Below are 69,458 nucleotides of genomic sequence, written 5' to 3'. Positions count from 1 at the left end.
AGGAGGTCTGGGTAAGTTTTGGCAGCTGGCTGGAAGCAAGCACTGAGGGAAAGAAAGCAGAGCCAGGTGCAGTATCCCCACTGCCCAGCTCTGTGCCCAGCCACACCGCATCAGGAGAGGAACAGAACTTCTCCAGAAGTCCTACACAGAAGAAAGTGCTAAGGCTGAGAGGTTTGTGGGTTGCTATAGCTCACTGGGAAAGGGGTAAAACCCTGCAACAGAGTGGGAAGTGGTCTGTCCCAGACCTTTAATAACACAGAGGAGTGCTGCTGGCTCAGGGGAGCCAGGCACAGGGCAGGAGAGGGATGCTGAGCAAAGGAAGCATTGGCTTCAGAAGTTGCTGGGGGGGGGGGGAATAAAAGTGCCAAAAGAAAGGGAGGGGAGAAAGTCATTTGTAGCTGCTGGAAACTGTCTACTCCAACACAGCAGACACACTCAATTTCAATTTTGCTTTTTATATCACATCCATCAGGAGAAAAGCACCACCAGATTTAAAGAGTGGCTTTCAAACTTCAAGCCTTCAAGCCTCCAACTTCCTGCTCCAACATGCAAGATCAGACTCAGGTGTTCTCAAAGCTTCCACTCTCTCCTCATCCTTCTTGTTCTCATCAGTTTGTCTGGTGCAAGCCAGCTCTACTCCACTGAAGCATTCCAGCTTTACTTAAGCTGTTGTCTCCAAGGGTGGGGATGCTCTGTGCATGTTCTCCAGACCGGTACAACACCCAGGACAACACTTCAGGCCACCAAGCTGCACAATGAGAAGCTGTTTTCCTCCTTTCCTTGCTCAACATCACTCCCAAGACATGAAGAGAAGTTTGAGAACATCCCTCGTCCCCCCATAACACTACCCTCTGACCACAGAGTGCTCCCAAGAGCCAGCAGCACTTTTGGTGCTGGATGGGGGGGCTTGGGGGTGTGCTCAGCCTGGCTCTCACCCAAGGGGCTACAGAGGGAATGGCCCTGGCTCAGTCCCAGGGGTGACAGCTCTGGGACAGGCCACTCAGGATGGGGAAGCAGCTCCCAGAGCTCAGCATCTGGCTGCAGCGAGCTGAGAACACAAGCAGGAGATGGTCTGAACAGGATGCAAAACCAACAGCTTGCCAGCCTGGGTCAGAGGCACGAGGTGATGCACAGACAAGGATGAAGGTGAACATGGACAGACCGATGCTCTCCTCCCAGGACCAGCTTCCCACAGCTGCTGAGACCCATAAGTACAGGGTCACTGCACCCATCCAGCCCGGAGGGGCTGCATTGCTCATCTCCAAACCCTTCCCGCTGCCTCCCCGGCTGTGGGACGGGCAGGGCTGCATGGCCTGGTAGAGATGGAAGACCTGGAGCAGCCTCCAGGAAAGAGCTACCCACTGAAGATGGCGTAGGGAGGCAGGGATATCACCGAACACGAAGCAAGGAGGACAGGGAGAAAGGAAACAGAGAAAGGCATGGAAAGGATTTTATAAACCCCCACATAGACAGGATAAGCTGCACGAGCATCGTCTCACCAGAGGACAAAGGTGAAGGCAAGATCCACCACACACCAGCACAGAGCAAGAGATCATCCTCCCAGGAAACCAGCATCCTGGAAAAACCTGCCCAGCCTTTGCATTTTGCAAACCTCAGCTCTAAAAATAACCCTCGGTGCAAGTGACACATTTTGAGCAGAGCCAGCGAGCAGCAGCCCACAGAACCAGACTCACTTCGCATCGGCGGGGATGTGTTTTGTAAACAGGGGTTTTTTTAAGGTTGCTTAGTAAGCTGCTGATGGAACTAAAGTCAGTACCTGATGTGGCACAAATAAAGGGGGGACCCAACAAGAAAGGGGGAAAAAAAAAAATTCATCCCACAGAGTAAGAAGGGATGGGGAAAACTCAAGGGGTGGTCCCTGCTTCCCAGCTTGTCCCTCATGCCTCAGCTCGCAGGTTTAAGATGGATTTTTCTCACCCCACATCAGCCCCCAAGAAGGGTCCCAGCTCCAGTCATGCCCACGGTGCTGATGCTCCCTCACCACCTGCCTCCAGAAAGAAAAAATACACACCTCTTCACACAGAAAGCAGAGCAGCAGTGACAGCCAGACAGGCAGACCACCCCAGCACTGGGGTGTGGGGGGGCCACATGGCATCACCCACCCTCCTCCCCGCACCCCTAGGTAAGCGTAAGCAGGGTACCATCCTGCCCTGGCTGCTGCAGCCACTCCCCGGGGCTGGGATGATTGGCAGCACACAGTCACCCAAACTGTTGCTCAGTTAATCACAGTAATTAGCCACAGTCTTGAGTGACTTCCCTGTTAGTTACAGGCTGATTTTCTCAGGCACAGGCAGCGGGCACGAGGCTTCGATCAGAACTCACCACGTGGCCGAGCTGGCCCCACCACAGGGCTCATCCAGGACACGAAACAGCAGCAGTGATGCTCCTGACAGGCCCAGCTTAATTAGCTCCAAACCAGGTTGTATTTCCCCAGCCCTGCCCAGGAAGCCTCAGCAGATACCACCCAGCTTCAGCAAGCTGATGCTGTGGGACTTGGAAAGGAGAGGTTTGCATCGTTCCCTACCCAACATGGGGACTGGATCTATGTCCTGGAGACCGCAGAGCAGAGCTGGGTTTCTCTGTGCTCCCCCCATTCAAGCAGATAGACCCCTCTCCTCACCCAGCATAACATAAGGGGTTAGAGTCCCCACCTACTCAATTCCAGCTGCAGCTTGGAAAATAATACAGCAGGGGGGGGAACACAAACGCTTTGCTGAATTCGGAAGCTTCACCAAAACATTAGCCACAGCTTAACCAGCCCTCTCCGGGGATCACAGGGCTACGGCTCATCCTCCCCAAGCCTGCCCACACCTCCATGCCTTTTCTGGTGGGTTTGGTGCTCATTTATAGGCAGCAGTGCTCAGAGTCACAGGGAAACAGGCAGTTCATCCCCTTTGTGCAGGGAGTGCAGCGAGTTTGAGCTCTACTGCCTCACTAAGAGGGGAGCAGTGCTGGAGGGAACCAAAAAAAAATCAGGCTCTGGCATCTCTATGTCCTCACCTGTGCCAGCAGACAGGGCTTTACAGCAGGAGCTTGGGGTGCTTTGAACAGGGTCCCCCAGCTCCTGGCTTTTCCAGTCTGGAGAAAGAGAAGCAGCCACCCAAGCCAGGCTGGGAAGTGCAGATGCTTGCAGGTGGGGAGCAGGGCAGCGAGGCTCCGTGCCTACAAGGGACCAGGCGTTTTGGTGCCCACCCTGCCTTGTTTAAACAGCAGCTGCCTGGGAAAGCCAGTATCTGATCTGAACCCCCACGGATGAGCTCTGAGGCAGGGAGCACAAAACCCAGCCTGGAAAGTGCTGAAGGTAACAGCCCTCCATGCTGAGGAGGAAAAAAGCATCCCTCCTGAGCCAATAAGTAACACGGGAGCTGCATGTGGTTGGAGGGCTTCCCCTGGCATGGTATTGTCAGGAAGGACCAGCACACACACACCCCCACACACAGATTCAGAGCAAAACAGGGGTAACCCAGCCCCACATCTTGTGCTTGCTACATCCCACCATCACCAGGGTTTCACGGAACAATCTGTGCCAAGGAACCTCCGATCCGACTCGCTGCTCAAAGCCAAGTCACAGCCATGCAGGAGATATCAGAAAGGGAGAACCCCCCCCCCAAGCCTTCACCAGGCTGCCGCTGAGGTGTCACCCCCTCCCCAATCCCCCCAGCTCCCGCCTGCCCTGCTCATTTCTCAGCCTGACAGAGATCTCGGCAGCCTCTCCCCGGGCACAAGGCCTCACGGCTGTGACTAATGGTATGTTTTGACATCCCTGAAATACTCCAGCACTTCATTTCAGCCACGGGGAACAGGAAGGAAGGAGGGGACATGCTGGTGGGGAGCCAGCACCGGGAAGGAGGGGCAGGAAGAGATATATTATTATTTTTTCTACAAAAGCAACAGGCAGCAGCAAAGCAAAGGGATGCAGGAGATGGCTGAGGGGTGGACTGGGACCTGAAAAGCACCCAGGAAGCCTGTTTGATCCAACTAGTGCTTTCCCCAGTGCACTGGAAACAGCAAGGCACTGGATTTCTTTAAAATCCACACACATACACACTCCCTGCAGGTGCACTGCTTGAATGGGGGCACCAGGATGCTCCACTAACTCCTACTGAGCAGTACCTGGCAGCGGGGGATGCAGGATGCTCGGTGCCCTGCCTGGGCAAGCAGAAGGCAAGGGCAGTGCCCCCAGTCCCACCCACCCCCCAAGCTCTCTCCAGCAGAGGCAGGAAGGCAGCAGACAGCAATCCCGGGCAGGGGGGTGTTTTAATTAACAAGAATCTTCCCTGAGTTAAAACAGTCACCTCCGGCCCCAGGGGGCCAGCAGAGACTGAGATGCAGCCCCAGCCTCTGGCAGAGGAGCAAAGAGCATCCCAGCAACCAGCCAAGCTGCTGGCCACAGCCATCTGCCAGCCAGCAGCCCCGGGGAGAGGCACAGCCGAAGCCACGGGGGTGGGGGAATTTGGCTTTTTTCCCTGACAGCACTTGCTCATCACCAGCCGTTCGTGCTGGGGCTCAGTCCTGCTGCACCCCAGGGGGCTGGGGAAGAGGGAAGAGCAGGACATCTGGGTGGTCCCCAGAGGTGGAAAGTGGAACAGGGTGGGAGAGCTGGCCCAAAACACACCCTGTGATGGGGGGGTGGGGAGGCATGGGGCGGGGTAGGGAGCAGCAGCAGGGGCAAAAAGAGCTGGGGATGGTTCAACACAGCACCAGGCTCCCCTCAAACCTAGCACGCAGAGCCCCCTAAGCACCAGGGCAGAAGAGCCATCCTTCAGACTGTGTCCCCCGGGAGTCTGCCCATCCCTTTCAGCCACCAGCATCCTTGGTGGTACCCATGGATCAATCCAAGCCCAGGATGCAGGAAGCCAGCAGAAACTCCAGCTGCTGTCAGCACCGTGCCACTCACAGACGTGGCCATGGCGGGCAGGAAGCCCAGTGGCACGGGTAGTGGTGATGGGGGAGAGGTGGGGGGATTGTTTTCTCTCCTCAGCTGTCACTAAAGTCATCAGCGTGGCTGAGTGATTCACACCAGTGTATGAAAAGCCTGTGACTCACGCACTGGATGCAGTGGGTGGGTGGGTGCATTGACTCAACCATGCCAGGGACCAGGGTGCAGAGGGGCTGCAGTCTCACACGGCCATGGGGACAGTCCAGCTCCCAGGCAGTCCAAGGCACCACTGACCAAGGAGATCTTCCCCTGCCTCGTGTTCAGTGCCCTCAGGAACACGGATGAACCCAAGGGAGACTGCACCCCAGCATCAGCCTGGCCAAAATGGGTGCTGACATGCTGCAGGGACACTCGGCCTCTCACTGGGGAAGGCTTACACTGCCCTGCAGGACAGCTGAGGAGGAGGAAACTCCCAGACACTCAAGGGGTGCAGATGCATCCCAAACCACTGTGAACACATGTTCCAGGTACTCCAGGATCACCAAGGAGCAGAGAAACCCAGCCAGGCAGAGAGACCAGAGGGCAAAGCAGTGCCAAGGCAATGTCCTGCTGCCACAAGAGTCTCCTCTGCCTCCCAAACCTGTAGACAGGCATCTTGGTGGAGGCTGGGGATGGGGGAAAGGGGAGGGGGGAGACCTCCTGCCACAGCTGCAGGTATTCGCACAACAGCCAACTGGGGGGACCCCAGACCTTGATCCCCCAGCACCCCACTCTGCCACACACCAGCCAACGCTGCACAAACATTTTGGGGAGAAGGAGGTGAAGGGAACCCCTCTAAAAGACACTCCTGTTCAGATGGCATCCGATTTCCAGTCACTCAAGGGGTGGGAACGATGCCCTGGCCTTGCCAAAGATGCCAGCAGCATCCCCAGGGCTGTGGGCTCGTGCCTCATTGCACTGACAGCGCCTTCCGTAACGCCTCATCTGCCAAGCAACCCCAGCCGCAGATCCGGACCGGCTGAGGGTGTCACCACATCCCACAGCATCCTGAGCCCAGGTCTCCCCATCTGCGCCACGGACCAAGAGCGGCTGCACGTCAGCACCAAGAGCAGGATGAGATCACCCAGCTCGGGGGACACAGCCCGGGGTGGGGGGAGGCAGGCAGGGGGGTCAGGGTGCAAGTAGCACTTGTCTGTTCAGGATCGGGGTGGGTGGGAGTGATCCCTGGCCCCCCTCCAGCCGTGCAGACAGCCAGCAGGAGCCACAAGCACCAAAACACTCTGCAATGCAAGAGGAGCTGGGAGAGCTGCAGGAACAAGGCAAACACAGCCCGATTTTGGGGACCACTCATCCACCACTGCCATCAACAACAACCAGGCTGGGGTCAAACTTAGGATGGACACCCACATCCACAGAAAGTGGGGTGCAGGGAGACAACATGAGGGGCTGGGTGCCCGGGGGGAGGGTCGGGGGGTTGGGGGCAGCACACACTCAGCCTGCATGCTCCAGGGGAAGAGATGAGACCCTCCACTTCTGGGAGGCCTCAGGCTGGCAGACAGCCAGAGCTGAAACAGCCTGCCAGTGGAGACCACCACTACCCCCACACCCAAGCAAGGGCTCCAGGAAGCACTCAGAGCTCCCAGATCGCCGAGGCAGGGCAAGAGACGGGGTTTGCGCCCCTTACCTGGCCTCACCCACCCCACCCGGGGCATGAAGCAGGGCAGTCCCCAGGCACAGACACCCCCCCTACCCCACACAGAGAGCAGCGGGACCCCCAGCCCTCCCACAGGCAGGCCCGGAGCCTGAGCACGGCCGCACTGCCCGCCGCCACCTGGGGCCCCGACGGCCGCCCCCGACCCCCCTCCCTCGGCCGGGGAGCCACCTTAAGCGGAGCGCCGAGACTCCCGCCGCTCCTAGGCTACCTTAATAAAAACTTTGTGAGTGCGGAGCCGCTTTCCCGGGCACGGGCCGAGTCCCGGCCGCCGCCAAACCCCCCTCGGGACGATGCAAAGCGGCGAGCCGAGCTCCTAAGTTGGGGTCCCCCGCCAAAGCGGGGCTCTACCCTCCTGTGGGGGGACGAGACACTCCCTCCCCTCAACCTCCCAGCTCCTCCAGCCCCCCACCTTCCCAGGGGGTCACAGCCACCTCTTTCCGCTGGCCGCCGCCGGCTCCTTCCACCCTCCTCCTCCTCTTCCGCCTCCCCAGCGACGGTGCAACGTGCGCCCGGAGCTCAGCGCATCCCCGGCAGCCAGGACGAGACAAAAAGCCTCCAGAGAAGGGAAGGGAGGGGAGGAGGAGGAGGAGGAGATGCCCACCAAAACCCAGGAGAGGAGGATGGGAGGCAGTCCCAGCTGGCAGGGGCTGCCGTCTCCCGGCCGTCCCCAACAGGTAGCAGCGGGCGGGAGGGACGCGGTTGTCCTCAGCGCTGCCTTACTTTGGGTGGGAGCCCGGCGGGGCCAGCACCCCCGGCAGCCCCCGCTTACCTGGGAAGAGAGGCATGGCTCCCGCGGGAGAGCTGGGCGAGGCCGGGATGTTATTCCAGAGACATGATTTGTAATAGCAAGGGAGAGAGAACCGGGGAGAGGGAGGGGAAGGGAGGGGAGGGGAAGGAGGGAGGGGGAGACAAGAGGAACGGGGAAGGAGGGGATGCGAGAGAAAGGGGGGGGGGGGGGGAAGAGAAAACGAAATACAAAAAAAAGGGGGGGAGAAAATAGAGACAGTTAAAATCTGTCTCCTGCCCACACAGTGGAAAAGAAATTCCTGACAAACGGAGGAAGGGAACTCGCACATAAACCAGAGGGGGCAGGCAGAGGATAACAAAGGAGGGAAGGAGCCGAGCTCCACTGAAACGGAGCAGAAACTGTCCAGGCACACCCCCCCCCCGGGGCACACCCCCACCCCCTTGCACACCCCCACAGGGGTTAAGGATAGGGTGTGCAGACGAGCAAACAGCTACATCTCTGCCCGAGCCCCCCACCCCCAACCAGCTCAGCCACCCACCCCCCAACAGCACCCAGAAACCTGCACCCCAGCTGCCTCCGCGGGTTGGGATCAGCTCGGTCCCACATCGGGGCTGGGAACTGGTGGTGAAGGACCTCCCACATCACCCCTCCAGCCGGTGTTGGTGTTCCCCAACCCCTATTCTGTAGCCTGGGTGTCCCTTTGCCTGCACACACCTCGCTCCCAGGGCACAGGGACCTCTGCAGCTCTTCCCACACAAAGCAAGCACGAGTTCTCCAGCCACCACATATCCATGCAAAACAGAACCCTGCCCTCCTCTGATAAGGAGCCTCCCCTTAACCAGCAGCCAAAGCAAGGGCAGCCGTGGGGACAAGGGACACAGAGGTATATAGACCACCCCAGATCAGCCAGATATTCACCCCACAGCACCTGAGGGCTACAGGTGGGAAGGGGTTGCACTCCAGGCTTCCTGTTAAATCACGTTCACAGCACAGTCCGCAGAGCTGCACCCACAATGCTTCTGCCTTGGCTCTGTCTCTGCTTTCCCAGGCACCCAGGGCAGCACCCAGGGACAGCCAGACCCAAAGGCACAGGCTGGAGTAGCTTGAGGTGACACAGGCTCCCCATGTTTCCTTCAAGGAGATCCACATCACTGCCACAGCTGCCCAGAGGCAGCACACTGCTCTGTTCCCCTCAGCACACAGCTCTGTTCCCCTCAGCACACACACTGCTGGCTTCTCTGGGCTTGGCCAAGGGGCTGTTTGGGTGGCAGCATGTCCCCACACCCCAGTGCCCCTCCCACCATGCTGCAAAGCACCCCAGCAAATCCATGCAGCTTGGCAGCACCCAGGAACACCTTGCCTTCACAAGCTCCCTAGGTTGGATGCTGGCAGTGCTGCTGATTCTGCCCCTGAGCTAACTCTGCCCTTGTGCACCAAGCCCCAGCACACACTGCCTCATGGCATGCAACCCCAGCACACACCTCACCCATGAGCTGCACCATGGGTGCACATCACCCCAGAGAGCCAGAGCCCTGGCCTGTCTGGGGACAGGTTATGCTGCTTTTGCTGTACCAAGCCATCACACAGCTCTTCAGTGCCTCCCTGGCAGCACCAGAGTGTGGGAAGCAGCAGACCTAGGTGCCCAGCCACCCCCTCGCCGGGATGCCAGCTTGTGCCACCCAGCCTGGGTGCTGTCTCTTTAAAACCTTCATCCCTAAATCTGAATGAAGCTGGAGGCAGAAGATCCCCGAGTGCTTCATTTGAACGTCTTTCCCAACACTCCCATTCATTCACAGGCTGGGTGAGTGTGCTCCTGCCCCAGCACACACTTGCTGGCACCTCAAGGAGGAGGTATGGAGAAAAACCTGCCAATGCCCCTTCCTCTTTGGGATACACAGGAATCCCTCACCCAACTGCCAGGACGCTGCACACCAAAAATCCCAGAATCCAGCCCCACCAAGCCCATCCTGGCACGTGCAGAAGGCACAAAACCCCTGCCAGAGCACCCAGGCACACCAGCAGCCCCGTTCCTCACCGTTTCTGCCGTGTTGCTGCAAGGTGGCACTGGTAGGGACGCAGGTGCACCCCTGTAAGAGTGCATCCCCCCGACCTGAGAAGCAGGTTTTGTCAGCCTCTCGCTCCCAGGCACCATACCTCATGGCCTCCCCACAACTCCAGTGACCTCAGCGCAGCAGCCAGCCTGAACGCACTGAGGTAGCTCCCTCAGTGACAAGCCCAGGGTCTTAATTTAAGTAAATATATAAATATACAGGCTGTTACTCGGGGACTGGTGATGCCTTGGATGCAGATGTCTCCATGGTTACCTGCTCGTGGTGGGAGCTGGGGGTAATTGAACTCTGGGGCGGGGGGTTCAGTGTTGATCGCCCATCTCCCCATCCCCATGTCTCGGCACAGCCCTCCTGCCTTCGCAGGCGAGCGCTGAGGCACAGCTGCTCCCCGCTAGCCCGGCAGGAGGGGGAGAAGCAAGGCTCTCCCCGAGAGCTCATTACGCGAGTCATTTTTGTCAGCTCCGCGGATGATTAGACACGAGCGCGGATCAGCCTCCCCATCCCGAAAGGGGGAAGGAAAAAAAAAAACCCCACCAAACCCCCACAGACAATCCCGATCAGCGCGGAGACGAAGCCAAGCGTCTCCTCCCACCACCCAGCGAGACAGGAATGAAACATGGAGAGACGGGTGTCAGGAGCAGCGCCGACATCCCAGCGACGTCGTGTCTCGGGGGAGCGAGCGGCAGAGGCAGCGGCGCCCACCCGCCGGCGGCTCAGCTCTCCTCTCCCCACCCACTCGCAGGAGCCTCCCTGTGCCACACAGGCATGTGAAGGCAAGACATGCAAGTCAGTGGCCTGAGGCACTGGCCACAGAGAAAATAAATAATGCAGGTCTGCAAAGCCCATCTAGGCAGAAATGAGCGTCTCTTCCATCCAGGAGCATCCAGCCTCGCTCAACCCTGAGCTTCGTGGAAGCACAGAATCACAGGATTGTAGGGGAGCTCCAAAGACCATGGAGCCCAACCCCCCTGCCAAAGCAGGGTCCCTAGGACAGGTCACACAGGGAGGCATCCAGATGGGGCTGGAATATCTCCAGAGAAGGAGACTCCACACCCCCTGGGCAGCCTGTCTCAGGGCTCCCTCACCCTCACCAGGAGGTTCTTCCCATATTGGTGTGGAACTCACTGTGCTCCAACTCGAGGCCATCGCCCCTTGTCCTGTCCCCACAGACACTGAGAAGAGGCTGGCCATGTCCCCCTGTGTCCCACCCTTTAGCTATTGATAAACACTGATCAGATCCCTCTCAGGCTTCTTTTCTCCAGGCTGAACAGCCCCAGCTCACTCAGCCTTTCCTCACAGAGGAGATGCTCCAGGCAAAATGCTTTGGGTTAGAAGGCACCTCAAAGCCCATATAGTTCCAACCCCCTGCCATAAGCAGGGACACCCTCACTAGCCCAGGTTGCCCAGGGCCCCATCCAACCTGGTCTTGAACACCTCCAGGGATGGGGCTTCCACAACCTCTCTGGGGACCCTATTGCAGTGCCTCACCAGTTCCAGCATCCAGAGACACCTGAGCCTGTTACCCAAACCCAGCACCACTTAATTTCCAGACACTGCCTGGACTTGATCTGTTTTCACTCTTGCTCCCTTAGAGCATCCCTGGGCAGAGTAACCCTGAGCTTTTTACCATCACTTTCTCTCCAAGCAGCACAAAAGCCTATCTAAGATTTTTCCTTCTCCTCCTTCCCACACATGCAGCCAAAAACACTTCAAGCACGGGCTAATTGGAGACGGCTTGGAGGGCAGTAACGAGAGCATGTGGAGGGCAGAAAAATAGGACCTGTTTGAAGGGGGGGGAAAAGAGCCAAGAAAGAACTGGATTCATTGAGTCTGGAAATCAGGAGGCAGAAGAGACATGATTGCTGCCTTCAATTACATAAAAGGTTGCAGGAATAAATTGTGCTGCATCCCCATGGGGAGCGGGACAAGGAGCGATGGGCTGTAAATTGTAAGGCAGGCACCAGGGTAAGAAAAGCATACCCAGAGCTTCGCTGCCAAGATTATTTCAGCTTTGGGACAGACATCTGGGGAGCTGCTGGGGTCTGAGAGGAGGTCAGGCAAGTGCTGGTGAGGTGGTCTGGAGAAAGCAGGTCCTGTTTTGAGATGGGGAGGGGAGCCTTCGTGAGGCATGCTGATTTTTTAGGGCTCTGTGGCTGGCTCAAGCTAGCTTTGCGTTTTTTCTGCCAAGCACAAAAGGACTAGCAGCTTTTTTGGGGGGTGATGCAGACCACCCCATACCCAGCCCTCCTCAAGGTTATCCTGCCTTCACCTCCCACAACGCCCACAGTGCTGGGGGTAACATGGCATCTCAGCTTGTGCTCCCAGGCTCAGCAGCTGTACTGGGGAAACACAGCACCCAGTTTTCATCCCACATCCACCTCTCCTGTGCTTGGAACTCACAACACACCAAGTACCACCTCCCCTCCCAGGCGAGCTGCAGCATGGTGGACATCACCCACCCACGGCTTCCCAGGAGGGGTTCACGGCACGGCACAGCTCCATGCTCCATGGGTGATCCATTATCCATAAAGTTGGCTGGTCTAGGTCAGCATTTCACAAAGCCTTCAACCCAGAGGGGACAGCTGCTGGAAGCGCTCATCTGTGAGCTACCAAGTTGTCTGCTAGTCCCATCGAGTGGTGAGACCCACCCACCACGGGTCTCCATGGACCCCCACAGCGAGCAGGTGCTGCTCTCCTGGGGAGAGGAGGTTGCAGTTGCCACATGGAAGAGAAATCAGGTAAGAGCTGCTGGTGAGCTCTCAGAAACCTGAGAGACTGGTGGAAAAAGCACCTCCCAGCAAACACCAGTGCTATCCCCTGATGTCTCTGTTAAGGGCTGATCCCCAGGGCCAGCATGTGCCAAAATACACACTTCTGCTTAACAACAGGAAAGCCCATGGAACTCAAAGGGGAAAGTTTCCAAACCAACAGTCCTTACTGGGAAAAACACACCAACAAAAACCACAGCCACCAAAGAACCCCACTTTTCAGTACCAGAAGCTCGTGTTGGTGCTCTCCAAACCCCTCTTCTGTAGCCTGAGTGTCCCTTTGCCTGCACACACCTCACTCCTGGGGCACAGGGACCTCCGCAGCACTTCCCACACAAAGCATGGGCAGCTGTGGGGACAAGGGACATGGAGGTATATGGGCCCCCCAGATCAGCCAGAGATTCCCCCCACAGCACCCCATTCATCCCAGAAACCTCCAAGACCACACTGCAAAAGCAAAATAACTGAGCACAGCAAGAAGCAGACAAAAGCACAGCCTTCCCCTGTTTGGGACCATGCTTGAGTCACCACCCCAGGTGTGTTTAACAGACAGGTAGATGAGGTGCTCAGGGATATGGGTTAGCACAGGACAGGTACCGTTGGGCTTGATGATCTCAAAGGTCTTTTCCAACCTCATGTGACACTGTCCAGCTGAATTACAAGGATGTTTCACTCTGAACAGGATGGAGAAACATGACACATCCATTAAAAACCAAAACCAAACCCCACCAAACTAATCCCCCCATCAGCCTGCAAGAAGAAACACGAGCAGATCCTCCCCAGGATGCTCCAGACAATTTTTATGAGTGAGGTTATAGCCCAGAGAGGCAGTGGACCCAATCTGTCACTACTGGGGGAGCTGAGATGATGCCCTACCTGCTGCTGCTTCACCTGAGGCCCACCCTTTACATTCCAGTTCCAAACCAAGTGCTGCTCTCAGTCACCAAACCCCCATCTTTTGACCACAGTGTGCATTTTCCCAGCAATTGTTCCACTTCAGTGCCCAGAGTGTAACTACACCTCACGTTTAAAATGTACCTGCCACCTGGAAAGCACACAGAGACCCATACTCTCACTCTGCTCCTCTCCCAAAGAGGGTGCCTGGATTGAAGCACACATTTTTATCCCCTTCCCCCCCCTTCCCTCCCCTCCCCTTCCCTCCCTCGTGCCTGAGCTGTTTGACTAAAACCGGAGCCGTTTCTCAGGGTCTGTCTCACAGCCCAGTCAACACGGAGGGAGCTGTTGCCAAAAACCCATTTCTTTCTGATCTGATTGTTTGTTTTCCTGCCTTTCCAGTTCGGGATTTTTGACAAGGAGCCATGTGAAACCAACTGCTCATTGTTTACTGGGAAGCCTGTGGCTGCGTTTTTAGTCATTTCACTCACAGAGAGACCCGAGGATACGATGGGAAGTCAATTAGCTCCTTGAAACAGCCTGGCGTATGCAGAGCTCTTCAGTGGCTGTGCACAGGCAAAAGCTGACCTAAGCATGAACCCTGGAGTGGCATTGTTGGGCCCAAACAAGCACCCTGGGGTGTCACTGCTGGACCCAAACAGGGATGCTCCTGCTGTGGTGCAGAGTTACCTCCCTGCCTGCTCCCACAGCTCATGCCTGCAGCAACACCCCAGCTGACGTGCCTCTCCACTTCCACCCCTGCTCTGTAACCAAAAGCTGCAGCTGATTGGGAGGGTTTGGGGAAAGGCACAACAGGACCAGAGCCCCCAGGTCCATCATTTGGGCAGCAACTCCCCACCTCCTCTACAGAACCCACCATCCTCCTTGTGCCCAGGCAGGCTGAGCAAGTCTTCACCCTAGGGTTGTCACAAGCATTTAAGAGGTTGAGATCAAGTCACCTCCTCATACCAGTCCAAATATACCAAGGCCCTGGCCACATGACATTTTTCCCCAGGAAACCTTTAATCACACTTCTGAATTCGCTCCACGTGAACGCCTCAGCATCCCCCTGACTGCAAACAGGAACAGGGAGTGTTACTGCAAGAAAAATAAAAGCAGTAGCAAAGCCCCCCCGGCACCCACTGGCTGCTCCTCCCCAGCCCCAGAGCTCTCCCAGGTGGCCTGTCAGCCAGGGCTTAGTGGAGTTCCCAAAGCAGCCCCTACTCAGAATCACAAGGTCGGAAAAGACCTTTAAGATCCAGTCCGATCGTTCCTGTCCTGTGCTAACCCATATCCCTGAACACCTCATCTACCCGTCTGTTAAACACACCCAGGGGCAGGGACTCAGCCCCCTCCCTGGGCAGCCTGATCCACATCCCCACAACCCTTTCAGTGGAGAATTTTTCCCTCACATCTGACCTGTCCCTTGCCCTGGTGCAGCTTGAGCCTGCTCCCCCTCATCCCATCTCCTGTCACCTGGCAGGGGGTTGGAGCTCTGTGATCCTTGGGGTGCCCTCCAACCCAGTCCATTCTATAAAGACACCAAGAAAGCCAAAGACTCTCTGAGCAAAGCCAAGAGTGGGTGACAGCCCTGCCCAGGGAGCCCCAGTGGTGCTGAGGTGGGTGCTGATCCTGCCCAGGGAGAACCGAGGTATGCACCATGCCAAACAGCCCCCCACACACTCCCTCCCCAGGGCCACTCAGGCTTCAAGGCACAGCTCCAACACACAATAAACAACAATATTAGTGAAATAACATCTCAGCAGATCCAAACAGCATCCTCCTGCCAACAGGCAGGGAGGGCTTCTCACTGCCGGAGGCACCCAGAGACACATACGAGCATCTGGGAGAAAAAGATCCTTTTTCAGCATCCCTCTCCTGCTGACAGAGCCCATCTCCATCCCAGCAGCAGAGCAGTCCCTCCTCTACACCAAGCAGACCATTTCTCTCCCCATCACACTCCTGGTAGGACAGTTGGGGGGTTCTGTGGATGCACGTTCACATACAACCTCCTAGAGAGGCATCAGGCAAAGCACCTCCCCTGTATTCCCACCCCTGCCCAGGGGGAAATCTGCGCTTTTCCCCCCCAAACCTTTGGCAAATTGGGATCCACCAACACCCAAACCTCACATGCCACCCATCCTAGGCACACAGCCAGGACCAGGGTGGGATAGGGGGGTTTGGTCTCCCAGCAGATGGGAGTGAGGAGGCTGCAGCAAGCAGCACTCCCAGAGCTGCCTGCGGAGCCACAGCCTGTGTTCCCAGCGCTTCCATCTAATCCCCAAGCTGCTCACATTGAACCAGCACACATCCCAAGCCACAGCTCTTATCCATCAGGCTCATCCTCCTGCTTGCCAGAGCTGTTTACAATGGGTGTTAAAGCGTTACCGAAACAGCTGGCAGCCAGGGCAGATATGAAAGCCGGGATCTCCGAGCCAGCTCTTATCACGTTTAACACGGTTCTCCCAGTGAGAAAGGAGATATCAAGGGGGCTTTGAGGAGCTCAGTGTCCAGACCATTCGACTAAATCCAGGAGAAGCTGATAACCACTAAGATAAAGCTTCTGTCCACAGCTGTAACAGCACAAGGAGAGGTGCTGCAATGTCCCAGTATGCCCGGCCATGTCCCAGGCATCTCTTGGGATGCTGCGATTTGCTATCGGGGCAACCTGGGACAACAGGGTCTTCCAAGGCAGGGTGGGAAGCTGCTCCAGCCCCAGCCTGCCCTGGCTGAGGTATCAACAGAATAACAAGGTTGGAAGAGACCTTTAAGATTATCGAGTCCAATCATTCCTGTCCGGTGCTAACCCATATTGATAAGTACCTGATTTACCCTTTTTCTAAACACACCCAGGGGCAGTGACTCAGCCCCCTCCCTGGGCAGCCTGTTCCACAGCCCCACAACTCTTTCAGGGAAGAGCTTTTCCCTAACATCTGATCTGACCCTGCCCTGGCACAGCTTGAGGCCATCGCCCCTTGTCCTGTCATCTGGCTGAAGAGACCATCACCCACCTCTCTACACCCTCCTGTAAGGTCAGTGTAGGCAGTCATAAGGTCTCCCCTCAGCCTCCTCTTCTCCAAGCTGAACACCCCCAGCTCCCTCAGCTGCTCCTCATAGGCTTTGCCCTCCAAGCAGGGTGCAAAACAGCTGGGTCAAAGCACACAGCACTGGTTAAGTGACATGGAAGAGCAGGACTTGCCATACTGTCTTTACCTTCACCTCCCTCTGCACCTTCTGCAAGAGCTTCTGGGCTCACCCTGACCCACAGCACCCATGCAGGACTTGGGAGAGCATCTCTCAATTTCCCTTGAGTCTCACCACAGAGGAGATGCTCCGGGGCTGCCCGCACCACCTCCCACCACAGCATTCCCTGGGTGATGAGGGAGATACAGATGGAGAAGCTGGCAGCCAGAGAAACAATGGGGAGACAGTCAGATCCCAGGAGCTATCCCAAAATACAAGGCAGTGGCAGCAGGAAGCTCCAGCATCTAACCCCAGGGCATCAGAAGATGTGGGCAGCTTGCTCTGCTGCCAGTTTCTCCCCCCACTGCTGCCTGGCAGCACCGCTTTGGGCACTTGCAGCTGAAGGCAGCACGGAGCCGAAGAAGCTGTTGCTGGGAAACTGTTTGGAAACCCCAGGTAGAGGCGGCACCTCCAGACACGGGGCTGGCAGTACCTGAGCTGCAGTGGCTGGCACGAGCGTCAGCCGCTCGGTGACCCCAGCAGCCCCCGTTCCCCCCACACTGACACACAGTTCATCGAGTCCCTGCCCAGGTAGCTGCAAATTAAATCCTTATTTAGAATGGACTGTGTGGTGCTCATCAGAGCAGCATGTCAGCCAAGCAAACAAGAAGGGGCATCACCTGATGCTATGAAAAGCTTTGCTGTGCCCACAGGAGGTGGCTTTGCATCCCCTGGAGCCGCAGGAGCCCAGACCCGCTTTGCCCTCCCAGCTGTGTCCAGGGTGGGTGCATGGGATGCAGGGCATAAAGCAGAGAGCCACCCCACGCAAGGGCATCCATCCCCAGGGCTTCAGCCCCACTTGGGGAGAGGGAAAGGGGGCTCTGCTTCCAAAGCCCAGAACGCCTCTCCAGTCCGCTGCCACAGAAGGACACCGCTGGCTGTCTGCAGGAGATGCATGCCTTTCATTTCTTGCCAGCTCTGTCCGGTGGAAACCAGTTTAGGACAGGTGGCAGATGGTTAAACGAACACTTGCCCCACAAAGCCTTGCCTGGAGGGGTTGGTTGGGGTGTTTTTTGAGCTCCATCCCCTTCTGGTCCCCCCCCCCCACCCCTTCTCAATATTGGACTTGCCAAGAGCACAACATTCATTTCTCTTGTTCCCAAGCCCATGGTTATGTGGTTGGGGTGCAGCTGTCTTCCTGCTGCCAGCCAAATCCCAGACAGCCAAGGGGGTGGAGGGGCTTGTCTACAACTGCTAGAGCTCTGAAGTACCAGCCTTCGAGGTTTCAGGCAGCAGGTGACTCCTGTGTGTGCCACAAGCCCAACAGACATGACAGAAAGAGCTGAGGATGGCCCAAATGTCATGGAAATGTCCAGGGATGTACCGAGGTGATTTAAACTGCATCCCCTCCCTTATCCCTGCCCATTTCTTGAAAGAGATGAGGAGGGAAGCTCAGTGCAGCCCCCGATACAGCTATTCCCTCCCCTCAACTTCGTTTCCCCGCAGATGAAGGATGCCCATCGCCCTCCTCGCAGTGCCTCCTGCTCCAGGCTAAGCATCACCCCCACACACGGGGCACTGTTCTCTCTCCGCTGTGGCCTCCGACTGCCACTGTGCCGCACGGATAAAAAGCGATCATAGGAGCTGGAGGGGGAATTAAACATATGAATCACTTCCTCTCCTGGTGCTCCCTGCTCCTGTTGTTTCTCTCATCCCCTTAGTGAAAGCCCAAGGAGAACATTCATTCCCTTTTCCTCCCCGCTCTGCAGCACACACCGGGGTGGGGGGAGTGTGTGTGTACTTTTTTCTCTCCTCATTTTTAAATGGCAGCAAGAGCTACCAATGCTCCCGAGACCATTTCTCCATCATGTGGTGACAACAAACCCCTCAGGTGGCTTTAGCAGGGGCCAGAGCCACCTCCAAGTCAGCCCAGACCTCAGTCAGCACAGCCCGGGGCTGTCTCCATCTCATATAACCTGTTCCCTGCATGCAGCCTTCCATCCCCTGCTCCCAGAGGGGTTGCACGGGCACCCCAAGGCCTCTCAGCCTGTAATTATGACCAGCAGAGAGGACTGGCTTGGCCAGCATCCCATAGGGAGTCTCATCCCTGTCCCTGATGGCACATGGCAGCATCACACTCCCCTCCCCTGGCTCCTCCCTCATCCCATTTACCTCAGCCGCAATATCCACTGCTCCAGCACAGAGCTAATTACTCCCCACCAAGGAGACAGTGCCAAGGAAGTGAGCCAAGCGGGACACCCCAAAGTAGCAGAAAGCCCCAGCAGGCACAGACAGCACAAGGACATCTTGATACAGCTAAAAGGCAGATGGAGGCAGCCACCACCTCCCAAAATCCCATCAGAGCCTCTGCCCACAGATGAGATGCAGTGCAGAAGGCTTTGGCACCCACAGATTCTTTCACTCCTGGGCCACCCCTCCCTCTCCTGCCAAGGGAAGGGAAGCAGAGCAAGGCAGAGCTTGCACAAGCCCCAAGCCAGGCTCCACCAGCAATGTCAACCATACAAAGACCTTTTGGGTTGTTATGGACCACCCCAAGGGTGCAGGAACCCAGGACAGACCCCTCCTGCTCATGACACTGCCTCTGATACCCCCAGGGCCAGGCTTAGTACCTGCCTGCAAGACTGGGAGGGTGGGGAAGCCCATCCGACAGTAAGCAAAGCTGCATTTCTCTGCCACAGCATCACCCAGGCAGAGCGAAGGCACCGGTCGCCAGACAAACCTCCCTCACACCAACTGTGCTGCCAGGGAGGGGGGAGATGCAGCTCTGAGCTGTGTTTGCTCAGATCCGGGGCTTCAGATGACTCTGATGCAGTCGGGAGCACAAGGATGCTCAGCCATGGGAAGGCTCCAGGACACAACTGGAGATTCCCATACTGAATAATCACCTTCCACTTGCCATCAGAGGCAGCCGAGTGCTGGAGTGCTGCAATTTTTGTAGCAGGCAAAACTGTTTTGTCAGCTCCAGGAAGACTGAACTGATGCATCCTGAATTTTCCATCCACCTCTCCCAAGCGCAGACTCCCCCAGCTCCTCCCCTGCCTGTCACCAGGCAGTCTCCAGGCTTCAAGCACAACAGCCCTGCTCCAGTAGTACTCTGCAGTACCAGAAGATCACATCCTAGCCAGCATCACCTCTCCTTTTAAGAAAGGTCTAGGTGACCACAGAACAGTTTTGTTGCGGTGACCAAAGCAGATTTAGTCAGAAAAGAAGGGGTTTGCAAGTCCTTAGGAGAAGCTGCAAGGGAGACATGAGACTTTCTGCCTGCTCTGGAAGTGTGTCTCCAAGCTGCTGGTCACTTACAGCTAGAACTCCAAGAGAGAGACGGGATATTGCAGTTTATCTGAGTCTCTCCAAGGGCTTCATCCCAAAACTCCCACAGCAAGAGGTTAGGAAAACCAGGTCAGGAGCCTCCTAAACCCCCAACAGAATTCATCCATCAGAAGCCAACCAGGACATCCAGTACAGCATCAGGATAAGAGGTAACAGACATTCAACACCCACAAAACAGAGAGGCTGAGGGAGCTGGGCTGGTTCAGCCTGGAGAAGAGAAGGCTGCAGGGGGACCTCATTGCAGCCTTCCTGTCCCTGAAGGGAGCAGAGAAACAGGAGGGGAATCAGCTTGTTCAAAGGGCAGAGACTGGCAGGACAAGGGGGATGGAGTGAAGCTGGAGGAGGGAAGGGTGAGATGAGATATTAGGGGGAAGTTCTTTCCAGAGAGAGTGGTGAGGGGCTGGAACAGGCTGCCCAGAGAGGGAGTGGGTGCCCCATCCCTGGGGGTGTTCAAGGCCAGGTTGGCTGGGGCCCTGGGCAACCTTGTGTAGATCCAGGCCTGGAGGTTGGCGGCCCTGCCTGCGGCAGGGGGGTTGGAGCTCTGTGATCTTTGGGGTCCCTTCCAACCCAGCCCAGTCTGTGAGTCTATGGTTCTATGAAAACTTCACACTGGGGACCAGCCCAAGCACCCAATAGCATTAAGAGCCCAGAGCTGTAGGGGAACCAGAGGAACCAGAGAGCTCACAACCAGGGACATGAGCAGGTGACACCTCTCGTGAGCAGGGGACAAAGTCCTCCAGCCGAGGCAGTAACCAATTCACACCCATCCAGGTGTGAACTGACTCACAGCATCCAGGAAGCTGCAGCCTTGGGTAGGACTGACACACCACTCATCCCAGTCCATGGGGGACAGTGAGGAGCAGACCCAGAAAATCAGGCCAGCATGGCGAGACCAAAAAGAACAGGGATGGAGGAGTGAGCAACACTGGGAGGGGAGGCAGGGAGCTCAGAGTGGTTCTGCTGTCTCCATTGCTACACAACACCAACAACAGCAGCCCTGAATTCACACCAAAGCACAATGAGTTCCCAACAATAGGCAGAGCTCCTCTTTTGTTTTTTAGATGCAATATGCAATTAACCTGTGGGACTCATCAGCACACAGCTAATTGAGAGCAAGGACTCAAGGTAGCTGCAAACAAAACAAGTGACATGCGTGGTGCAGAGCATCCACCCTGGCTGGGGAAGGAGGGAGAGGGACACATCTCCCCTGGATCTTCTTCCCTGGTGGCTTTCCACAGTTGTGCTGGCCAGAGAGCTGCTGCCCAAGGGTTCAGGCACCCTCGCCAAGAGCATGGAAGCCAAGGAGATGTAGCAGCCTCCTACACTCCAGTAACTGCACGTGGTGTCATGAGTCACACCATGAGCACAGTGAGTGTGAGGGAGCCCTGGGACAGGCTGCCCAGGGGGTGTGGAGTCTCCTTCTCTGGAGATATTCCAGCCCTGTCTGGACGCCTCCCTGTGTGACCTGTCCTAGGGACCCCGCTTTGGTGGGGGGTTGGACACAGTATCTGGAGCTCCCTTCCAACCCCTACAGTTCTGTGACTCTGTGAGCAGGGCTGAGAGGTGGCACAGCCCAGCCATCACACAGGGACAAGCCCCAGAGCAGGGTGTCGCCCCGCCAGGCTGGGGAACACAGTGATGCCCACTTATAGCACATCGAATCATAGAATAGAATTGTAGGTGTTGGAAGGGACCTCGAGAGATCATCACATCCAACCCCCCTGCCAAAGCAGCTCCCTAGGACATATGGACCACACCAGGACAAGGAAAGACCAAGCCTTGCTCTATGTCAGGCCTTCCTTATACCCACGCTCCTTCTGAGGCTATTGCTGCTGCCCTGCAGCACGAGAAGACCTCACAAGCAGGAGGTCTGCATCCTAAACCAGCTGGTGCCTCCCAGATGAGCAGCGAGCTCTCAGTGCACCACATGCCCAGTCCCACACCAGCACTCCCAGCACATGCTGTTTCTCACCCCTGCCAAACACCAATGCCTTGAGGCACAGGGCTGCTCTCCAGAGGGCGGGTGGGCTGGGATGCTGACTCAGCAAGCGTTTGGGCAGGAGCTCTGGAGAGCCAAGTGTCAGAAAACCAACCCCAATCCACCACAGCAACATCGAAACAACCTGCCTAAACCGCTCCCATGGAGCGACCTGGTTCTGCTCCAGCTGCCTTCTGCTTGCTTGCGGGATTGGGATCAGTTCTTGGGTAAAACTTGTGCCACTGGCTTATGTACTTGGCCATACAGCACCGCACTGGCACACGAACAGGAGCTCCAGAGCAGGGAAATGCATTATACAGGTCCCCCTTCCCTCAGACACATTTTGGGAGCTGGTGGATCTGCTCAGCCCCTCTCAAGCTACCTGTTAACTGGAGGGGGAATCATCAGGCAAACCCCAAACGTGCCACCGCTCCGTGCTCCTCACAGGAGCCCCAGGGGCTCAGACTCCGAGCACGACCGGGCATGAGGAAGGCAGACCTAGCCAGGTATTTTTGGAGGGGGCGCCCGAGAGTTCCTCCCGCAAGGCAGCGTGTGTCATGCCCAGCAGCCGGGAAAGGCGACTGACTGCTGGAGCCCACTGCAGCTGCTGCCGCTGGGAAGAAACGCTCCAGAGGATGGAAATAGATGAGGGAAGGACCCGCTGCCTCGCAGAGCCCATCCCTGCATCCCCTGCCCTACCCTATGGAAAGGCGTAAGCCCCTTCCAACAGCCCCATCACGTGCCATGTCATCACCAGGAGCTTCTCATCCTCACCTGGCCACTGAAAACCAGGAGCTGCTCTCACCTCACCAGGCAGCACCCAGCCTCCTCGCTGGGGGTGATGCCACCACTTCTGATGATCCCCAAGCTCTCCAAGCCCACCAGAGCACACAGCCAAGCTCCCACCCAGCCCAGGTGTGACGCTAGCAGCATGGGCGGAAAGCAGGGGACCTGACATCCTCAGCCCCACATCCAGGCTGTGCAGACCCATCTAACGCCCACCCCACCTCCTCCCACAGCCAGCATGCTTGGAGAATCAGACAAGAACAGGGCAAGCACACAGTGATGCTTCCCAAAACGCTCTCATGGGCTCAACAGGGGTGCATTTCTATTGAATAGCCCTCCACAGTCTTTCCTTTCCAGACTTTTCCACCACACTGAGCTCAGATTTTATTGTTTTTAAGCATCCACAGCACCAATCCCGCCCCCAGCTCATGTATCTGGTCCCTGCAGGTTCCACCAGAAGTCCCACAGACCTCACATCAGGTAACTCCCACTGGTGATTTTACAGAAAATCAGCCCCAGGCACCCCTCAGGCCTCCTCTTCCCCACCCCAGAAAACACCCAGCAGGATTCCCAGGAAGAACCTCCAGCAGCATAGCCCAGGGTGGGCAGAGATGACCTGGTGAGGAGAATGGCCCTGAGCCCCCTCCACCTGCCAACAAGAGGTAAGATGGGGCATAGACCACTCCTGATCCACCCCCTCAGAGGATAACCAAGCCCAGCAGCGCTTCCCAGACAGCACAATGCAAGCAAACAGCTCCCTGGTGGCCCCAGATCCCCAACCCAGGCACCCGAGGCTGTTCCCCAAGTCCCTCAGAGCAAAGGTCTCCCCAGGGAGCTACAGAGCAGGATGAGAACAGTGAGGAGCCAGACATGACAACGGCTGGAAGAGGCTGTTTTACAGCTCAAGCAAGAGAAGCAACAAGCCATTAATTTCAATCAGCTCATCCTGTGCCCACGAGGTTTTTATTTTATTACTTTGGCGATGGCAGAGGATAATTTACCGATCAAAGGAGGAGATATTGCTGGACAATTAAAATGCATGCTGCGTCTGGGTGCTTGCAGAGGGACAGCTGCCACGGGGTGTGAGGGTGACAGGGTCTGGCAAGGGAACAGAAGCAGGGACACCCTGGAGCAACCAAGCTCCTGGATCACAAAGGGTCAGGTCGGAGGCCACAGCACCTGGAGGTGGCTTTGGGTACACATGTAGCAGACAAGCAGCCAGGAAGCTGCCAGTGGGATATCCCATAAGCTGCAGGCAGGAGAAAGGCACAGGGGCAGCCATGCAGCAGGAGCAGAGAGGACATCATGGGGCATGAGCCTTCAGAAGACTAATTATGTCTTCAAAGAGCAACCTTGTGCCGGTCTACCATGAGTGCCAGGCTGCAGACCAGTCTTGGTTTGAATGAGGTCAAGGAGAAGATGCCAAACAGAACAAAGCGATGCTCCAGTGCCGGCAGGGCAGAGCCCACTGGGGATCCAAGGCATCCCTCTCCTCTAACCCAGCCCTCCCAGAACTCATCCTCCAGCCCAACAACACTGCCAAGGGTGGAGACACTCCCCAGGGGCACCAAAACCCAGCAACCCACTACATAAACCCCACACAGTGTAACTCCACTGTGAGGACACCCAGACTCTCCTCACTGCATGGCTCAGAGATGGGGTTTGGGCCAGGCTGAGCAAAGGTGATGGATCCCTTCACCCCAGGCGACCCAGATGTGTGTCCAGGCTCAGAACCACAAGGGAAGCCTCAAGGAAGCCTTGTGTTGAACTGAGACAAGCAGGATGCCAGAAGAAGCCCCATGCCATGAACCAGAAGTCACAGAACCACAGAATTGTAGGGGTTGGAAGGGACCTTCAGAGCTCATCAAGTCCAACCCCCTGCCAAAGCAGGGTCCCTAGGAAAGGTTGCACAAGGAGGTGTCCAGATGGGGCTGGAATATCTCCAGAGAAGGAGACTCCACACCCCCCTGGGCAGCCTGTCCCAGGGCTCCCTCACCCTCACTGGGAAGAAGTTCTGCCACATATTGGTGCAGAACTCCCTGTGCTCCAACTTGAGGCCATCGCCCCTTGTCCTGTCCCCACAGACACTGAGAAGAGGCTGGCCATTTCCCCGTGTCACATCCTTCAGATATTGATAAACACTGAACAGATTCCCTCTCAGGCTTCTTTTCTCCAGGCTGAACAGCCCCAGCTCACTCAGCCTTTCCTGGTATGGGAGATGCTCCAGGCCCCTAACCACCTCCGTAGCCTCCACTGGACTCTTTCCAGGAGATCCCTGGCTTTTCTGTACCAGGGAGCCCAGAACTGGACACAACACTCCAGGTGGGGCCTGACCAGGGCAGAGCAGAGGAGGAGGATCACCTGCTGGCCACGCTCCTTTTGATGCCCCCCAGGATCCCATTGACCTCTTGGCCCCCAGGGCACACTGCTGGCGCATGGCCGGCCAGCCTGCCGTCCCTTGCGAGGGACGGAGACAAGCCCGCACCCCAGGTCCCCGCGGGCCGGGGCAGCCCCATCCCTCCCGCCGCCTGCGGAGGAGCTGGCCGCGGGCAGGAGCCCCACCTGCCGGCTGGGCCTCGGAGGACACGCTTCCCAGCCTCGGGGCGACGGGACACGGCCGGGCACCCATCGCTGCTGCTGCGGGACGCCCCCTTCCCAAGCAAAACCGCCCGCGGTGGGTGCAGGGGACGCTCAAACAGGAGAGGAGCCCACAGACAGCCCCCGCTCCCCCTCCGCAGCCCACCAGAAACCAGGCTGACCGCACCACACAAGCCCTACCCAACAGCCCACCCGCTCTCCATCGCTGCTGCAGCAGGACCACGTCTGGCTTTGCCCCTCACCCAGCCACGCTAGTGCCGTTTCACCCCTTGCCCACTGGCGGGCTGCAAGTCAGCCCCCAGACCCCACCCCAGAGAGCAGGGAACAAGCTCCCCGTCTGTGGCCGTGGCACACAAGGCACCAGCGGAGAAGGTGGGCTGGAGGAACCGAAGGGCTGATGTCAGCTGAGCTGAAACACTAAATATTTACACAGCCTGCCATCAGCCCCCAGGAGAGGAGGTGGCAACTGTACAATTTAAACGCAACCAGCATAACAATTTCTGTGTAACTACGAGTGTGGGGAAATTACTTAAACATACCCAGTGTCGGGAATGAAACTCAGCCAGGACAAAGGGAACCCAGCGCTCGGGCAGCGCAGAGAAATAAGCCCGGCTCCCAGGGATCCAAGGTAGTCACAAGGTAGCAGTGCCCACAATGCATGAGAGCTCCCCTCACCTGACACCATAACAGAGCCAGGATGGGTGTGGAAGGGCACCCAGCTGCTCCCAGCAGCACTGAATTGGGTTCCTGGGTGGAAAGTACCCCACCTTTGCTGGGTGCCATAGGAGAGCAACTCAGAGGTGGATGGCAGGGGGAGGCAGCTACTCCAGCCAGGAGCAGAACAAGGCTAGGGAGCTCACAAAGGAGCAGCATGTGCAAGGTGACCACTAAATAAAATGCAAAGAACCCCTCAGAGCTACTTGTTTGTCATTCAAGGCATTGAAGTGTTAAGTATAGCTGGGCAAGGACACAGCTCTGCCACCAGCACCACACTTTCCAGGAAGTACAGCACAAACCCCACCAGCTCCATACCCTGTGCTTTTCAGTATCAAACCTTACCTGAACTCCTTGTCCTCAGCTGCAAGCAGGGCAGAAGATGCTGTTTCAGCCTCACCACGCTCTGTACTTTCAAGCAGCAGACTGCAGGCAGGGCCAAGAGGTCCCTCAGATGAGCAGGACAGCCCAACATTGAATTGGGCAGGCCAGGACAACCCAACATCCCTCCAGACAGCCAAGTTCAGGAGTGAGGAGCCTGGCTTGAGGTTATATATAGCCTCTGGTATAGGGTGTGGGGGGAAAAGCCCAGGTGAGGCCACTTAGGACCCAGACAGCTCTGCAGCACTGGTCTCTGCTGGGTTTAATGAGGTGCCTGTGCTGGGGAAGGGGGGAGCAGCCTGGGGCACACACATGCCATTGATAACTGTAATGGTCCTGGGTGGTGGAGATAGGGCTCAGGTGTTACCTGAGGACAGCAAGGGCTCAGAGGACAGGCTGGGGGCTCTGCCAGGGCATGCAGAGTGACACATGGCTGCTGTGGCAGCTCCCTCAAGCAGCCTTGCACGCCCAGAAGGGAGGTTGCCACCATCCACTGTGGGTGTTATCCATGCTGAGGAGACGGGACAGCACATGGGGGCTGGAGCGGGCCCAGGCAGTGCCAGACCCACAGACAGTGTTGTCCCATCCTGGCACCCCAGTGCCACAGGTCCCAGTGCCCAGCGCTGCAGACTTGGGGTGTTCTGTGGTGTCCTTCAAAGCGGTGGCCCATAAGGAAAGCCCAACACACAACTGTTCCCATTTTCTAAGCCACACTGAGGGACTGGGCCACCCCAGCATCTCCAGCAGCTCCCTGGAAACACATGAGGCTCCGGCCAAGCTAACGCGGGTGCACAGAGCTGCTGAGGGCCGAGGGGCACTTGAGGCTGCGACGAACAGTTTGGCCCCGTCCCCGTGTGCTCTCAGGCAGGGGCCAGGGATCACACGCCGCCCGTGGAGGACAGGGCTGGGTGTCCCTGGGAAGGGAGGGAGGGAGCAGCGTGTCTTTCCTCGGGAAGCTACTTCCACCTTCCACGAGAGGGCTTTGCTGCCCAAGGAAAGGAGAGGAGCTCCCTTCCCAGCCTGCACCAGCCGGGCCGCATCTCACCCCCCGCCCCAGCACCTCCTCAGCCTGGGTCCTGCAGGGACCCAAAGGTGATCCTGGTCTTTGAACATCACTGACGGCATTGGGAACACTGCTGGGGTTTGGTTTGTCCTTTCCATGGGTGAGCTGGCCAAAGTTGGGTCAGGGCTGAGCCCAACCACGCTGCCCCCCCAGCACCAAACCTGACCCCAAATCAGGGATAGTTAACCCACCCACTCAGGAAACGAGTCGGCCACCGAGCCTGGGGAGACACGGGGCTGCAGCCCGCCCTTCCTCCCAGCAGAGCCCAGTGCTCCGATGACAGATGGGGCAGCACCCTTGTCCTCACGCACACGTGCATCCTGGGAGATAAGCGCCCACTTGTACGGACGCTGTGGGAACTCGCAGGGCAGAGGAGGGGCAGGAGAGAGGAGGATCAATCTTCTGCTGCTGGCAATGCCAAAGGAATTCACCCTGCTTTCCATGCACACTCATGCTGGTCTTTAGAAGCAGCCATGAATCACGGTGCAGGGACTTGTGGGGACAAGCTGTGGGCCGCCAGCTCCTGCGGATGACAGCAGCACGTTGCACCTCACCTAGCCAGCCCTGTGTCCCCTCACACACCCAAAACCCCTGGTTGGAACCAATGCGTGGGAGCAGCTGGATTTGGGTAGCAGCACCTTATCTGGGGACCTCCCACAAGCGGGTCCCTGAACGCCAACCACATCCCCAAAGCAGCGGGAGGGTTGGTGGTAGGGCACCCCCTGAATCTCACGGGGTTTGAGTCCCGCAAGGATCCCTCGCCAAGGCTGACTCGAGGGCCGGAGCAGCACGCTGTCTCCCAAGGTCACTCCCAGCCTCCTATGGCCCTGATGTGACAAGAAGTGACGGGCAGGCAGGGAGCCGCGGGGGGACGCGGTGGCTGCCGGATGCAGTGGCTGCCTTTGCCTGCTGGCTGCTCCCAGCCGAAGCAAGCTGCAGGTGAATGTGGCCACCCTCCCCACCTCCTCCCGGTGTGGCCAGGCCAGCCCTGCCCGCCCGCAGCACTGGGATCTCGGCAGCTCCGGAGATGGAGGGGTTACACTGCCACGGGCGCAGAATGGAGCTGGCTCCCAGTTCGGGTCCCCTGGGGTGTCCAGCTGCCCTCCTGCCAGTCTCCAAGCCAGCAGTGGTGGCACAAGGGGACCCAAATTCCTCCGCTGTGGTGTGGGAAAGTGCAGCATCCCCACCCAGCAAGCATGGTGGGTGGGGCCTGGCCCCATGGCAGCAGGCTCTGCCATGGTATCGCCAGTGCTCCCCAAGCACACGCCTATGCCAGGAAAAGCCAGGAAATGCCTTGAAAATGGGCAGAGTTTTCCTCCTCCTCTGCTTGCCACAGCCTTTGGAGGTGATGGAGGTGATGCTTTTTGGGCCCTGTTTGCTTTTAACAGCCCTGCCTCCTGCTCAGATATGCCTTCCAATCAGGAAAGCGTCGCCAGATGCTTTCCCAGCACCAATCATCAGCCCCGTGCCACTGCTCTGAACCCAGAGCAGCCAGTCCCTCCTGCCTGGCCACCGAACAGGGACATCACATAAGACTCTGCTGAGCTGAAGGCAAACGCTCGCCCTGTTGCCCTTTCCAGGGAGGGAAGCCCAGCAAGCAGAGGGCACTGCCCAGGATGAGGGGGGGACAAGGACGAGCAGGAGGCACACACGGCCCTGGCCACCTCCACATGATCTGATTTTCCAGCACAAAATACATCAGTTCTCCCTGGGAAACCTCAGCATGGAAAAAGCAGGGGCAAATTCACCTTGCTGGCCTTTGGAGATGGAACTACACTCCGAGAGAGGATGGGAGAGTGATGCTGTGACTATCCAATGGGGTTTCTACCCAAGACCCTCCAGCCATGTTTCCATTGCTCTGCCGATCGCTTTCCATCCATACAAAAGCCACCGGGCAGGGCCACTCGCTGCCCGCAGCCATCAAGCAAGTGGCACCAGCTATTTGCCTCAGGTGCTGCTGTCAGTCCTCACCGAGAGCCAGAGCCAGGGAGGGCAAATCCCAGCTTGAAACCATGAGCGAGCATTTTACAAGTCTCCCCTGTGCTTGAGAGGAGGGACGAAAAGCCCCAGCCCTCTCCCCTGTCCATCCTTCTGTCCCTCCTGCCTTCCCACGGGAGCTATGCCTTCCTCTGGATGCGACTGCTCCCAGCATCTCCGCCATGCCAAGGGCCCACGGGGTCAAATGTTCCTCTGGAGCAAGCTGGGCAGCACCCAGAGAGGTGAGGGTGGCCCACTGCCCCTTGCACGTCCTTCGTCCCCCATCCCTGCAGGACTGCAGCTGCTTCTTCACATTACACTCCTGCTCCCATCAAACGCTGCCCAGGGCCAGCGCCGGGTGAAAAAACACATAAATTCCTCTCACCTTGAACATCAGCAGCCCCATCACCATGGAGACGTAACACTGCGCTGCTCCCACTGCACCCCTTCCCCAGCCACCGCAAGGCAGGGATGCTGGGTACCCCCATCGCTGTGCCAGGGGGACAAACCCGCCCCAGCTCCTGGCTCGATGCTTCCATTCCCCGCGCTCCCCCAGCATGCCACAGGATGGAGGGAGCTGGGAAGGAGGGAGTTGGGATGCAGGACTAGCTGCCTGTGCTGCTTGGTGCCCAGGTTTGCAGGAGGAAACCTTGGGAACTGAGTGGGACATGGCAGCGGGGATTTCTTTGCCTCCTGCTGCCAAAACAGCTGCTTCCTTCCCCCGCTTCCTTCCCCCGCTTTCCTAGTGATGCTACAGTCCTGCTCTGGCCAGGGCCCCTGCTCCACAAGGAATGGTGCATGGGGGGCCATGGCTTCCTAGCTGCCTGTATCCCTGCATCCTCCATTTGCTTAGGAAGGGGAGTAAGGCACCATGGTGTGCTGGACTTCCCCCAGCCCAGGGGCGAAAGGAGCATGTACTCCATGGGGCTCCCACAGACTACAACTCCTGTGGTACTGGGGGTCCCACTCCAGACACGCTCCTTCCTTCCTGCCCTCGCTCCCCCTTCCTGCCTTTCCCAGCCCACGCTCCAGATTTCCAAGCAAGCCATGTCCTTCCTGCCCTTGGCAGGAGGGCTGGCATGCCCCATCCACCCAGACGCCCATCTACTACTCCATCTCCCTCCCCATCCTCCTTTTCCTGCAGGAATCTTCCCTACCCTATGTGACCCGCTTTCCCTCCAGCTCTGCCCGACACGGGGCCGCAGAGCTGGCAGGGTGAACCCCAGGGTTTGCCAAAGCAAACAGGAGCAGGAGGAGGAGGAGGAAGAGGAGGAGGAGGGCAGCCAAGGCTGGAGCAGGCAAAGGGCAGAGTCCACCAGCAGACCCTGCCTCGCTGCTCTGTGGTGGGGAGGTTCTCCTTGCTTTTCACATGCTCCGAAGCAGCTCCATGCGCCCCGGCACTGGGCAGCGGGATTCGGAGGTGATGCCTGGGCCAGGGGTGCTGAGCAGAAAGGGGGGGAACGAGCACCCTTTATGGGTCTGGGGGAGACGGCTGAGCTTCACGGGGTACTAGAGGCTGAGGGGAAGTCGATCCAGGGCTCAAGTGTCCCACCAGCCATTCATAGCGAGGTGTTTATATTATTTATTATTGCTTTTCCCCTCCCACTCTGCTTGCTGCCAGGAAAAGCGGTAGGAAAGTATTTCCCTGGGAATTGTTTGTGTTCCTTCCTCTGTGTCTGTATGCATGAAGCTCTCCTCCGCCTTGGACATGCCTCAACTTGTCCCCAAGGCTCAGATTAATCCCCTGCATCACCAGGAGGACAGCTGAGGTCAGAGGCTGTCAGCAGAGGTGAGGAGGAGGAGGAAGACCTTCCCCCTAGGGAACCCACATACATTCCCAACCAGGGCAGGAGCATGAACACCATGCCATCCCTGCCTGCTTCCCCGGAGCAGGAGGTCACTCTGCAAAGGCCTGAGGAGCATCCTGGGAGGAGCATACTGCACGGGAGGGAGAGCTTGGAGCAACACCTAAAGCCTGGCTTAAGGGAAAGGCTGGGCTTAGCTGGGCTAGCTGCAGGCAGCAAACACATCTGCAGTCAGGCAGGTCACAGCCCGGCAGCGCAGATGGTCCTCGGAGGTGCCCGAAAAGCACCCAGTACCTCTTTTTTTTTTTCCCACTGGATCTGGCTGGATTCCTTGGCCATGGCTGCAAGAAAGGGAAAAGAGAGATGAATCACCATCCCCCTCGCCTGCACTAGAGAAGCAAGTCCTGCAGGCTGGGCTGGGCGAGGAGCACGGGTCCAGATCCAGAGCAGCTGCCCAGGGCAGGTCTCAGCACCCTGCTGCCTGCCTGGCAGGGAAGCAGGGATGGAGGGAGCGCAGGGAAATGGGGATGGGGGTGTGCCAAGCACTTAACGCTGCTCAGAGCGACTGGGATAAGCTCGGGAGAGCTCAGCTCTGGTAAAGAACGCTCGGCAGCTCCTGCCCAGGCAGTTTACCTTCCTCTCATCCCGTTTTCTCCTCTACCTCACCCAAACGCTTGGGAAATACACGATGACTACCTACGCGCAGCTCCAAGCCCTTCCCCTCCCCTCCAGCTCCTTCCCCAATAAATCACCCTGCTGGGAGAGAGGGCTGGAGGAAACCAGAGGCACAAAACCTCAAACAGCCTTTCCCCCCTCCTCCTCGCTCTCCCAAGCAGCTCTGCATTTCATTACTGCAGCCAGGCCAGCCCTCGCCCAGCTGGGGAGAAGAAGGGGAGGGGAGGGGGGGACCCTGCAGGGTTTCCATGTCAGGAGCAGAAATCATAACCAGAAGAGCAGGAGAATGGAGTTGTTTGTGTTTGTCACAGTATCTCAGCTCTCTCCTGGCCCCAACCCTGCCCCTGGGATCCATGCTGGCCCAAACAGCTCTCCTCTGTTGGGGTCCCTCCACGCCAAGGCAGCTCTAGGCACCCTCCTGCCAGCTTCTCCCCACGCTGACCACCCCCTCTCAGCTCCCACCCTTATCTTTGCATTTGGATGCCCCCTCAGAAGAAGCCCTGGGGTCTTCTGCCAGCCAAATGTTGCCACCTTCCCTCTGCCCCTGCACAGCTTACCAAGGCTGGGAGCATCCTGCCCAAACACCAAGCCCATCCCTGCCCAGGGAGAGCATCAAGGACGAGCCCCCACTCCCCTGCAAGCACCCCACACATCCCTCGCCTTGCCCAGCCCACTGGGAAACAGGGTGGGGGGGGAAAGATCCCTCCACCCACCCTAAATGTATAGTAGCAGAGCATCACAGCAAGCACAGTACATTGGAGACAGCTCCAAGCCCTGCCGCATCCCAAGGGCCAGGGCAACCCAGGCATGCCTCTCACCAGCCTTTTGAGCCATGGGATAGGCAAGAAACAGCACGCCATGGTCCTCCTGAACCCCTCTCTTCCCCCCAAAACCCCTGCCCTGGGGTTCAACCCTTGCCAGGGCATCCCCCATCGCTCCCGCTAGGGCTGCTCTGGTACCCCCCTAGCTCCCCGGGCGAGGAGAGGCCCCAAGAGGCGTACAGCCCTGCCTCCCTCCTCCCTCCCAGCAGCTCTCCAGATTCCTGAGCGCTGACACAGGATACTGCAGCAATGAGTGTGCGGCACCTTCCTCCCCTTCCCCTGCCCCAGAAGAGGAGGGACAGGCGGGTAAGGCTGGGTCGCATCAGGCCAGGAGAGAAGGAGAACATCTGGAGGGAAACCGGGAGCCTCCCGCGAGCCCCGGCACCCCGTTACCCCTCGCCTCCCAGCCCTCAGGGGGTGTCACTAGCCTCTTTGGCTGGCGCCTGTCCCGGGCCAGACGTCCATCCGTCTCTTCAAAGGCTGAGATGATTCACACCATTAAAGCTCCTTTCTTGGCAGGAGCCGGTTTTACATAATTCCCTCTCTCCAGAAGGTATCCCTCCCGCAAGCTGCGGCTCAGCTGCCCGGGGAAGCAGCCGTCAATCGCTCCTCGCCGACTGCAGCAGGAGAAAAGTGAAAGCCGCTCGCCCTCCTCCCCGAGCATTGCCCGGGCAGCCCGGCCGCCCCGTTCCCAACTCCCTCCACCAGCACCCTATCCCCCTCTCCGGCTGTACCAAAGGATTTTCCCTGCCCCTCTCCTCTCCCAGGATCTCAGGGAACCTCATCTGAGCTGGGGAGGGTCGCCGCAGCTCGGGTGAGTGCTTCCAACAGCTTGTTGCTATTCTAGGAAGGTGAGGATCCTGCCATCTTGCCATGAAGTCATATCCTCTGTGACCCCGTGAGGTAGTTTCCATAGGAGTCACCCTCTCCTCAAGTGATGGAAGTTTTTATTTTTATCTGGCTTATTTACCAGCTTCTTTTCCCTCCCCTCGAGCTTATTCCTCCCCCTCCCTTGGTCAGCTGCCCCCTCCCATCACCCCCACAGTAATCAAACAGCAGCATCGTGAGCAGAAAAGCCCTGGGATCAAAGCACCACAACAGAACAGATGCATTAAGGAAAATAGACCCCATTTGAGTGAAAGCTGTTCTAGGAATGGAGACTCCTGCAGAGGGTAAGAAACCAACGCAAAACCCAGCCCAAAGAACCGAGCAGTTCATTCCAAAAGCATTGAGATTACGGGTGCTTTGGAGGCGTAGACCCCTCTAACACAAGCCAAAGCTCGCCCCCAGCTCACCTGGCTCAGGTATTTTTTCCAGTCCCCTTGGCAGCTGCTGGCAGGCAGCTCCCCGGGAACATGGGAGTCCCCAGGGAGCAAACGCAGGGGGTTTGGGTTGTTTTAATAAGAACACAGCCACGGGAACACGTGAAGGTGCATGTTGGCGCAGCTCCGGCAGCCGGTGGCGCTCCAGCAGGTCTTTCGGGGACACAGCAACGTGGTCATCAGCCTGTAAGTGAAATCTGGCTCACCTGGGATGGTCCTGCAGAGAGGTCATGCTGGCCAGAGGGAGCTGCGTCGGCGTCGCTGGTGAGTTCCTGCTGTGTTTTGGGACGATAGAAGAGACACAAGCACTGTGGCAAAGGCAGGTTGGGTCTTGTCAGTGCAGGGACACCAGGAGGGCACAAACCACCTGGACCAGTTGTTCTTCCAGCAGCTGGGTACCCAGAAAACATTTAGATACACAGAGCTGCTCTTGACTGGCTGGCTCCCTGACAGCTAAGAGTGCCCCCACCTCACTTCAGCAATCCAGAGCTGACCACAAGCCCTGGGCAAAACCATCTGCTTCCACCGGGATGCTGCTAGCAGATGAGGAAGAGGACTGGAGCCCACTCCCCCCAGCCTCGGGAAGGAAGCCATGCTTATCGGGGAGCAGGTTGTTTTCATCCCCCAGCCCATGCTCTGACCCATGAGAGTAACCTGTGGCCTCAGAGCAGGGAGCAGGAGAGCTGGGGAGAAAGGCCTCAGCCATCCTCTTCCTCCCACTGCTCTCTCCTCTGACTGGAGGGGCCCCAAGGTGACTTCCTCTCCAGAGCCGCAGCCACACCATCAGACTGCAGGATCTCCTGGGGAGAATTTGTCCAAGCAAAGCAGGACTGACCCTTCTGGTCACTTCTAGGAGGTCATCAAGTGGAAAGAAGTGTCCCAGCACACAATTCCCTTGGTGCTGCCTAGCAGGCCAAAACCGGGTGTCACAATTAAGTGCAATTAGCAATAAACTTCAGATAGTAGGACTCTCATTTTTATGCGAAGAATAAGGAGCTTCTAACTTGAACACAACCTATCAGAGCTCCCTCTGAGCTGCCCCAAACCAGGCAGCTTCTCCATCACAAAGCATCCCAGCTCCTCCTGTTCTGCAGGAAAGGGACAGCATTGCCTCCAACACAGGGCCTGTTCCAGCCACACCAGGGAAAGGGAGAACAGGAATATTCCCACTGGTCATCACCCACCTCCCACACAAGCCCGGGCGCCCAAGTTCAGCTAAATATCCCAGGCTGCCTTCCGCAGCACATCAACGTTTTCCTCAAGTCGCCAGAGATGCAATCCTCAGTTGAAAAGTTCATTAATTAGGAGCAGAGAAGTGAACCTCCCAGAAAAGTACGGGGGAAGGAGTGTGGGGGGTGGGAATTCCTCCGCAATTCAGCGTAATTACAACACCTCGGGGCGTTCCCCAGTCGCACTGTGGAGGCCAAACGTCTCTCCCCACCCCTCGGAGCAGGAACTTTAACCCAGTTAGAGCGTTACTGATAATGAGGGGGGAGGGGAAAAGCACCCTGATATTAGTCATTTAAACTACTTTGCAGGTAACAGCAAAGAGGAGGCACCAAAACCATCTCCGACAGAGCAGGAGCTGGCCCTGAGCACAACCCCTGTACAGACAGAAGCCACTCACACGCCCCCAGCCCCGACCTTTGAGCCGGCAAAGTCGGAGGCCAACCCTCTGCCATGCCGGGACTGCACCCAGCTGCTCTCCTGGGATTTAGCAATCACTTTCCACCCACGGAGTGACTTTGCACATTACGTACTTTTCTGAGTAAGACCTCAAATGCCACAGCAGCTCCAGCACTGGGAAGAGGCTGCAGCTGGAGGAGCAAGCAGGAGTACCTGGAAGATCCTGGGAGGGAGTCCAGCCACTCCAACACAAGTTTCCTTTCTTCCCAGCGGAGCTGGACACCGAGCCAGCCCAAGGCTCCAGCGAGGCAGGGTGGATCCAGCCACAGACATGCAGCAACCACACCCTGGCTGCTGCCTGCAGCCCTCCTCCTCCTCCTCCCCCTCCAGCCAAGCAGGGGTACAAACAGGGACAAGGCGCATACAGTTGAAAATATTTAATACGTGTTGTACACGTAGAATTACATTTTATACAAAACAAGATACATCAACGAAGGAGAACACTGTACAAAAATCCCTAAGGGAGACCCAAGCCTTTATACAACAAAGACTGGGAGTTACCAAGCCTAACAAACAGGCTCAAGGACTTTCTGTCTGTAAACTTCGTTTCTCTCAATAAACACTTTTAAAAAGCACCGTGTAATAGTCCTGACCTAAACCTTTCCAAAATAGAGGCTTTATTTAATAGACTTAATACTTTCCAAGCTTAAAATATTACCCGGTGGGATCACACACCCCCACACACCCTCTCCCCGGTGTGGGCAGCAGCCGAGGAAGCCTCCCCCAGGCGCCGGGGAGGGCGGCGGCCCGGCCGGGAAGGGGAATTCCGGGAGGGCAGGGCCGGGGGCGCTCCCAGGGCGGGTGCCGGCAGGCGGAACCCAGGGGTGCCGGGGGCGGCCGGCGAAAGGGGGAAGTGCTGCTGCCACTGCGGCCCCAAGGTCCTTCCCGTGTGGCGGGGCAGGGCGCCGGGACTCGCCGGCGCCGAAGCACCCCCCGTACAGCTCTCCTCCACTGGCCCCGGGGGTAGGGAAAGAGCGGGGGGAGGAGGATCGGGGGAAAAGGATGTCACCTCTCGGTCCGGCTGGCCGGCCGTCGGCCAGGCACCCCCCCCTCCCCGCGGCGGAGAGCGAGTCTCTGCGGCCGGCTCGTCAGAAGGCCACGATGGCCGTGCTCCAGGGGTTGAGGGAGCCTCAGAAGGCCACGATGGCCGTGCTCCAGGGGTTGAGGGTCCGCAGCACCGGCTCGTCGCAGCAGATCTGTCCCGGCTCGGCTGCCGCCTCGGTTGGCGTCGTCGTCGCCGCTTCGTCGCCGTCAAGCGGCGTCCGGCGCCGGCCGCTGGGCTCCTTGCTGAGCAGTCCCGAGAAGCTGGAGCCGAAGATGCTGATGAGACTGGCCACGTTGCCCGTCTCCATGTCCTCCTGCTCGGCCGGCGGCGGCGGGGACGGCGGCTCCTCCTCTACCTCGCGGCGGGGCTTCTTCACCGGAGATCCCGCCTGGCCCCGCTCGCCGGCGCTCCGCTTCCGGGCACAGTGAGGCGGCGAGGGGGGCCCTGTCCCGGAGGCGGCGGCGCAGTCCGGGCGATCGGCTTCGCAGCAACAGCTGCAGCCGCAGCAACAGCGCCGCGGCCGGAGGCTCTCCAAGTCCGCGCCAGGCAGCCGGGGGCCGCCCCTAACCGCTTCGTCCCGCAGGGGCGGCGGTTCGCCGGGCGCCCAGGCGGCGGTGCGGGGCGGCGGCTCCTCTTCGGGGGGTCCGCAGACGGCGGGGGGCGGCTCGGGAGGGCAGCCCGGTTCGCTGAGGTAAACCTGCCGGGCGCTGCGCAGCACCAGCGACACCAGGAGGTTCTTGTGGAGCTTGAGGCCGCCGCGCTGGCCCCGGGCGCTGTAGATCTTGCCCAGCGAGATGCTGACGATGCGGTGCGCCTCCAGCTTGAACTCCATGGGGGTTCGGGGCGCAGGGGGTGTAGGCCGAGGGGAAGCCGACGGGGAGCCCAGCCGCGCGCAGCTCACCCCAGCGCCGCACGCCGCTCCTTCGCGCCGCTGACTAAGGCGAGCCCACGCGCCCGGCCGCCTTTTATACCGGCCCGGCCACAGCCAATCAGAGCGCACAGCTGGCCGCTCCAACCGCCGACTGGCCCCCGCGCGCCCGGCCCGGCCAATCGCGAGGCAGGGGAGCGGGTTCGAACGCTCGCCCCGCGGAGTCGGCTCCTTAAAGCGGCGAGGCCAGGCGCGGGGCTTCGGTGGGGCCCGCTCGCTGCAGCGGCCGAGGGGTGGCCCCCCGGGGCACCCTCAGCTCCCTCGCACCCCGCTTCGGCTTGATCAGACGGACAGGAGGGAAGCGGGAATTTTCGGTCTGGAGGGGAAATAAAGGCCAAGCCCCCGGTTCGTGCGGGCTGAAAACGTTCCCCCCCCCCCCAGTTTCAGCACCCGGCTCTGACACCTCCGAAGGGACCGGACGGGGATGCGCAGCACCGAGTACAGATCTGGCCCGGGAGGCATCCCTGCCCGGCTGCCAGGCTGGGACCCACTCCAGGGGTCTGGCTGTGAAGGGGAAAGCCCGGGATAAAAGAGGAGGATCCACAACAGGGGCTGGAAGGGCTATGAGGGAGGATGGGAGAGGACAACAGGCCACCAGCATGAGGCTAGCAGCGATGGAGACCACGGCAGCATGGAGCAGTTTGGGAACTGAAACCTGGCTCCGCAGTTGCTGTGAAAGCCGGTGGCCGGGCCACCCTTGTGCTGGTGGCCACAGGGTACTTCCAGGTGCAGCTCTAGGCATCAGGGAAGCCACCAGGAAAGCTCCGTGCAGCTCCTGTTCTCGGCAAGACCAGGCAGTGTTTCAGGCCTCAGAGAGAGGACCCTCCTTCTTCCACTGAGAAGCAACCACCAGCTGCAAAAAGGGAAGAAGCAGAAGGTCCCAAAGTGAAGGAAGTTCTACACACTGGCCCAGGCTATCAGTTTTAATCCCCAGCTGACACAGGGCAACTCGCTGCCCCCCTTTATTTGCTTCCCAAAAGAAGAGGCACAGCCTTCCATGATGCTTTACTGGTAGAATCTCCCACCATGTCCTGGTAGGACAAGGGGGTGGGTGCTTACAGTGGTAACAAAAAACAGGTGAAGATTCAGCCATATCAAGTTGAGTTAATGCAGCAGAAGCCTTCTTCCCCTCAAAAAAACCCCCACACTCAGACGAAACATGTGTTTCCCTCCCACTCAAGCACAGCTGGAAAACCTCAAACGCCAAAAAACCTCTGGACGTTGATCACACAACAGCATGTAAACCCGGGGGACTGACATCTCACAACATCCCCCTCCACTTGCAAAGCCTCCCACACTCTATCTTAAGCAATGAGACCAAAGCACACTCATCCATGCAGCCAAAACACCAGCCAAAACGAGCCGGTCCTGGCTTTCCCCTCGCCTCACTCGGCTGCAGAGAATGGGGCTGTCCCCTCCACGCCCAGCGTGGGAGACCAGAGGGACGCGAGTCCCAGCAGTGGGAACTCAAGGTTTCCAGACCCGCCGAACCTGCTCCACACACCTTGGAGGGCCGACAACACCCTGGCCTAAGCCCTCGGGTCAGTCTAACCAGCCAGGGCAGGTCTGGGCTCAGATGTTTGGGGCTGCAGTCACTGCTCCTCGCCCACAGACGGTACGTCTACCGACCACAGTCACCCCCTCGGCGGCACGGCCATTCGGTTGTGGCCCTGCAAAAGGGTTGGTGTATCACCAGGCACGTTGTTCTGGGAGCGCTGTTTGCAGGATCTGGGCAGCTGCGCCCTCTGCAGAGATGTCCCCGGGTTAGGAGGATAAAGCCAGGTTTGATACAACCCAGCCTGGTGTAATCCCAACTCGGATGCGGATGAAGAGTGGTGGTGCAAAGCCACCCCACCGCCTGAAATAAAATGAAGGCTGGCAAAAGAGAGGCAGCATGAGAGCTCTGCTGAGTAAAGATGCCCAGATCTGAGTGGACCGACCTGCTCTGCCACTCCCTGCCTCACCCCGATGGCACGAGCCACCACATCTCTTCAGCTGCATTTTGGTTACCTACCCTGCCTAGGAACAGTTGGGCCAGCAGCCTCTCTCCTGCCCTGACCAGGGATATGAAGGATGGGGACTGAGCAGTCCCTCACCCCTGTGGGTGCTCAGAGAAGGGATGCTGAGAGCTGGCAGGGAGGGCAGGGTCAAGTGGCAGGGCTGCGACCTGGTACCACTGGCCTTGCCCACCAACACCTGGTGTCAAGGCAACAACCGTGGACTCGTGAGATTCCCAGGACAGCAATGCCCTGCCCTGACATCTGCCCAGCCCTGCCTGCACTTCATGCCCTTTGCAAAGAGAGTGGCTTGCTTTCCCAGGGTGGGGGTGGCCACGCAAGAGGAAGGCAGGAGGAAAGAACAGGCAGTAGCAGGCAGACGCCATCCCAGCAGCGAACAGGCGGCCCGTTTAAGCCAGGCAGTGTTTTGGAGGCAGCCCTGCCTTTCCCTCCCAGGCTGATGTCATGCTTTAGTAAGTTTGAGGCAGAGTCACATGGCAGCTTCTGAGGTCAGCGCCTGGAGTGGCTTTGTTGTCTGTCTGCCTGCTTGTCCTGGGCTCCTGCCTGCACCCGGAGCCGATGATCCCCATCAGTGGGCATCCCTGCTGGGATTGCCCTCTGAGCAGGGCATCTCTGGGATACCCACAGCTCGACACAGGAGCTGTCACCTGGGTAGGAACAGTATCCTGGACAGTCAGACGCACCTTGTGTCTGTCTGTCTGCCCATAGAAGAGGCATTGCCCCCCATCCCTGTGGGTCAGTGGGGGAAATATAGGAAAAGGAGATGGAGGAAAGGGTGCGACGGTTGGCTCTAATCTCTGCATGTGATCTAACCGGCCTGGAAGGGGGTTGACAAACAATTAACAATCCTCCAGCTCAGCTGCTGTTTCCAGAAATAGCTCTGGCAGGAGGAGGAGGAGGAGGGCGGACAGCCTGGCAGACAAAGGTGGCCTCTCCGCCAGCAAGCTGCAGCCAGCGGCGTGGCTGGCAAGCCGGTGGAGGAGGCAACCCCGGAGGCTGAGCAGCGGGGAGCCTGCAGCCCCACCTGGAAAAGAAAACAATGCGAGATAAAAGCAGCTCAGGGCAGGAAGCAGCTTGTGGTACGAATAATAATTGCAGAGGGCTGCGCACACCACCGGGGTTTTTTGGAGGCGTTTAAATCCGCCTTCGACAGTGGGCAGAGGAGGTTGGCGCCAGAGCAGCTCATCTGGGATTTGCACCGCTGCATCTCGGCCAGGAGCAGTGTGGGCTGCTGGGGGGCTGCGTGCCGGCTGCCTGCATCCCAGTTACTGCAGCAAAACCCTGGCTGGGGTCCTCTTGTCCCCTCCAGCCGCAACCCACGCGGCGACGGCGTGGCTGGGAGCCATACCGGCACAGCCATCTGGCGCGCAGCACGGCCGCCCAACCCACGGCAGCAGGGCTGAGGATGTGGTTAGCAAGATCCTGTTTCAACAGCGGTGCCTGTCCCCATCCCCACACCCCCCCCCCCCCAGCACACCCCACACCCCCCTGCCCCCCACCAGCCCCTCTATGTCACCAAACATGTGGCCCAGGCCCCATGGGGAAGACGGCTGCAGCAAAGAGGTGGAAAACCCTCCTGGTAGAACAGACGGTGAAATTAGGATCTCTCCAAAGCACAGGCTGAAGTCATCCATCACTTCTCTTGGCTGGCCCAGCACCACTGCAGGACATCGTTCCTTCCCTCTTTGCTTTGCACCAGGATTTGACCTTTCCTGGGAAGGAGATGGGAATGAAGCAGCCAGATCATGGTCAGCAGGACTGGGGCAAAAGCCCTCGCACCCCCAGCTGCCTGCAGCAGCAACGGAGCTTGGGGGCAGCCGGAGCCCTGGGGAGAGCCAGGCACATCCCTGGGGATTGCTGACAGAAGCGGGAGAGCACAGGGAGGAACACTTCCAAATACAGATTCAGCCAGCGTTCATTTCTAGATGGGAATAACCCACATCTGAATTGTGAGGGACCCACGCAGGGCTCAGGAGGAGGCGGATGCTTGTTTACTGTTGGGTTTTGGGGTTTTTCTTCTTCAGAAAAATCAATAATTCACATAGATGCAGTCTGGACCTGCTGCAATTGGATATTGGTAGTGAATCCCCCAGGGTTCCCAACTGCTCTGGTGCATCTGCACTGGGAGATAAGGTCAGAAGAGCTGGGAAACATCCCAAAACACAGCCGAGAGCTCTCATCACTAATTGCTGCTGAATGAAAACCAAACACAACAGGGGCCAGTGAAACAAACACAAACAAATCAATACAAACCTAAATCCGAAAGAGAGGAAGCAGCACCCTCAGCTTCCGAGAGCACCGAAACACCCGCCCTCCAAACCGCAGCGGGGTGTGAGCTTGCAGCGCAGCTGCGTACTAGAAAGCAAAGGGGTTTTCCAGGGTTAAAAAACCCCTTCCGCTGTCCACAGGGACCGTAGCGCAGATACCCCAGGCAGGTCTCCCTCCTACAGGTCTTTTTTATCACTGGTGACCTGGGATTCCCCCTTTCCCCCCTGCCCAAATGATTTAAAATTTCCTTTCCTTTACCTTGAGCTTGGGATTTTCCTTCCCAACCCTGGAGATCTGTGAGCCCGACCTGCCTCCCCCATCCCCTTCCCATAAAAAATCCTGCCACCTCTCCAAACACAAAAGTGTGTGGTGGTAGGAAATCCCACTCCCAGATAGCAGCTTCTTCAGGCTGCCATTTCCCTCGGAAAAACGTGGCCCCATATCTTTCAGCAGTTTATGGAACCAGTTTGGGTTTCCTGGGGAAAAAAATGCATTTATTTGTCCGGGGTTTCCTATCAGACAACCCTTCTATTGTAGTGCACCTTCCTGTATATTTTTTTCCCCTCTCTGATATGCCTGCAACGGGTCCTGTACCATTTCCAAGGACAGAGGCTGCCTTGTATCCCGGTGGGAAAAGAAGCACAGCCCCGGGATGCAGCGTGGCAGACGACCCCTCCGGCTGCCTAGCAAAGCCTGTGGTTTTCTCTGGAGTGAATGGCTTGGCTAAAAAAGCAGGCAGCCCTAGATGTGGCCCAGCACGGGGTTAAACAGCTCAAATGAATCCTGCAAACTCCGCATGGAACCAACACAAGTCCCGGTTCAGCAACCCGTGGGGTAGGTCGCCTGCCCAAAGGAGTCTCAGCCTAATTATCATTGTATTTTTTTCCCCTCTCCATATCTCAATGTCACCTTCCTTTGAGCTGGTGGGCAGATGACAACTGCAGCCCTCAGCACGTCCCGGAGCACAAACGTCCTCTGCGCTAGTGCTTCTCAGTTGGGCTCCCGACTCCTGGAGCCGCTCATCCTGCTCTGCTCCCTGAACCTCTCTGTGCCATATTCCTCCTCCCACCTTCAAGGGAAACTGCAAATAAACCATCTGTGCCTTCCTGCCTGCATTGACTCCACCATTCTGTGCCCCAGCCCTCTCGTTGGGACCTTCCTTTGGCCACCTCATCCCTCACTTGGTCTGTGGGACTGACTACACAACGGAGCTCAGAGCCCTGGCAAGGTCATCCACAGACATGGGGATAACAAGGTACAGTTATGGGGAAAGGCTCCTTCTATTTTCACCCACTCAAAACCGAGGACTCTGGCAGTCCAACACCTCGCTCCTCACCTAATTTAACCTCTTTTTGGGTGCAGGAAAGCTCTCAGCATCCCTGGCACCCTGGGGTTCTGCAGGTTCACCCTGCAGAAAGCAATGCCGCCTTTGCTCCGTTCTCATTTTCATTAATCAACCGATTGCTCACACGCTACAAAGAGGAAGATTAATTTTCTCCAGAACGGCCCTTACTCTGAATAGCCATCCCACATCCCACCATGATTATCCCCCTTGCTCGTTTGCTTGCTCGTTTATTCCGTACATGGTTGCATTTTTACTGTTACAGCCAGGGATTGCAGCCTCTGCTGCACACCAGCCTTGCACTGTTAACAAACCCACCCGAGGGCATGGCTGTGGCATGAAGCCAGCTCTGGATGGCCCACCAGAGCCCACAGCAGGAGAAAAAACACAACCTCAAGAGAAGCTTCGGTCAGGCTTCACTCCTTCCCCAGACATCTGCAAGCCCAGGGAAAACCGCCCTGCCAGCTCCAGCACATGGGACCAGGAGCATCCAACATCCAAGCCGCCTTCTTGGCAAGGAGCTGTCACCTCTTGGTGCCTAAAGTCAGGGGACCACCCTATCACATGGCTGAGGTTGCCTGGCCCCTTTGTGCTTTAAAGTGAAGTCCCTGCAGATCTGTCAAAACAAGGCTCAGGGAAACCTCATTACACAAGCAGTGGGGCCAGGGGCTTGGATTTGATGGAAACCCTTGCTGCCTGCCACAACACTGAGTATTTTAGCTGCAGACTAGTGTTTTGTATCAAGTTCCCACTGCTTTAACCCTCCCCTTACAGCCACCATTGAAGAATCTTCAACTTTCACAAAAAATGCAAATGAGGAGGAAAAACACCAAAACATCTGAAAACCATTTGCTTTGTTGCTTCTCCCTTCAGCTGCAAAACCCTTTTCTTGAGGCGGGGGGGAACCAAAAATCACCTACATTTTTACAAGTATTCAAACCAATCCAGCTTTTCCCTGTGAGGTAAAGCCATCTCCTCCATTTTTTGTGCCAGGCTAATATGAGACTCTCTCTCTCACACACACACACACACACACCTGTGTGTGTACACACATGCTGCAAAAATTTACCTGATAAAAAGTTTGGGTGAGCCTGGTTCTTTCCTGCAGATGGTTGGGATTTTGACAAGTTGGCACTATTTGGTGCATGAGTGTTTCATCAGATCCTTCCTGACCAGTTCAGCAGCTGTCTGCCATGCCACGCACTGAGCGCTTCTCTCCTGGGGAGGAATTGGTTAGCTGAGCACGCTGGAACGCTACCCAAACACTACCTGCCACTTCCAAACCAAAAATCAAGAGCCTTGCCACAAGAAACAGCAAAAATTCCCCCATTCTAATAAAAACACAGCACTGCTGGAACGCCTTTCATGTGAAAAGCTAATTTACTACAGCAGGTAAATTAATTTCCAGGATTAATGGCTGTCTTTTTTTTATTCCTGGAAAGTTTGCAGCTTCCTTACGTTTCAGGAGCACCTCCTCCTTATTTTCAGCCCTCAAACAGCCCTGCAAAGCTTTGCAATTTTTCACAAATGTGTTTAAAAAATCCCCCACCATTAGGTGAATAAAGCTCAGATGTTTTATGAAAGGATTTCCGAAATTCCTAGCTAGCAACTAAGGATAGTGGGGTTCTGGGGAGTACAAAGCCTTTGGGGGGGACAGACCTAACTGCCCTGCTGTATCGTCAGCACTCCTTTTTTTTTCACTGGAGGGAATTCCTTGCGCATTTGGCAGGACCCCCCCCTGAAACCTGCCAGCGTGGGAAACAAACCATCCCAGGCACAGCAAGGAATGGCCAGCAAACACAAGCCCTAAAGCTGTCGCCTGTTGCACCACACCTAACAAGCTGCGGCTTCCCAAGCGTGGGGCTGTCAGGAGCAAGAAGCAGCTTTCTCACCCTGTCAACTGCGGAAACCGGTTTTACATGTGCCACAGCCTTCCCGCCCCACGCTCCTGAGTAAACCTGGCAGGATTGCAAAAGAGACAACTGGATCCAGTTCACATGCTGAGGAAGCATCTCTGCAAACGGGGGAGTTGTGGGGGGGGGGGCGGGGGGTTGTGGCTGCTCCCTGGGTGAACTGGCACTGCCTCTGCCAGGGATGCTGGACCACAGCCACCTTTGTAAAGCGCAGGCAGGGACACGCTGTCAAGAGGGCAAAGATTTACAGGATTACTTCTGGACAAGCCTCTGCAAAGAAATCATCCCCCTCGCCCCCGCAGGGATATCCCCACACAAGGTGCTGCACAGAGGGAGTTCAGCCGTGGGGATGCGGCACCACTCTTCTCCCACCAGCTTCCACAGGCCCAGGGCTGTCCGCGCTTGCAGCAGAGAGGCTACCGGAGAGCCCAGAGAGCTGCAGGGCGGCAGCAAGGGCACAGGGGGTGCCCACAGCCGGCTGGCTGAAGGCGGTTCTGGCCCCACAGAAGGGAGGAGGAAGGAAGCGGGGGCCTGTTCGTTCCCGGCACAGGAAAGGGAGTGGGCCGGCTGTCCCCCTCCCCTCCATTCTCCCTCCCCCCCAGGGTGGGTCCGCGGCCCTACCGAGCCGCTCCTGCCAGACGCCCTGGCAGGGGGCCACGGCCCGGCTGCCGGCATCGGGCAAGAAGGAGACATCGCGTCTCCGCAGCGGGACGGAGACGGCCCAGGCCTATGGAGCCCCTCAGGAAAAGGCGGGACAACCCCTCTTCCTGCTCGGCAGCGGCCCGCGGAGACACCCACCGCCTCCACCTCACCCCCCGCCCCCGCCCCCGCCAACCCCCGGGTCCCGGCGCGGCTGCTCCCCTCTCTCAGGCGGCCGCCATGGCGGCCCCGCGCGCAGGCGCGCGGCGCGTAACGCGAGGGGGCGCGGCGGGGGCGTGGCCGGCGGCGCGCGGCGGCCCGGGCGCGCGGCGGCGGCGGCGGCAGCGCCATGTCGATGGAGGACCCCTTCTTCGTGGTGAAGGGGTGAGCGCCGCCCCGCTGAGACTGCCCGGGGGCTGGGGCGGGAGGGGGGCAGCACACACACCGGGGCGAGGCCCGGGAGCTGGCGGGGGGAGTGGGGGGCTGGCTGGGCACGGCCGCCGCCCCGCAGCAGGAAAGGCCCTGCGGGGTGCACGGCGCTCCGGGGGTCCCTGGAAGCGGCCGGGGAGAGGCGCTTTCGCCTGCCCCCTGTGCGGATGGGGAAGGGGGGTCCGGAGCGGCCGCCGGCGCAGCACAGGTCCCGCTGGGGTGTGTGTTCCGCCGCGGGGCCGGACAGGTGCCGCGCTGTGGCCGGGCCTCCCCGCACGAAGCGCTCAGCCCCAGAGCGGGCGGGTTGGGTGGTTGCACCCCGCCGGTCCAGCGGCGGGCGGGGAAGCGGGAGGTGCCGCCTGGGCTGCAGGTGCGGCTCCCGGCGCGCTGGCCCGGCTTGGGGACAGCCAGCCCGGATGTCCCCCGCCAGCGGAGGGAGGCGGAGGCGGCTTGGGAAGTGCCACACTACAGCGGCCAGGGCTGGCTGGGGCCGGGGCGGCTTCCCTGCGAGGCCAGGCGGCTTCCCTGCGAGGCCAGGGCATGCAGGTGGGAGGATGGAGAGGAGCAGGGACCGAGCTGGGGAAGAAGCTGCGGCGTGGACGGTGGCCACGAGAGGAAGCCGGCAGAGGAGAGCCTGAACAAAGGCAAATCAGACCCAAGGTGGTCGAGGCCGGAGGAAAGGAAAAATGTGGTCAATACACTTCAGGCTCTAAAAACCACCCCAGGGCCAGCTTCAGCTGTGGGCAGGTTGCCTTCCCCACGTCACCATGAAACAGCACTCGGGAGCAGCGGCGGTGCTGGCGGGGGAGTGGTGGGAAAGCCAGGCGAGCGCAGGAGCTGTGGGAAAGGGGTGCTGGCACGGCCAGGGAGAGTGAAACACTCTGCCAGGTTGAAACTGGTGCTAAGGGGGGAAAAAACGCGGATCGCTGTGGGTGGGGAACCACACATCCTGTCAAACTTTCCAGTGGTTCCCATGCCGTGCAGGGAGGGGACAGGGGGATGTGCTGCCGCTCCCAGTGTTAATTATTACCCAGCAGGTAGATGTGGAAGGGGTTGGTTGTGGTGGAGCCACCAGTGTTGCATGTAGTTTGCTTTCCCGGTGTTTCTAATTCTTCCCATTGAAGGACATGCATGTCAGCTTTAAATTCCTGCTCGTGGGTACTTCTCCAAGTGTGCTCAGATGAAAAACAACCTCCAACAAAACAACCCAAAACTTCTGCTAGCAAGTAGCAGAGGGAACAGAGCTTGCCAGATCCTCTGTGCGGGCTGCGGACTTGAGGGGACTAGATGTGGCAGGCTCGGTGCTGTAGGAGTGCAAGAAGAGGAGGGACACATGTCTGGATGCCAAGAGGCTGCAGCTCAGACAGCGCAGTTGAGCGCTTCCAGCCATAGTATAACATAAAGCAAGCTGCAGTCCTGGGACCCCTGGGGGTGTGGGCTCAGCTCATCTATCCTGGGCTTCGCCCACTGATGAATCCGCTTCCCTTCATGGGGATAAACACCTGCTGTGTGGATGCTGCGTGTGAGCTCTTGGGCTCGCGGCTGCCCCTTTCACACCAGCAGCATCTCCTCTGCATCCCTCATCCTGACTCCCTGTGAACTTGAGGGAGCAGCTCACAGCTCAGGGCCTCAGGAGTTTGTAAATACAGATAACCACGCTGACAGACCATGACCCAAACTTACAGGCCTGCCTGCCCCAAACCATCAGAGCGGCATTTGGTGCTGTCAGCAAAGCCTGCCTTCCCATACTGTGAACGTGCTCATCTCCAAAGAGCTGAGAGCAGCAGAAAAAGACTTCTGTTCCCTAAGCCAGCCTAGTAGAGCTGTGTATTTTTGGTTTTTTTAAAAGGTGAATTAAAGCAAACAGTGCTGGACTCCCTGGTCTGCCTGGCTGTATTGTGGGGACAGCTCCTCTGGTAATTCTGTGTGCCCTGGGGGGAATCTCACCTAGGTAGTCCAGAGTCTTCAGAGCGAAGCTGGCGAGAGGAATGCGAAGCATTAATTGCCAAAGAGCAGCCCTGTTCAGACACTGCCCTGGCTTGCCTGTGTGACACTTTGCAGAAACCTCCCCTAAAGAAACAGGTCCCTTCGTTAATAGTTGGCCTGGAAGCTGGTGGCACTCAGCACTTGGTGCCGTGGCAAGAGGCGGGACTGTCCAGCGGGATGGGCAAATCCTTATTTTACAAAACGAGTGTTTGAAGGAAAAGTGGTTGGGAGGAAGCTGTGCTTCTCTGCTCAGTGGGGGCATCTCGCCATGAGGGCTGCAGGGCAACCACTGATAATCCCTTTGCTTCATCCCTTCGCTTCCCTTTAACCACCCTGGCTGCAGGGAGGTGCAGAAAGCTGTGAACACTGCCCAGGGGCTCTTCCAGCGATGGACGGAGCTCTTGCAAGATCCTTCCATCGCCACAAGAGAAGAAATCGACTGGACCACCAATGAGCTCAGGAATAACCTACGGAGCATCGAGTGGGACCTGGAAGACTTGGATGAAACAATTAATATCCTTTCTGTGGCCTTCTGAAGGCAGGGGTGTCTGGTTCCTGAGTTGTACTAAATAGCTGAGTACCCGTCCATGCCTGTAGCTGCTTACTGCAGAAGTCAGGACTATTTGGGATTAAATCCTGTGTTTGCTTAAGCTTTGCTCAAACTGCAAATGAGAAATTGAGGGAAATGTGTTCGGTGAAAGGCTTTTCCTTTTGGCTCTTTCTTTTCCATTTGACATTTGTACATTCTAAGATGCTTTGTTCTCACAAAGCCCATTGTGTTGTACGAATTGGGGTTTCAGTGTAGTCAGTCATGCTTCAGGCTGGCTTCCAGAAATACTCCTTTTCCCTTGTGTCTGTCTGTCTGAATGCTCCCGTAAGTGCTGCGCAGCATCAGAGAACCAAAACACAAACCACCAGAGAGAATCCTCACACCGATGCGTGTACAGCACAGTATGCTCCCACCATGCTTGGTTTGGGGTTTCCCCCCGCTCCCCCTCCAGTGTTTCACACCTTACTAGGCAAATTTTGGGAAAAGTCACAGCGCAACGACTGCCTGCTGGACCCCCGCTGAGATGCTCCCGGGGTTGGCGTACCTGTGCGTGTCCCCAGCGCCGCTAACGGCTCCTTAACTCGCTGCCCACGCATCGTCGAGGCAAACCCACGGAAATTCAACCTAGATGCCACGGAGCTGGGTGTCAGGAAAGCCTTCATCACGAGCACGCGACAGGTGGTCAGGGTAAGGCATGCAAGTGTAGAGTCCTGCACCTGGGAAGGAATAACTACTTGTATCAGTACAGGCTGGGGGATGACCTGCTGGAGAAGAGCTCTGTGGAGAAGGACCTGGGGGTCCTGGTTGGTGACAGGTTGGCCATGAGCCAGCAGTGTGCACTGGTGGCTAAGAGAGCCAATGGGATCCTGGGGTGCATCAGGAGGAGTGTGGCCAGCAGGTCGAAAGAGGTGATTCTCCCCCTCTACTCTGCCCTGGTCAGGCCCCACCTGGAGTGTTGTGTCCAGTTCTGGGCTCCCTGGTATAAAAAGGACAGGGATCTCCTGGAGAGAGTCCATAGAAGGGCTACAAAGATGATTAAGGGCCTGGAGCATCTCCCCTGTGAGGAAAGGCTGAGTGAGCTGGGGCTGTTCAGTCTTGAGAAGAGAAGACTAAGGGGGGACCTTACTAATGTTTATCAATATCTTAAGTATGGGATGCAGGGGGAATCAGCCAGCCCCTTTTCAGTGTCTGTGGAGACAGGACAAGGGGCAATGGCTGCAAGTTGGAGCACAAGAAGTTCCACGCCAATATGTAGAATAACTTTTACACAGTGAGGGTGAGGGAACCCTGGGACAGGCTGCCCAGGGGGTGTGGAGTCTCCTTCTCTGGAGATATTCCAGCCCCGTCTGGACACCGACCTGTGCAGTATGAGCTGGGGAGCTGCTTTGGCAGGGGGTTTGGACCTGATGATCTCTCGAGGTCCCTTCCAGTCCCTGTGATTCTATGTGGGCTCGTGGCGGGAGCGTGGGGAGTGATTTGGTAGTTGAGTGAAGTTTGTGGGTGTTACTGCGCCAACCTGGAGAGCAGAGAATAAACCCACAAGCTGCTTCCAACTCTTCCCCATGTGCTCCCTCCTGGGGCTGCCCCAGATGGGTTTGGGGGTGCCAGTGCCCTGTGGCATACCCTCCGTTTCTGCTGCTGCCCCTTTGAGCCTTCACACCTCTCCTGCAACAGCGAGCCTGGGAATGTGTAGTAACTAAGGAGGAAGAGTCCAGACCCTGCTGCAGCACTGGAGCCTCCCTGCAGAGTTGAAGGAAATTGTGACTGTCCCAGGGCTTTTGTAGCACTAGCTTTCCAAACCAGAGGGACCATGTTGAACTTTGATGGTTAAAGCCTGGAGTTATTGACACAGTGACTGCAACTTCCTATCTCTACAAAATAGTCCAGACAACCACTAGTTTTATTTTTTACTTGGGGAAGGTGATTTTTTTGGGTTGGGTTTTTTTTTTAGTTTAAGCTCACACTTCAAGAAGCAAAAGGAGGATTTTAACAACTTGGTGTTAATAAATAGAGAATAAACATCTTCCTGAAAGCTTCACTGCCTGGTACCAAGCTGTTAGAGAGGAAGTTTTCTCCCTATTAATAGCTACAGTGAACCCAGCTTAGTTTCTGTTACCCCTCATGACTCTGATGTTCCTGCTTTGCGAAATGCATCGCTGTGGCTGGCAGCAAGCTGGTTACCTACCTGCGGTCTGGGTGCAGTTCCTAAGCCTTGCTGCCTGGGAACTGGTCCCAAAACCGCTCTGGCCCCAGGTAGCAGGCACACACTACACCTTGCCCTCAGTGTAGTCCACTCCCGAATGGGCAGGATGAGACAAGCCCGCTCGTGGTCCTCTGTTCCTGGATGAAAGCTGCTGGCTAATGGGTTTTGGAGCAGCACCTCTCACTATTAAATGAAACTCATTAGTGGCTTCACGCAGCTGGCTGCCAGTTTCCGTGGAGGAGTTTGGGATGTGCAGCAGCATGTGCCAGTGAGAAGTGACCAAGTAGAACCCACTGCTCTTAAGTGATGTATCACACATCTCTAGATGTTCTGGTGACGTCTGAACCATGCTGGTGGGTCAACCTCTGCTAGATCATATCGACTGCTTGCTGATCTGCTCTATAAAAACTTAAATGATGTTGTGATGGGGAGCCCTCCATGGCTAGCCATCTTCTACTGAAACTCAGCAGCAAAACCCAATTGATGAGCAGATGTTGGCACAGTCGGAGAGGATGGCCATGGGACAGGAAGTCTTGTCTCTTTCCATCCAGTACAAAACCAGGTGGAGCTGGGAATAAAAGTGCAGGGGGGTTACAGGCTTCCAAGACCTTGAAGAACATGACTCTTCCTTACAGCCTGTCAGTGGGAACCTTACCTGACTGTTCTGCAAATCAAAGTGTTTCTGGCTATAGCAGGGTAAAATCAGTAGTAGATAAGGAATATTTTCATAGTATCCTGTTGCTGTTGATTCTAGTAGTAGAAGGATGAGATACCACAAAGCTTTCTACAACATCCTTTCAGAGTTGTAGAACTACACGTTTTCAAAGAAAATCTCCCTTCCCTCTTTGCCCCTGAAAAAGCCTTGCTGGGTACAGCCAGCCGTGCAGCACCCCTAAAACTGCCAGTCACCTCGAATCCAATGCTCACATACTGCTTCTTTTGTTGAACAAACAGGAAATGAAGGATCAGATGTCAAACTCCTCCGTGCAAGCACTGGCTGAAAGGAAAAACAGACAGGTGAGTACCAGAAACTGGCAAGTTAAGTGAATGCAGTGGCTGTTTGGTACTTTAAGGAGCGAGGAGGATTTATCAGCTTTAGTGGCTGTTGTCTTTAAGGTGTGTGGTAGGTGAACTTTTCACTTCCTCTGTGGCTCCACGCAATAGGGTGGAGTGTCAAGCATTGATCACAACTCCATTAAAAGCTGTAATGATGAGATAGGTCCTGTCTGTAGTTCACCCCCTTAAAAACTTCAGTTCTGGGAAGGCGCTTGCGTGCTGCAGCAGAGCTGTGTGTTTGAAGTGTGTCTGTTTTGCTGACCTGAAAGAGCTGGTTGTCGCAGGCACGTTGCTGCCACCCTGTTCCAAGCCTGTCTCTCAAAGCAGTAAGTCAGCACTCGCCATCTGTCTCTGTCTTCAGATCTAGCTGTGTACAACTGTCAGTGTTGCATCATCCCACAGAAAGGGGAATCTCCCTCCTTCTCAGGGAGAACAGGCTCAGAATCCATGTCAGTGAATGTAATCCTGTGCTGTGCTGTATTTAGGAGCCAAGATCCTGCAATATCCCTTCGTGCAGCTGCCTCTCCTAAGAGTTAGCCATGTAAGAAGATGGAAGGAGCTCAAGGAGTCTCAGGTTGTCTGCTCTTGTAATCTAAGGAATAGAAATAGATGAAGCCTGTGCTCCTCCCCAGCTGATGGGGAGGCTGTAAGGAGATCTCAGAGCTGATTGCCAGGGCTGCCTCAGTAATAGTTGGTCTGTGCTTCGTACAATTAACTCGTCTGCCACGTCGGTCTTAACAGCTTGTAGCAAAAATGACAAACTGCAACAAGCTGTTGAGACGCACAGAGCTCAGTCCTGAGCTTGTTACAGGGTTAATTGATGTGCTTGGCAAACACTTGAAGAAGCAAAGTCCTTTACACCCTGGCTCAAACAAGCCTGTAGCCCTCTCTGTGCATTGCTGCTTTTCCTTTGCGCACGGTTCCTGCTGGCCGCAGGGGACCATATGGCCCAGCTCACATTGCAACATCTGGTCAGGAAAACTGACTTCCCCTTGCTGTCTTCCTCTCCCTTCCCCAGCCTCTCGCCTTCCTTCCAGACCACAAAGCTTGTGCTGGGCTGCAGCAGCCTTTCCAGTGTATGTACCTCTGTTTGGAGAGGTTGGCTGGAGGCAACCTGACCCTTACAGGCCCAAGCTGGCAGGCAGGGGCCTTTCTATTGCAGAGCTGCAGCAAACCCTGCTGTTAAATAAGCAGTAGCTGTGCTTGCCACGAACCTGAGAGAACCAGGAGCTTGCTCAGTGTGTGGGGGCAGACAAAGCCAGATGTCCTGCTGGCATCCTGCACAGTCGCTCTGTAATGCAGGTTAGCCATAGAGCCCATGCTGGTTTTAGCCTGTCAGAGCAGCCTGGTCATTCCCTTGCTGTCCTTCACCGATACTCGGTTGTCCCTTTGTGCTCACAACCAGCAGCTGTGAGATGGTTACATTACGCAGAGCTTCCCTACCCTGTTTGTAGTGCTGCAGGGTGCAGCTCCTTACCTGTGGGCCACGTTCCTTCTCCAGCACCTGCTGCTCAGGTTCTGCCCCTTCCAGAGACCGGATTGACTCAGCTGGAAAGCTGCATCTCTGCTGGCTTTGCACAAGATTCTCTCTTCAGGTTGTAGAGCAGGTAGCAAGCATAATCTTGTATGCTGGCAACCGAACACTACGCTGGAGGAACAGGTGGCCTGGATCAAAGAACATGAGTGGACAACACTGCAGTGGTTAGGTATTGCACTGTTTTACTGCCAGCCCAACTGGTTAAGTCCTTTATCCAGACCCTCTTAAGCCCCTGTCACTAGCAGCACAGCGTTCAGTTCGAGCTATACATCTGCTAACACAATATATCCAGATCCTTCCCAGCTTAGGTGTCCTAGCACACGGTGCTGCCCGTGGAGCAGACCTTTGCTAGTCCTTGGTGCTGTGCAGACCGCTTACAGCATCCCTTGGCCATACTCCAGCGATAGATCTGCGATGCCAGGCTGCGGACACCTCCCAGGCTGGCACTGGGGCACTGCATTGGTTTAGTTTGTGGCACCACTCTGAGTAGCAAGAGTGGGAGTAAAAAGATGCTATGTGCGTGTGTACAGGAGTGTTGCCTCATCCACCTGCCTCCTACATCCTGGAGACAGGCTATGGGCAGAGACAAGGGTGTTGCTGAGGGCTCTCTCCATCTGTTTAGGCACTCCTGGGAGAAAGCGGGAGTCAGAGTTGGAGCTCCGGACCTGACAAGTACAGCCGCCTGGACCGGGAGCTGCAGTTAGCGAATTCACACTTCATCGAGGAGCAGCAAGCTCAACAACAGGTAAGGCACCTGGCCCTGTGCTGACTAAAGAGCTTTGCTTGCCAAATGGGTGCTGGGGAAAGAGGGAGGAGGGGAATCCAGCCCTTGGCTGGGCTGGGTCCAGGAGTCCTGCTCTTTTATCTGTGCACGTGTTCCTTGTACAGCGCAGCTGAGATTTTAAGCCTTGAGGCTTGGGCCTTCTGCTCTGTACAGAAGGCAAACAACATGATCTGGAAGCTGTAGCATGCTAAGCTTCAATACTACAAAGATTGCAGAAATCCTTGGAAGAGGAGAAGCATTACGAACAGAAGAGAACCCGTTTCTCTTACCTACCTTCCCCTGGTTAAAAGAAAATGAGCTGATGTTTGCTGTTGTTTGTGTGTATCTTCATCAGAACAGGAACACGTGCCTGCTTCCTGTTCCTGCCTTTGTCAACACGAGACTTGTGAGAAAGTCTGTGCGAGGTTCTTGTGAGAGCCCCTGGCTGGGTGCGTCCCCGCTGCCAGGGGGAATCCGTCTTGGAGAAGCTCCCAGGCAGTGCACAGAAGCAGCCCACCCAAACACACAGGCCTTTTGACAGGCACTGAGCTGCTAAAGCTCCTGACCCGTGGCACCGCCCCAGCTTTCAGAGGAGTTTTACCTAGTGACTCTAGGAAGATAAATAGATTGAGAAGTAGGTAACTAGGGTAAATCTAATCCTTAGCATGACTGTGCCCTGAAAATGACTTAAAACATCAGCAGAGCTATTCCTTTGGCACATTCAGAGACAGGCTCACTATTTTTAGCTGTAGAAGCTGCAACAGCCTTTTACTAACGTTAACTCCTTGTAGCTGTGGTGCGTTGTGTAGCCCAGGCACGGCATCAGCGCAGCTCCCTGCTGCCCGCTGCCACACCTGCTCTGAGCAGGGGGGCTGGGGGTGGTTTTGGTGACCAGTCCCGGTGGCTTTCAAGAGATGTCTTAGTGGTGGGTGGGGTAAGGAAGGGAGGAGGCACAGCTGAGCTGAGGCTGGATTTGCAGCGAAGTCGGGAGGCTGCAGACGTCAGGCCCCGCAGATGACGTTGACCAAGCAGTGAGTGTCTGTCTGTCTGTCTGTGGTCGGCTGGCCCTGACCCAGCTGCAGGAGGTGGCACAGCTGTAATTGCCCGTTTCCCTTCTCTTTGGCTTCAGTTGATTGTGGAGCAGCAAGATGAGCAGTTGGAGCTGGTCTCTGGCAGCATCGGGGTGCTGAAGAACATGTCCCAGCGCATAGGTGGGGAGCTGGAGGAACAAGCAGTGTAAGTGTGAGACGCGGCGCCGAAACCCCAGGACGGGGCTGGCCACAACACCGCGGGAGGTCCTCGCACACACCTCTGCCTCTGTTGGGGCTTGAATTCACCGCTCCCTCCGGCAGCCTTTGATTTTAGGCAGCAGAAGGCATTACTTACTGCAGCCTGCAGGGATCCAACCACAGTCTCTTGGGGAGCCAGGGGCTGAGCTGCCAGTTCCCTTCTCTCTCCTTTTTACGCACTCCACCCCGAGGCACACGCTTAGCTCCTTGGCAGACACCAGTACCAACCAGCAGGGAGGGAGGTGCCATGTAATGGGAATACTGGGCGCTTTCCACTCCATGGGGTATTGTGCTGCCCTGGGATGACTGCTTGACCCAAGACCTCTCACTCAGCTCTGCCTTGCTGCTCTGAGATGCAACAGAGAGCTATTGTTCTTAGAGATAAAAATACCCCTTACCCACACAGAGGGTTAAAGGGTAGCTCACAAAGTCATTTGCATCCATCCATTTACATATAAATTAGATTTCCTTCCCGTTTGCACATGAAGTTTCCAGTTGTGCAGGCTGGCAGCTACTGGTGCCAGAGAGGCCTGAAGGGCCATGCCTAAACCCCCTCCTTGGCTGGTAAGGACTGGAGAGCCACGTCCCTTGTGATGTCCACTATGATGGAAAGCAGGAACTTTAAACCCACCTCTGGTACAAAAGCCTTGCAGTGTGAGAGTCGTCTGCTCCCACGGAAGCAGATGAGCATGGTCTGTCTGTTTCCAGATCATCATGTTAACCATCAGTGCTTGCTAGACAGTAGCAGATGACTACTGCAATGAGTTTTTCCACAGCTCTTCCGTTTTCCCCTCTGAAGGAAGGTTTATCAAGCTCCCTAGATCTCCAGCTGTCCTTTGAAACATGTTAAGCTTTCAAGTCCTGCTGTCTGGAGACAGTTGGGTTGGGACCTTGATGCTGGACATAATGGTTTCTCTCAGCATTAACAAAGTGTGGCTTCAGGAAGGCTTTCAGATCCGTTATGGTTGCTGAGTGGAGGAAGCAGAGGGCTAATTTCCATGCAGAGCTTAAAAAGCATCTTAGAAGCAATTCTAAGTCTCATTCCTGCTTGATACGTGACTGGAACAACATTTTAGCTTCAACTGCAAACCCTGAAGAAGGAGAGAGATTGAAATACGAGCTGGCATCTAGATAATTCCTCTTAAAAAGAGGAAACCCCCCTCCTCACCTTGCAGGGGTACGTAGAGGTCAGTCGTGAACACAGAGGGGGACGAGTCCAACAGGAGCCCCAGATGACTTCCCACCAGAGCAGAGCTGCTGCTTCAGCGTGGTTTTTCCCCCCCTCCTTGGCTGCATTCAGGAGACCAAGTTGCGTGTATTTTCTCTGCCAAGGTGCGATACACTGATGACGTCACTGCTTTCGTCAGCACGCGTGAGAAATCCTGGAGGGACGTGCCTTTTGCTGACAGGTGCCATGCTTCTCTCTCCCCAGGATGCTGGATGATTTCTCCCACGAGTTAGACAGCACTCAGTCACGGCTTGATAACGTCATGAAGAAGCTCGCCAAAGTGTCTCACATGACGAGCGGTAGGTCCTGGGAAGTGGGATCCAGTTCTGGAAAGGGAGGCACAAGCCCTTGGATCTCAGGGCTGGGACGCTATGTGCTCCCACCCACCGGCAGCCATCCCACACCCAGACGGGAGGGAGCAGCTTGGTGCTGGAAAGAGGGGGAAGACTTCCAGGCCCTGCAGCTGCTCCTGCTCAGACACTGCTCTGCAGCCTGTCCCTTGCCGGTGTTTTTTTTACAGATGCTTTTCTATTTATGCTGCTGCAGTGGGAAAATCCCTCTCTGGATGGTAGGTGAGAGGGGAAGCACTGCAGCCTCCTCCTCCTCCACTGCAGTTTCCCAGGTTGCCTGTGGTGTAGAACCTTTCAAGGTGCCATAAAACATTTTCCACCCGCATGTGGCTTCCTCGGCACCAAACGCCTGTGGCAAAGCCCCTTCCCAAATCCCACCTACCCCAGGCGGCCTGCAGGCCGGTTGTCGGTCAGACATCTCTCTCAGCTGGCAGGAAAGAGGCAGAATCTGTGCTGGGGGGGGCGGGGTGGGGGAGGCTGAGCCCATGAGAAAAGTCCTTATAAGGCTGCGCCTGAAGCCGGTGGGCTGGCGGGGTGCCGCAGGCAGAGCTGACAGGAAGCCCGGCGTGCCTGCCGGGAAGTCCCCCACCGCTGGCTCGCGGCTCTGAGCACCGGTGGGGCGCCCAGCGGTCCCCTCCTGTGCTCACCCCTCTCCCGTGGGTGCTGGTGGAGGCGGCAGCGAGCAGGTCAGGGGAAGTGTTCCTGCTCTCCTGGGTTAGTCTGGGGGGTGGGTGGGAGTTTATGAGGGTGTGGAAATACGGCCCCGGAAAGACTTGGGAGTGCTGAGGGCGTGCTTTGGGTCACCAGTAACCCAGCGGGAGCACGACCACGGATAAACCTTGCGTATCTCCCCTTTCCTCTGGGAAAAACACTGGGCTCCTTGCAGGGTGCTGCTGATAGTCATGAAAGAGCATTTCTGCTGTGCCTGGTGTCACACGTGCTGGGGCTGCCCAGGAGGGCTCTTCCCAGGGCAGCTGCTGTGCCCAGACTTCTTGGGCAGCCCTGTCTCTGCTGCTGCGCCATCGCCTCACAGGGACTCTCTCTCTCTGCCATCGCAAGTGTGGCCACGGACAGATAGCAGCTCTCAGAGTCTGTGCAGCACTGAGCTTCTGCACAGTGTGCTCAGAGCCAGCAAGTGTGAAGGGATCCAGGAGAAACCTCATTCCTGGCCACCTCCCGGTAGAGCTTTTTCAGGCAGCTTCCTCCAGCCCCCTTCTCATTCCTCCACGAATGAACAGCAATGCGCAGGAGCTCTCTGCTTGTCCCTCCCCCTTGCTTTTGAAGCAGTTGATTAAATCTGTTTGAACTTGCTTGGGGAGAAGCTTCAAAATTCCAACAGCTGTCCCCAAAAACGGATGTGGCCTGGAGGAGAAGTGCTGGTGCCCTGTGGGCTGAAGTGGGGCTTCTTTAAGCTTGAATGGGGCTCCTAGGGAAGAAGAGCTCTTCCCCCGCCGGCAGTTTTCCTTCTCTGTTGAAGCAGAAAGGCTGACACTTCCTTTTCCTTCCAGATCGACGGCAGTGGTGTGCAATTATTGTCCTCTTCGTCATCTTGCTGGTGGTGCTCATCCTGTTTTTCATCCTGTGATGGACTGAACTTCCTCGGACGCCCCCTCCCCACCCCTCTGCCCCCGTAGCACGGGGAAACAAAACTCTGGCTGTTTCCGTCCGCCCACAGAGCTCCCCAGCAAGAAACCCCACACCCAGCTCTCACCGTTCCCCTCCGAGGACCACAGCCCGGCTCTGACAGCATCTTACCTGGCCCTGGGTAGGAGGGATGAAGGACTGGAGCTGCCTCTTTCCCCAGCAGACCTGGACTCCAGGTCTGGACCTAGGCAGCCAGTGGGGAATTTGCCCCCTGCGCTTCCACCCCATGCAGGTAGGAGCTGGTTGCAGCGGTCCGGAGCCGCCTGTGATTGGATGCAGACACAGAGAGCGAGCCCTGGGGAGGATGGGACTGGGCAGGGTGGGGAGGGATGAATTAATTCACCCAGCATTACAAACCACGTCGCCAGCCTGCGGGATATTGCCAGCCAAAAGTGTTACCAGCGGGAGCAGTGCCCCTGCACAACCCTGGCGGGGCAAGGGAGGGGAGCCCTGGAGGATCTTCCCCCCACCCCCAGTCCCACACTGTCTTCCTCCCACCGCGATACCACGGTGAGTGCAGCAGGAGCCTTGGCATCCGCCAGCCCTTGGCGGAAGCTTAGGCGCGGGCGAGCCCTGGAGTGCAGCATCCTGCTGTTGCCCAGCCAGGAACCCTGGGGCCTTAAACCTGGGCTGATGGGTGCTGGAAGCTGGCGAACGACCACCAGAGCTGGAGAGCGAGTTTCTTAAAGCTTTTCCAAATCGCCTCCTCTGTTATACAAGCCTCTAAAGCTCATTGACTGATGCTTTCTTCACCCTTGTATAACCAAGTAACTGCTTCTGTTTAAGTTCCCTTTGGCAAGTGATTTGTCACGTCTTAAAATAACTTATATTTTTTAAGGAGAAAAAGAAAAAAAAAAAAAACACAAAAAAAAAACCCTCTAAAGATGTTTTTGATGACCGTTCAGGCCCTGTTCTCTCTGCCAGTGCACAATGCGCCTTACCAGAGGAACAGGGTCTAACTATGGATTTGAAATGCATATGAACTTGTAAATAGGATGTCTTCATTTTCCCCAACTGCTGGTTGGTGGTTTTTTTGGACACCACCGCTGTCAGCAACCAGAAGGCAGGGGATTCAGAGCTAGGTCACATTTCCCCCCCATCCTGTCATTACCTTGGAGTTGTTTGTCACCCAAGTTGTCTCAGTGGTGTCGGAAAGCTGAGTTGTCTCCCTCGTATGGTGAACTAAAGAGTTCGCCAGGTGAGCGATACCAAACTGTGGGGAAGAAGGCTCATCCTGGCAGTACCCCTGGGGAGGACCGCGGATGGAGGGGATTGTGCTGCAAACACCCATGGCAGGATACGGGGTGACTCTGTGGGAAATGGAATTCTTGCTGAACTCTGCTCCCATATTTAAGTTGTGAACACCCAAAGACTCGGGCCAGGCTGGCTCACGCCTCCCATCTGGGTCTGGGGGAGGAGGTGAATTGGTGCTGATGCGAAGACTTCTGCTGAAATTGTGAATGCCCCCCCTTGAAAATCATCCTCCCCAAGCGGGAAGCTCACCCCCCCAGACGGCTTTACCTCCAGGATGCTGTGCCTGGAGCCAACGCTCCTCCCCACTGGGTTTGCTGCCCCCTTCAAGCCGGCAGGCACCGAGGGTGTCTGACAGCTGGCGGCATCCTGCCGGGCGCCAGACGGGGATGGGGGTGAAACCCAGCTGTCTGGCCACACCGGGGCGGGTGCTCTGGTCCTTGACGCACACGTGTCCTCAGTGCTGCCCCGCACACCGTGTTTCAGCGGTGGTTCTTGCCGTTACACTACGAGAAGCAGCGCAGCGTCTCCTTCCCAAGGCTGGTTATCACGGCGTCGGCGCAGCTCCTTGGGCGTTACACCTCTCCGAGAGCAGGTTCCTGGGAGCGGGGCTCACCGTCGGCCTGTGCTTGCAGCCCTTCGATCCCCGTAGTGTTTTCAGCCTGCATCCTCTGGGAACGATTCCCAGTGCAGGACTGGTTCCTTCGTTCTGCCGGCGGGTGGCTCAGTGGATGGCATAACCCCAAGCCACCGAACCGTCTTGGGGCCCTTCTCCCCGCGTACCTTTGCTCTCGCTGTCATTGGTGGTGCCTCTCCCTTGGACACTAAATAAATGCCGTGCCGCTGCCCGGCGAGGCGCAGCAGATGGCTGCTGGGTCTTCTCACAGTGACCCTTGCTTTGGGGAAGGAAGGGAGGGGGGTGGGGGGGGCCTCCCAGCGCTGGATAGCAGGAAGAGCTCTGTGTGCCGTGAGTCACCCTCCTGGCTTTTTAAGGCATACGCAGTTTCTGGGATCCCCATTGTGCTGCAGGCAGCCGCTGCCCAGATGTGGGGGACACTTCAGGCAGCTGCTGCCCAGATGTGGGGGATGCCGCCATGCAGAGGATGAGCTGCGGCGCCTGCTCTGCTTGCCAGCCCCCCCGTGCTGCTCTCCAGAGTGGGGAAGGGGGGGGTTCTGCTCCTGCAGGCAGCCAGCACCGCCCCCCACCCCTCCCCAACTTCCATCTGCCTGCCAAGGACCCCCAGCACAGTCAGGAGGTAGCTGCTGGAGCATCTGGGCCATGGCAAAGCAAGCAAAGACCCTGAGCCCACCTCCCCTGCCCCCCCCCCCCAAAAACACAGGCTGCCTGGGGATGAAAATAGAGAGACGGCCCACTACCAGCACAGCTCTGGGGAGCATCATCCCCAGCACCCACCCACCTCTGGCACAGCCCAAATGGGTCTGTGGGCCCCAAAAAGCTCCTCCTGCCCTCAGACAAAGCACCTCAGCTCTGCCTGTCCCAGGGCCTTACCCCTGCACCCAGGACACGTTTGGTGCTCCAGACAAGCTGCCCGCTGTGGTTACACCAACCCTGGGGAACAGGAAAGCCCAACCCCCACCATGAAGGTTCCTGCATACTCCCCACCCCACAGACAAATCCCCAGCTCCCACATCCACCAGGACCCTGGGACATGTCTGGGCCCCCAGCCCCTCCATGCCACCCGTGAACCGAGGGCACCATGGCTCATGGTCACACACATACATACATAGATATATTTTGGGGTTGAAATAATTTAACAGGAACTCGCCAGGTGACGCTTCTCCAGCGGTGGCGGGGAAGCCCACCTCTGGGGATGCAGGAACAGGGTGTCCCCACACTGACCTCATCCTCTGGGCCACTCCTGGAGATGCCAGACACCACCTGGGGGGGCTCCTTAGTCCCACACTCTGCCTCCCGGGGAGCCTGGGGAACCCACCCACGCTCACCGCAGCAAGGAGCCAAGGATGGCTGCATGGCAGCCCAGACCACACCATGCTGTCACAGAGCATCCCGGGATGCCAGCAGCACCGTGTCATCCTCCCACCGAGTTTCCTGGGAGCCACGCCGGCGCTACCGGGGTGCGGGACGGTGCCTGAGCACGCGGAGGGACAGGGTGTCGGCCCGCAGCAGCAGCTCGCGGATGCGGGGCAGCCCCAGCCCCGAGACAGCCGCCCCGTTGACCTGCAGGATCTCATCCCCCACGCCCAGGAGCCCTGCGTACAGCTTGGCTGTGCCGGCATCCGCCATCTCCTGCACATAGACACCTGGAGAGAGGAGGGAGAGGGGTTGGGGAAGAGGGCCCCCAGCCCCCCCACCCCGCCCCATGGCCAGGGCTGTGCCCCCCACCCTGGGGGCTGCACACTGGTCCAGCCCCCAGTACCGAATTCACCGCGTGTCCCCAGCCACAGGTGGACGGACACATAGGACTGTGCGTGGCAGCACCTTCCCCCCCCCCTCCCCAAACAGTGTCACCCCTTTGGGGCAGCCCTCTTGGCTGTCCCCAAGCTCGCTCCCAGGGAGGGAGGGGGCTGTACTGTGCCACCCCTGGGGTCTGCATGACGTACCTGTGTCTGGCCGGCCGTGCCCGGAGGTGACACAGAAGCCGAAAGCACCGTGGGGCGGGCGCTGCAGCTCCAGCTGGCTGGTGCCATCAGGGAAAACCTCCACCACGCGCCCCACCGCACGCAGCCGGCCCGGCACCCCGATGTCCTCCACGCTCAGCGAGCGCCGCGGTCCTGAGCCCCCCTTCCTGTGGGGAGAAGGGGTGAGTGCTTGGGGACCCCAGGAAGCTGCTGGAGACCAGGCAATGGGGACCCCCTGGCTGCACTGAGCCACTGCATGTAGCTGAAGCTCCCCCCAGCCCCCAAACCAGACTTCCCAGGCTCCCTCGTACCTGTCCGCTCCGGTCTGGGGCAGGAGGTAGGCGCTGGCACGGGATGCCTTGCCCAGGATGGGGTGCAGGCTCTGGACAGAGGTGGCTTTTTGGGGCTGGCAGAAGGGTGACACCTGGGGAAAAGCACTCGGTTGAGATGGTGACAGCCAAGAATGTTGTGTGGTGGCACCCCAACCCCTCACTCACCGACGTGCCCAGGGAGCGGGGGGCATCTCACAACCCCATTCCCTGGCCAAAGCCCTCCCCAAACAACTCCTGACATGGGTCCCTGTGGGACGCCCCTAGCCATCCCCACATGATGAGGGGGCACACCAGCTCACCAGCCGCAGGGACTGCAGGGAGGGTGACTTCTTCATGCCGGGGCCATCCCGGGGGGCGTCTCCAGGGGCCGGGAGCTGCTCCATGCTGTAGCAGCGGAAGCGGCCCAGGCGCTGCTTGGTGCTCTGGCTCAGGCTGCTCAGGAGCTTCCTCAGCCCCAGCGCAGAGGCGCTGCTGCCCTTGCGGCTCACTGGCCGGCCTGGCTCCCTGGATGGAGAGAGAGAGAGACAGCAGCCACCAATGAGGGGCACAGCCTCAGGTCTGCTGCAGCACGGTGAAACAGGGGATGCAGCCACCTCCTCACAGCAGCAGCCCAGCACACACACAACGGCTTCATGAGCCACCGGCATGGCTTCCTACCCATTTTCCTACCTGTTTTCCCCATCATTCCAGGGGTTCAAGACCTTTCAAGCCCTCCCCTGCTCTGCCTGAAGGGATTGTGTCCTGACAAGGGGCTCGGAACACCCAGTGCCGCTTCCAAACCCTCCTGATGGGCAGCATTTAGTGCCCATTTTTTCCCCAAAAGGGAGGAACCCCCCCACCAAGCAAAACTCCCCCAAGGTCACCCACCATCACCAGCAGAAACAGATGTGGGGTGAAACAGAGCTCATCTTGAACCTGGCTCTGAAATTGTCACCCCCTTATTGTGGTTTCTGGGAGGTTTTTGGAGCCGACAGGGAGAGTTCCCCCACCCCCGGAACCGTCAGTCTGGGAGAAGGGATGCTCAGGGATGTGACACCCCCCCCTCCCTCCCCGCCGTGCAGTGCAGGGTGCCAGCAGCCCCTTGCTCTCACTCACCCTGGGTGCTGCCGCTGCTGTGCTCTGGGCATCCTGGCAGCCTCTCCGGGGGGACGAGCAGCCTCCTGGGACGTGGGGGTGACGGGCTGCGATGGTGGCCCTGTAACTGCAGTGAGACAGTCATGTCCCTGCTCCGTGGTGCCCCACCCAGGCACCCCTGCATGTGGGTCTCTTACCTTGCTCCGTCCCTGGGGGATCCTGCCCATGGGTGTTGTTGCAGTTGTTGGTGGACAAGGCACGGAGTGGAGGGCCCGGAAGCCACCTGGGGCTGCAGGGACCCCGCTGCTCCCCCGGCCCAGCTGTGCCCCTGGGCTGGGGGGGTGCAGCACTCCCACCCTCGGACTCCGGGCCCCGGGATCCTTGGCTGGATGCCCAGCGGCTGCCACCAGAGAAGAGGGCTTTCCTGCAAGGCACCTGGGAGCAGGCCTTCTTGGTGGTGGGGGGAGCGGGAGCAGGGGTGCCAGACCCTGGCTGTGAGGAGGAGTCCGGGGGCTCAGCAGGCTGCTGCGGGGGGCAGGCAGTGTCTCCCACCCCTTTGCTGCCTCCTGGATGCTGGCAGGGGTCCCCATCCTCCCAGCCACTGGCTCTCACCGGTGGCAGGGGGCAAACAGCCCCTGACTGGCTCATGGTGCCACCCAAACCCCCGTCCCCACTGCGGGGGCCACCACCAGCCATGCACATCCCCTTCCCAGCCCTCGCCTCCGATTGTGTGGGTGCACGGGGGGCTCTGTGTCCACGAGCCTGGGGGTCCCGGTGCCCCCGTGGGTGGGTGCTGCGGGGTCCTGCCTCCTCACTGTCTGTCCGGCAGCCGTCAGAGGTGTCGGTGCTCTCCAGGGCTGAGTCCACCTCATCGATGTAGGTGACGTCCCCGATGTAGGTCTCCTTGATCTTCTCGGTGTGGATGCGCTGCCGGGAGGGAAGGATCCACAGCGGGGACCCCCGGGCGCCCAGGGGCCTGGTTTTGGGCTCTGGCTGGGCAGCGCTGGGCCCCCCGCTCGCCCCTGGGGTGCTCCCTGGTGCTGCAGTGCTGCTTTTGGCCATGTCAGTGCCTGACGGAGCATCTGTGCCTTGTCCAGTGGTGGCACCGAGGAAGGATCCACAAGCACTGCACTTGCCATCGGCCACAAGGTCACCGCTCCGGGCCTGGGGCTGGCCAGCCCCGTCCCACGCCTGCCTGCTGCCGGCTGGCTCCGGTGAGGGGAGTGCTGAGCCCAGCACACGTCGGTGCCGCAGCTGCAGCCGCTCCAGGTACCGCACCTCGGCGTCGCGGGCCGACTCGTCCTCAAAGCGGACGCGGGACGGAGAGGGTCCCCGTGGCCGCCGCGGCCACCCGCAGCTCGACTCCCCGCTCGACGAGTCGCTCAGGCTCCCGCCGTCCCGTGGGGTGATGCCTGGCCTCCCGCTGGACTCCCTGGCACGGGGATGGACAGACAGACAGACACATATGAAAAAGCTGCAAGGGCTGCCCGGCTCCTTCCAGAAAGCGGGGCAGGAGAGAGATGCATGCAGAAGATGGGGCAGGAGGAAAGCGTCATCCCCCCCAGTTCCCCTCCAGCCCGAAGCCATGCTCGAGGGGCTGCGGCGATGCCTGGCTGCCACAGCCTGACCTCCGCCACCTTTCCCTGTGGTTAATCATTCCGGGAACAATGCTCTCTGCGCGTGACAACAGCCATGGCACAGCACCGAAACACAACTCCCCCTTGCCCTACCCACAGCCAGCAGGGAGCACACCCCTCACACCCCTCTGCTGCTGGCAAGTGCAGCTAAACACCCCCAAAATCTTACGCTGCAAAGACCGAATGCCCACCCTGGGCAGGGGGATGCTCGTGCGAGGCTGCACAGCCCGGGTCAGGGCTGGGCACTGCACACAGGTGTGCACACTGGCAGCACACGCGTGCTCGGTACACACAATCGCCGCGCCGCCAAACCCAGGCGCGCCCAAGATCCCCGTAGCAGAAGGGAATTAAGGGGGGGGGAGGGGGGTTGTTCAGCACTGACCTGGGGTGCGGGGCCGCGGTGGTGGGGAGGAGGAGGATGTCGTGGCTGGCGCGCAGCGGGTTCGTCCGAGCCTTCATACGGGCGCGCTGCAGCAGCTGCTTGGCCTGCTCATGCCGCGGGCTCAGCTTGAGCTCCAGCCCGGGGACAGAGGCCCTGGCGCGGGGAGGGGGATTAGGAAAAAATAACAGGGATTAGGCCCGGTTTAGCAGTGACGAAGAGGCGGCTCTGCCCGGGGAAAGCGGAGCCATGGCTGGCGTGCTGAGGGCACAGCCAGGCAGGAGCCCCCATACCCCCGCCCCAGTGCTGGGTGGGAGGAAGGGTCATGGCACCCTGCACCAGTGATGCTTTGGGGAGAGGCTCAGCACCCACACAGCTCAGCCAGGGCAGCGCTTTGCACTCCCAAGGGGAAAGTGAGGCTGGGGAAACTGCCTCCCAGCCCTGCCCCTGTAATCCTGCAGCGATGTAAAAAGGGGGGTATGTTTGGGATGCCCTTCAACCCCTGCTGCCTGAAGGAAAGGCAGGGAGTGTGGCCCTACACCCCCATTCTGCCGGGCACAGGGTGGGGGCACCCGTGGGAGGGCACAGCCCCACTGCCACTCTGCCTTCCCACTGGCCACGGCCCTAATCCCCCTGATTAAAATAAATCAGCTCAGGCCATCACTTCGGGCAGCCTGGCCTTAACCTCTTTGCAGCAGGAGGGTGGGTGCATGCTGGCCCCCGGGAAAGGCCCCATGCAGCACCAAGGGGGGTCCAACCCCCCTCTCTGGCCCTCAGGTTTCAGCTGTCCTCACCTGGGGGGGAACATGGCCTACCCAGCACCCAGCTGTGCGTCCAGCCCTCACCGCCAACCCAGAGCAGAACCAGTCACCGCAATACCCCAGGGGTGTTGCTCTCCCTCCCACGCACCCCCCAGCCCCACACGCTGCCGCCCATCCCACCTCTGTATTTTTAGCCTGGACCCCTGAGGTTTATCATTAGGGCCAACGAGATTACCCATGCCCGCCACTGCCTCAATCCTCTTAAACACCTGGAATAAACTCCCAGCCCCCTTCTTCCCCAGCTCCCCTCCCACCTGGGGTCCTGCTGCAGACCCCTCATACCCAGACTCCATGTGGACACCCAAATGCAACCTGATCCTCCTGCCCACCTCCCCCAAAGCATCACCAGAGCTCCTCCAGACTGGGGCAAGTCCCAGCAGTGGAAGAAAGGAAGGAAGGAAGGAAGGGAAAGGAAGGGAAGGGAAAGGGAGGAAAGGTTCCCACCCTCCCCACCACTGGGACCCACCAACCTGCAGCCCTCGGCATCCTGTAGCGAGACCCCCGAGTCCCAGTCCCCGTCACTCGCTGGCACCTCTGAAATGCAGGAGGGGGAGATGTATCAGCCTGACCACTCCCCAGCCCCTCAGATCCCCCCATATTCCCCAGCCCATCCTAACGAAAACCCTTTTTGGGGCTAATTCCCTACAGGGCATCCCAACCACTCAGGGCTCCAGAGAGACCTCTGAGGACATGGGGCAGCCCCACCTAGTGTGGGGTGCAGGGACAGGGGACTGTGGGGTCATCGGGGCTGATACTTCTGAAGGAAAAATTAATTCCTTTTTCCAGTGGCAGCTTGCAGAGGGAAGGGGATGCCCAAGGGCCTGAAGCACCCCGGAAAGCCGGTCTCTTGCTCTTATTTTGAGCAGGGAAATTCCTTGCCGGGGGGGCCAGCAGCACCTGGAGCATTGCCCCACCCAGAGAACCTGCAGCACCTGGAGCACCCTGGTGAAGGTGCACCCTGTTTAGTTTTTGGGGCATCTTTTGTAGGGGTACAGCACCCACAGGGGACCAGGCAGCCCTGGGGTGTGAACCAGCGTGGAGCTGCACCCATAACGTGGGAGGCCAGAGGATGGCACTGAGGGGAACCCTCCGCTTCACCCCAAAGTTTTTCCTTCCTGCTCGCCCGTCCCTGTCCCCGGCTCTACCGACACAGCCACCCCCTGCCCCAAACACTCACCGGGTGTGCTGGGGCCCAGCACTTCCTGCAGCAGCCGCCGGTTCCTCTCCACCCGCTCAGCCAACGAGAGCCTCTCCCAGTCCTCCGCCACGGTGGGGGATGCAGAGGGACCCCCCCGGTCCCGCAGTGGGGTTTGGGCCTCTTCTTCCAGCGGGGGTTTCTCATGGGGAGAGGCAGAGCTCTGGGACCCACTGCCTTTGTCATGGCGGAGCTCAGAGCCTCCTGGCACATCTTCCTTGGGTGCTGGCACCCGCCAGAGCCCTGGGGTGCCGGGCTGGGGTGCCATTGCTGGGGGGCTGCCCGCTGCAGGCTCCCCGCCATCCAGCAGCCCGTCCGTCAGGTAGGTGCAGAGCTGAGCCCGCGGCTCCACCACCGCCACGTCCAGTCCCGGCTTCCCCCGCCGTGGCCGGGGCTTCTTGGACGAGGGACGGTCAGGGGCAGCCGTGGGGGTCCCTGGCCGGCTGCCTCCCCGCTTCTCCTTGAGCGCCTTCACCTTGTTCTCCAGGATGGTGTGGGGGCTGCGGGCAGCCTCGGGGCACTCCAGCAGGACAGGGGTCTGGCTACTGCTCTGGCTCTGCTGACGGGGGCACCGTGGCACCCACCGTGTCTCAGTGGGAGAGCCCCCCTCCATGGGCCCTGCGGGGAGAGAACACGGGGGAGGGTGTGCAAGACCCCTGTGCCACCCTCCTCCTCCTCCCATGGCACCCGTCTGGGTGCCTCCTGCCAAGAGCATCGCTCCTGCCCGCCTGAGTCTCCGTGTGCGGCGATGCCACTGCCCGATGAGGAACGGGACAGGGACGTGGCACAGCACGAGGCCACCTACCCACCCAGGCACTGGCCCCAAACCGGTGGGATGAAGGGGGGAGCAGTGGCTCCCCACAGCAAGCAAAGGGGCTATGCAGGAGCATAGGTGCCTGCCTTTGCTGTTTTGGTTGCCCCGAGGCACCCAGTGAAATGGCCCCAGAGGGAACCGGCACTTTCTGGAGCCCCAAACCTCCCCGGAACAGAAATCCCTCGCGGACGCAGCTCACTGAAGCTGCTGCTCTGCCCCGGCCCCGCAGGCACACACATTGCTCCTCCTGCACCAGCCTCATGGTCCCGGTGGCACCTGGGTGCTGCCACAACCCTGCCCCCCGCCTGGAGCATCCCCTGCTCGCTGGTACCCCAGGAGGAGCCTCCCCCCCCCCTGCGTGGGGCTGCAGGAACATCCCCAGGACAACCCCACCCGCAGACCCCATCTCGCACCCCCCCGCCCTGGCTCACCGCAGCCCCTGGGTGCCGTGGGGCAGAGTGGCAGCGGGACTGGGCCGTGGGTGGGAGGCCGTGCTGGCCTTACCCCCGGCGCAGCATCGGGAGAGGGCTGGGAAGAAGGAGGAGAAGGCGGAAGAAGGGAAGGAAGCAGGGGAGGGAAGAAAAAAAAAAAAATTAAAAAAAAAGGCCAAACCAGCAAATCGCAGCCCCTTCAGCCCAGCCCCAGCTCTTGGCTGGGCTGCGGGCCGTGGCCAGCCCTGCCTCCTGCCTGGGCCTCCTCCTCTGCCACGCTCCCGAAGCACGCACCCCACGCT

At 58.1% G+C, this 69,458-nt stretch overlaps 3 protein-coding genes and 1 long non-coding RNA gene across 4 annotated transcripts; 1 reads left to right on the top strand and 3 right to left on the bottom strand.

Annotated features, from left to right (window-relative positions):
• Positions 1-30,748: 30,748 nt before the first annotated feature.
• LOC311193592 lies at positions 30,749-33,247 on the bottom strand. The gene is made up of 3 exons (XR_014617397.1): positions 33,160-33,247; positions 32,854-33,042; positions 30,749-31,270 (listed from the first exon to the last, which is right to left on the bottom strand). It is a non-coding gene; the product is annotated as an uncharacterized lncRNA (long non-coding RNA).
• A 2,309-nt stretch (positions 33,248-35,556) lies between these two features.
• IER5 (immediate early response 5) lies at positions 35,557-37,398 on the bottom strand. The gene has a single exon (XM_084266135.1). The coding sequence runs from the start codon at positions 37,308-37,310 to the stop codon at positions 36,564-36,566; it is 747 nt and encodes a 248-aa protein (XP_084122261.1). The 5' UTR covers positions 37,311-37,398; the 3' UTR covers positions 35,557-36,563.
• An 8,537-nt stretch (positions 37,399-45,935) lies between these two features.
• Positions 45,936-60,721, top strand: STX6 (syntaxin 6; the record flags this gene model as incomplete). Its single annotated transcript, XM_084265987.1, has 8 exons — positions 45,936-45,970; positions 48,345-48,525; positions 49,155-49,238; positions 51,709-51,771; positions 53,970-54,092; positions 55,240-55,346; positions 56,832-56,926; positions 58,486-60,721. 8 exons carry the CDS (start codon positions 45,936-45,938, stop codon positions 58,560-58,562), a joined length of 765 nt encoding a protein of 254 aa, XP_084122113.1. The 3' UTR covers positions 58,563-60,721.
• Positions 60,722-61,626: 905 nt separating this feature from the next.
• On the bottom strand, positions 61,627-68,595 carry KIAA1614. The gene is given in 9 exon segments (XM_084266086.1): positions 61,627-62,155; positions 62,456-62,640; positions 62,785-62,897; positions 63,105-63,309; positions 63,901-64,050; positions 64,052-65,311; positions 65,899-66,051; positions 67,187-67,250; positions 67,894-68,595. Coding segments are annotated over 9 exon segments (3,024 nt in total). The 5' UTR covers positions 68,594-68,595; the 3' UTR covers positions 61,627-61,961.
• Positions 68,596-69,458: the final 863 nt, after the last annotated feature.

This window comes from Gallinula chloropus (assembly GCF_964237585.1).
Source record: "Gallinula chloropus genome assembly, chromosome: 6".
In the NCBI taxonomy this organism is placed as follows: Eukaryota; Metazoa; Chordata; class Aves; order Gruiformes; family Rallidae; genus Gallinula; species Gallinula chloropus.
Note: the sequence above shows the minus strand (reverse complement) of the source record. Positions and strands in the feature narration are given on the sequence as shown.

Excerpts from the sequence above, each read along its gene's own strand:
- IER5 (XM_084266135.1), bottom strand. The coding sequence starts at position 37,310 with ATGGAGTTCAAGCTGGAGGCGCACCGCATCGTCAGCATCTCGCTGGGC.